General features: G+C 47.8%; 2 protein-coding genes across 7 annotated transcripts; both read right to left on the bottom strand.

Annotated features, from left to right (window-relative positions):
- Window positions 1-19,183: 19,183 nt before the first annotated feature.
- Window positions 19,184-29,516, bottom strand: LOC109740125 (probable isoprenylcysteine alpha-carbonyl methylesterase ICMEL2). 5 transcript variants are annotated; one of them, XR_012204988.1, is made up of 13 exons: window positions 29,024-29,516; window positions 28,093-28,164; window positions 27,811-27,880; window positions 27,649-27,729; window positions 27,488-27,562; window positions 27,273-27,374; window positions 26,721-26,858; window positions 25,748-25,813; window positions 25,528-25,668; window positions 24,760-24,850; window positions 22,820-22,981; window positions 22,488-22,583; window positions 22,054-22,353 (listed from the first exon to the last, which is right to left on the bottom strand). XR_012204988.1 is itself a non-coding variant. In XM_073510475.1 (12 exons), exons 1-11 carry the CDS (start codon window positions 29,082-29,084, stop codon window positions 22,823-22,825), a joined length of 1,056 nt encoding a protein of 351 aa, XP_073366576.1. In that variant the 5' UTR covers window positions 29,085-29,516; the 3' UTR covers window positions 19,184-20,423; window positions 22,820-22,822. The 5 variants fall into 5 exon arrangements, 3 of the variants coding, with proteins under 3 accessions (XP_073366576.1, XP_020154746.1, XP_073366577.1); XR_012204987.1 differs by having other exon boundaries at window positions 28,093-28,169; window positions 29,024-29,469; XM_073510475.1 differs by lacking the exons at window positions 22,054-22,353; window positions 22,488-22,583 and adding an exon at window positions 19,184-20,423.
- Window positions 29,517-44,920: 15,404 nt separating this feature from the next.
- LOC109740139 (AAA-ATPase At3g50940) lies at window positions 44,921-66,059 on the bottom strand. Of its 2 annotated transcripts, XM_045234823.2 has the most exons (3): window positions 64,749-65,996; window positions 45,366-45,469; window positions 44,921-45,268 (listed from the first exon to the last, which is right to left on the bottom strand). In XM_045234823.2, exons 1-3 carry the CDS (start codon window positions 65,730-65,732, stop codon window positions 45,238-45,240), a joined length of 1,119 nt encoding a protein of 372 aa, XP_045090758.1. In that variant the 5' UTR covers window positions 65,733-65,996; the 3' UTR covers window positions 44,921-45,237. The 2 variants fall into 2 exon arrangements, with proteins under 2 accessions (XP_045090758.1, XP_020154764.1); XM_020299175.4 differs by lacking the exons at window positions 44,921-45,268; window positions 45,366-45,469 and adding an exon at window positions 62,158-63,247 and having other exon boundaries at window positions 64,749-66,059.
- Between the last annotated feature and the right edge of the window lie 5,367 nt (window positions 66,060-71,426).

The following is a 71,426-nucleotide window of genomic DNA, read 5'->3' as shown; positions in this document are numbered from 1 at the left end:
GACTCTGTAGGTGTGTGAGTCCTTCCTGTAACCAAGCATAAAACCTTCATGTGCTTTCGGTGCAAATTTAGAATTGTGATGAGGATCTCTAATCAAACATTTAGCACCGAAGACTTTGAAATAACTCACATTGGGTTTCTTGTCAGTGAGGAGTTCATATGAGGTATTTTCGAAGAATTTGTGAAGATATACCCTGTTGATGATGTGGCACGCAGTATCAATTGCCTCGGGCCAGAAATGACGAGGCGTCTTGTATTCATCAAGCATAGTGCGAGCCATCTCAACAAGAGTCCTGTTCTTGCGCTCCACGACGCCATTCTGCTGAGGAGTATAAGGAGCAGATAACTCATGAGTAATACCAAGTTCATCAAGATAGTCATCAAGACCAGTATTCTTGAACTCGGTCCCATTGTCACTTCTGATGTGCTTTATCTTCACACCAAAGTTGGTTGAAGCCCTCGAGGAAAATCGTTTGAAGACTTCCTGCACTTCATGTTTGTAAGTAACAATGTGTACCCATGTGTATCAAGAGTAATCATCAACAATAACAAAGCCATATTGAGATGCATCATTTGAAACTGCAGAATAATGGTTAGGACCGAAGAGATCCATATGAAGCAATTCAAATGGACGAGTAGTAGTCATGATAGTCTTCGCTGGATGCTTAGCCTTGGTCATCTTTCCAGCTTCACAGGCTCCGCATAAGTGATCCTTGAGGAATTTAACATTCTCAATGCCGATGACATGCTTCTTCTTTGCAAGCATGTGCAAGTTCCTCATGCCTGCATGACCAAGTCGTCGATGCCAGAGCCAGCCTTCTGAAGCTTTTGCAAGTAGGCACACGGCTGGTTGTGGTCCTGTAGAGAAATCAACAATATACAAGTCTCCTCTCCTAAAGCCTTCGAAGACTTTGGAATTGTCAGCTTCCATGACCACAACACAACGATACTTGCCAAAGACAACAACCATATCAAGATCACAAAGCATTGAGAGGTTGTATCCTAAGGACTCGACAAGCATGACTTTGTCCATGTGTCGATCCTTTGAGATCGCAACCTTACCTAGACCCAATACCTTGCTTTTGACTTTGTCAGCGTAGGTGATATGCTTCAGATGCGATGGAGATAAAGCAGTGTCCATCAATAGGTTCCGGTCACCAGTCATGTGATTTGTACATCCACTGTCGAGGACCCACTCAGTGGCTTTGGGTTGATCATCCTGCAGATGAATTGGTGCATCTTACAAACTCATATACTTCATCAGTGAAGAATATGACATCAGATTCATCAAGCAATAGAACAGATAAAACAGTATGAGGACGTGAGAAATGAAAATTCATTTCTTCATGATTAGCTTGCGTCCTTTCAAGCATTATTCAGGCCTCCAGCAAATTCTTCAGACGTTTTGAGTTCGTCTGGAGACCTGACCCTGCATAAGAGATTAGTTCTTTTTCTTCACCACCCACATCTGGAGGGGTGGCAAAGAGTTCATCATTTTGCGAGCTCCATAAGATAAAGGTGGCATAGATGCCAATCCACTTCATTTCACATAAGAGGGGTTAGAGTAAGCATATGAATAAGCAGAAATTCTTTGAGGACTTATGAACATAATGGTTTGAAGAATAATGCACATATTCATAGCCCTTAGATCTTTTCTGCAAAACAGAAGTGTTAGCACGATGATTTTCATATGAGGACTTTGATCCATACGAGGAATTTGATCCATGTGAGGAATGTGGTCCATATGAGGACTTGGATCCATATGAAGACTTTGGTCCATATAAAGAATTTGATCTGGGGTTCCTTTTCTTCACAGGTGGTGTCATGATGACATTCACCTGAAGACTTTCAGGGCACCTTTTGGGAACCCAGAATTTCTTCATAGGGGGACCGTTCCTACAGCTAGTGCCAACATATCTAGCAAATACTTCACCATTCTGATTTTTGAATAGTTTATAGTTGGAGTCAAATGACTCATCAGAAGAATATGAAGATTCGCATGTAAAGCCAGATAAAGTAGATGGATCTATGGGAGGTCCCTTTGCAGCAACCCATGAGGTTTTGGGATACTGCTCAGGTTTCCAGTAGGTCCCATCAGCATTGAGTTTCCTCTCAAAGGCAATGCCCTCTTTCCTAGGGTTCCCGTTGAGGATCTGCTTTTTAAGCACATCACAAAGTGCATGATGCCCTTTGAGGCTTTTGTACATGCCTGTCACATACAATTCCTTCAGCCCTGCATTGTCAGTGATACTAGTAGCATCCTCGGATGAGGAATTTGTGATAGCAGAGACAGGTGAAGAATTTGCAGCAATAGAAGCATTTGAACTTTCAGGTGAAGAATTAGGACATTCATGTTCAATGTATTTCAAACATGGTGGAATGAATCTTCCTGAGCAGCACTGATCTGTTGAGCAAGCAATGAATCACGCTCCTTCTGAAGATCTTCATAACTCACCCTTAGCTTCTCAAGATCTTGCTTTCTTTGAAGAAATTCATAAGAAAGCTTCTCATGATGAGATAAGAGAGTGTTATGATGACTCTGAAGGTTGTCAAACTTAGACTGAAGTCTCTGAAGATTTTCAGTCAAAGTTTTAGTACGATCCATTTCTTCAGACAACATATCATCGCTCTCATCTAGCATGTTTTGAACTTTTTCCAAAGCTCTTTGTTCTTTAGTGGCAAGGCAAGCAAGTTTGGTGTAGCTGGGTCCAACACTACAAGAAATATGTCAACTAGTGACCTTCTGTCAGTGACCCTGGAAGAATTGGTCATAGATCTACGACCATTTGAGACCAATTGGTCAAAAGCTGCTCGGGGGGCTCCAAAACCTCAACTATATCGACCATTTTTGCCATAAAGGTCGTAATTATCTTACACGAAATGGTCATAAAGCAGACAGCACTGATCCGCTGCCTTATTTCTAGCTGATCACGACCAATATAGATGGTCATAACCTTGTAAGTTGTGGTGGATTGCTATGACTAGGCGCAACCTCATCAGTTTTGCCTATGTGTAATGTCCATGTGTCAATTTTTGCCCTAGGTTGTGAAGCAACCTATATTTTTTTCATTCCCAAAATTCCCAAAAAAATTGGGCATTCTTTACTATCCAAATCATTACCTCATGACAATATTCAACTCCATTTGCCTGGTAAATCTTCCTCGGCAAATTTCCAAAGTTTTTGTTCAACTCGAACTGTTGTGAAGGAAGTACTAGCTAGGCATATCCTAATGAGCTGAATTTTTGCCACATCTTCTATATTCCCAAATCATAGCTCTCCACAAAATTTGAGCCCCATCTAACAATACATGTGAGTGTGGCTTCAACATTCATATTTCTGTCCAGTGTGGTACGTTGCAAAGCAAGTGACACCTAGGCTCCTCCATTTGAGCTGCAAATTTTCCAAGATAGTGTCCTTAGTAGAAGATCATCCTCGGCCAAAACTCAGGCCCATTGGCCATGTGCATTTCCCGTACCACTAATCAAACACTTGGGTGCTAATTCATGTTTGAGCATTGTTCGGTCTCCTCGTGAGATTCTTCTGTTGTTATTTTCCTCCAAGCATCTACGTGGGGAGTGCCAAACCTACTAGACATGCCTAGGCTTCCCAGAACGCATGGCAACGCCACGGTCACGCGATGACCACGCGGCGGGCATGCGAGTCTACGCGCTTTGGAGTTGGGGCCCTGGGCCACTGTCCAAACCTCAATGTATCACCACCAAACCATGTATTTATGCTTAAATAGATACTTATGTACCTAGAAATGATTTTTGGAAAAAATAAAGAGCAAACTATAAGGCAGCTGCAGTTCAAATTTGACCCGCTTCCTGCTGAATCGGCGGAAATTTGTCTTTTTCACCAGAGGTGGATAAAACAATTTACACCAAACCATTTTGTCAATTGTGCATTAAACATGGCCTAGTATTTTATAAAATTGATTTGGTCCGTTTTTGCAACAATTATTTGGTAGTTCCTTCACAAAAAAAACCTCATTTCGGGCACTCAAAAAATGGAAAATGAATTTTCCGTGCAAAGAAAATGAAAACTCCCTTAGGCAACATTGTTTGGAATTCCAAGATGCACCCTTGTGCACAATATGAGATCATTTGAACAAACTATGCCATGAATGTGGCCATAAGATTGATCATTTGGCTTGAAAGCCATGAATCTTCACGCATGATAGCTCATTTCTGAGAACACTTTTTAAAAATAATTGCCGTATTACAAGTTTATTATTTTTCCTGGAAACTTGGTCACATATAATGACACAATGCGAAGGTTTTCCAATTTTTTGATTTTTCTTGAATTTTCTATGCCCGTTTCAAAATGCGGCCAAAACGGCGGGTAGGACCGTTCGTAGCTAGGGCTTGATTTTTGCAAATATTTTGGAGTATCTATGAATAAATAGATATTTTTGTACCTAGAAATGATTTTTGAAAAAAGTAAAGAGCAAACTATGAGGCAGCTGCACTTCAAATTTGACCCGCTTCCACCTGAATCGACAGAATTTTTGTTTTTCACAAGAGGTGGATCAAAGCTTTTGACACCCAACCATTTGGTCAATTGTATATTAAATATGGACTAGTATTTTAGAAAATTGATGGAGTCCAATTTTGCAACAAATATTTGGTAGGTTCTTCACAAAAAAACCATTTTTGCCACTCGGAAAATGATTAAAAATAGCTAGAAAGATCAGAAATGCATACGAATTGGTCCTTACCCATAAAATGTGGTCTAACTCTAGTGAAAATTTGTGTGATGCCCTTTTGCAATATATTTTTGATAGCTACTTCACAAAATCAATGTATTTTTAGTACTTGGAAACTACTTAAATCACTGGTTTTCCAAACCAATCAAAACTCTTCCCATGGATCGATGAGATGGCGCCCATCCATCCATCCATCTCTCCATCCCACATCCATCCATCCATCTATCTACAGAAAAAAAAGAAAAAAACTGAAAAGGAGATACCCCACCCGCAGCCCAAACCCTAGCTCAGATCCCCCATCTCCTCGCCGCCGCTGCCCCCTCCCGATCCAGTCCCCCGCCTCATCCCCCTCCTCTCCCTGATCCCATCCCTCCCCTTATCTCTCACATCGCCGCCGCCACCCATCCAAACCTCGCCGGCCGGTGGCCTCTCCCTCTCCTCCCACCTTAGGCAGAGCCACCACCCATCCATCTCTCTCTCCTCCCACCTCAGGCGACCCCTCTTTCGCTCGTCTCTCCCTCTCCCATGCACCACTCCTCGCTGCCACAACCACCTACGGATCCCGCTTGATTCTGGCATCCTCCGGCGTCGCCAAGCCTACCCACAGCTTCCTCTCGTTGCGCTCTTTCTTCACCACCGCGTCGATTTGCTTTACCCCGCCTCATGTGGTCGCCTGCATCACTTCCTCCCACTAGGGTTTCGGTGGTGGGGTGGACCTCTTCGTTGCGCACGGCTGAGACGAACGTCCTCGGCGGTGGTGGAGGCGCGCGTGAGATCCTCCTCCATGACAAGGCCGCCGCCGGATCAGCTCCTCTCCGCCGATGGATCCTTGCCTCTCTGACAAGGCCACCACCGGATCCCCTCCTCTCCGACAGCAATGCCTCCGGATCCGCTCGTCCTCGACAACGATGGCACCGAGGAGCACCAGGAGCTTCGGATCCGATAACTTATTATCTCCCTCTCTCCCTCCCACAGGGCATGGAAGCAGTACCTACTCCAGCTGCAGCTCTACCCTCTCCACACCTAGGTTACTGATTGCTTTCTCTTCCTGGGTTTTCCTTCACCTAGGTTTCGCTGGTGAACAGATGATCACGGCGTCAGTGGCTCAACGTCTCCCTAGCAAAGGTGATGTCCGATTTCCAAAGACAACAAGTTGCTTTGTAGTGTATCTTGTCTTGCCGTTCTCAAGGTAGGATCGTGAATTGGAAGCCTGCAATTCCAAGCTCGAACTCCTATGGCAACTGGGTCACTACCAACAGATTACTACTAATTCTGTACGTGTTGTGTGGCTTGCCCCTTTTTGGAGCGGTTAATTTCTTAGTCAGTCTAGTTTGCCTGTATTGGATTTGGTTGCCTGGTTGTGTAAAAAAAGTTAGTGTGGGTCATTAGAGGAGTGAGTGATCATGCTTACTATGGTCATTGAAGGTTGTGTAAAAAAAGTTCTGGTTGTATCAAAATTTTACTATGTATCATGCTTATTGTTTACTGCACTGAGGCATGTGGGCACCAGAATTTGGGCATGTATGTATAATTTTTAGTCTCTTAAATGAATAATAATTCTTTAGGTGTAATGTGTCTGGTGTTACTACATACATTGTTGTACTAGTTGTAGCAGGATAATGAACAATATTTCTTCATTAACTATGCCAACCTGCATCTTGTTGTACTAGTAATAGTAGGATAATGCAGCTTGTTGTACTAATGATGCTGCTATGCCTTTCACATTCATTCATTCATTCTCTGATTGTTCTAGGAGTCAGTCCTCATTCATTTGATGCAGTGGGCCATGGACGCGATGGCCGCTTCATCCCCTGCCCCGGGGCCATGGAGTGGCTAGAGCTGGCTGTGGACGATGACGCCCAGCGACAAGGGACGGCCTGGCCTGCCACCCCGAAGCCCTAACAAGGCGGCTGAGGAACCAGGAGGGGTACTCATACCGTCGCCCCTCATGTGGACGCGCCGGACCTCAAGGCCAGGCCAGGCCTACTGCTGCTGCTGGGTAGAGTCTAGCCACGCTGCTGCTAGGTATGATTCCCACCTCCTCCGAACCCCCTTGTACTGCAGGCCTTCATGTGCATGTGTGGAGTCCTGTTTGTTTCATATCCACTGCTTGCCATCATATGCCATATCTTCCAAGTAGATTAGCACAGGATCAGTGGTTTTTAGCAATTTTCTCATGCCCATGTGTGGGGTGGTAAACAGAGGACGACGCACTAGTAACTGCACAACTATGAAATGCTATTGATTACTCATTGTTACACCATGCATGCACCTACAGCTACAGGGATTTGTACTGGTTACTGAATGATGTGCGTTTTTCTTCAGTTTGATTGAAAAATTGTCCCCCTTTTGTGCATGCATACATCTGCCCACTAAGCTAGACATGAACCAGCTCTTGGTACTAAAGGAACATAGTATAAATTTAGACCTTGTGTGTGATGCCATAAATTCAGACATATACTATTGTTTATTTACCTTTGTGATCTAAGAAGTTGATGCCATATTTAAGGTTTTGGAGATGTACTACTGTTTATTTACTTATGTGATCAGCACCCCAATCCCAGGGTCCTCTATTTGGAGCAGCAAATCAAAGCTTGTTTGCTGCAGTTTGTTTTATACACTTCCTTTTGTAACATCAACAAATAAAATCAGTTGTTTGCATCAGATTGGATCATTCTCACTTATTAGTTGAGTTCTAAGTATGTAGCATCTTTAGTTCTCTTGTTATATTATAGTCAGAATTATACCGTGTGACTGAATCATGTGTTATTTAGTTGGCTGAGCAGTATCTTTAGTTTTCTGATGATTGTTCAACTCTTATTTTTGAATAAACAAGTAGACGACCCTATTGGTTCTTTCTTTCTTCAGGGCTGCGACTTGATGGTCACGCTGCTGTTTTGCTCTGCTTGATAATTCCAATCAGATCATTGTCAACACTATCATCATCAGGTCTTGATTCCCTTTATTCTCTCCTGCCTTGTGATGTTAGTCCGTGTGGGCTTACTAGTATTGTTAGATGATGTCAGTTGAATGGATGGTCGTGGTAGTAGAATAGTACAGTACTTTTCTTCAGGTGAATGTGTTACATTGACGTTCATTGCATGACATGCACTTGTACCAATATACCATGCTGGTACGTGTAGGTTAGTATTGTTGGTGCCTAAAATGAGCTTGAATGTTGTAGTGGAAGTGTAGAACAATAGGTTAACGTGTTGCTGTCAAGTTGTTGGAATTTTTGCTATGCCTTGCTTAGTGTTTAATGAACTGAAGCATTTGGGCATGTACGCATAATTGTCTCAATATTTTTTATTGGCAATAATTTAACTCCCAATGTATCTCACTAATAGTTTATGATGTACATTAGGGTCTAATGTTGTTGAGGATGCTGGTGCTATGACAGAAGATCAAGGAAGCCTCGAGATGCGCACCACAGTTTAGTTGATGTTGCTAGTTTGCCACCATGTTTTGAATATTTGATGTTGTTGATGTTGCTAGTTTGCCACCGTGTATATGCTGTTGGACATGCAAACATGTATGTGATGTTGTGAATATTTGAGCGAATGATTCTGTATTTAATAATTTAACCAAGAATTATTTATTGTTTCCTGTTGAAATGTGTAAAATTGAAATCTGTGAATGAAAAAGACCGAACACGTTCTACTGGACCAAGTAATATTTCGGGTCTAAAAAGGCTATGGCCCAAACAATAGTGGGCTGGAATATTGTGCATTTATGAAAAACCGGTAACAAAAGGCTTAATGAAACGGACTATGAAATGGCCTAGGCCCAGAAAATAAAAAGGCTGAATTGTAGGGCTTGGCCCATATAGCTGACCAAAATTAATAAGAAAAAATATATAAAAAGGCTGAATTGTTGGGCTCGGCCCATCTAAAACACCAAACTAGACCGGGCCGATTCTTATCAATGACCTTTTCAATTGGTCGCAATTTTGCCACGTCAGATTGCCATGTCGGATCCGACGTGGCCTGGGCAGAGAGCTAGCGACCAAAACAGAAGGTCATAGAATCAACGGCCTTTTGTTTTGGTCGTGGAATTCCACGACCTTCTCACAGAGAAGGTCGTTAATTTCAGTTTACGACTGCCAGCTTTTGACCTTCTATTTTTGGTCACAAAAAGGTAGCAAATGAAAAACAATGACCTTTCAGTGACCAATAGTGATGGTCGCAAGTTGACATATTTCTTGTAGTGCAAATTCATCACCAGATTCATCATCACTAGACTCAGATGGGTAGCATTCAGTTACCTTGGCACCTTTCACCATAAGGCATGGTGCAGAGGATGAAGATTATGGTTCGAAAGTCATCGCCTTGAGCGATTCCTTGAAATCCTCAAACCAGGGATCATGACGAGTTCGATGACCTTCATAGACCTCAGAGAGTCGGCCCAAGATAAGCTTCGCATGGCTGAGATGCATAATGTTCCTGAATTGATTTTGGGACAGACAGGAGCAGATGATGTCCTTCGCCGTGAGGTTAAGTAGGGTGTACTTGCGAATATCATCAGCCTCCGCCATCTTGCATAGATCGGTAAGACCAATCTCAGTGACGGTCCACAGCTCGCTGTTCATCGCCATGAGGCGCTTCTTCATCATGGCCTTCCACTTGGGATAATCATGACCGTCAAAGATGGGGCATGACACAGTCTTCATTCCTGCGGTCAACATAACTAAAACTCCAGGCGGTTAAACCAAAATCACACAGAACAAGGGATTACCTTGCTCTGATACCATTTAAAGTGCGTTATATCGATTAGAGAGGGGGTGAATAGGCGATTTTTACAAATTCGTCACCGAGGAATTTCAGGGTAAGGAAATTCCTAAATCACGAACAACTAGTAGCGGAATAAGTACTCAGAAGTAAGCATAACAAAGCACTAGCACATTCAACATGATGAAATGAAAATAAGCAATGAGTACAGGAAGCGTAAACACGGGATAAGCATGCTGAAGACAAACCGACTGAAGAAATTAAACTGAGGAAATTGAGAAAGTCTTCAGTCAAAGTCTTCAAACAGTAACGATCAGGTACAACAACACAGAATGAGGAAATGAAGGGGTTGAGGAAATAGAACCAGTTAGCTCGGTGAAGACAGTGATTTGGTAGACCAGTTCCAACTGATGTGACAGTCGTACATCTGTTTGGAGCGGCTAGGTATTTAAACCTGAGGACACACAGTCCTCACTGTATTCTCCTTGAGCTAAGGTCACACAGACCTCGCCCAATCACTCGTGGTAAGTCTTCATGTGACTTCCAAACCTTCACAAACTCGGTCACTCGGCGATCCACAATTTCCTCTTGGATGCTCTAGACCATGACGCCTAACCGTCTGGAAGATGCACAGTCTTCAAAGGTAACAAGCGTCGGTTCCACACAGGAACAATCTCTTCAGTGATGCTCAATCACTTTGGGTTTGTAGGTGTTTGGGTTTGGGTTTTCCTCACTTGATGATTTTCGCTCAAAGTCCTCGGAGGATGGTATGCTCTCAATGAAAAGTGTCAGTTTCTCTCGGAGCAGCCAACCAGCTAGTGGTTGTAGGGGGCGGCTATTTATAGCCTAGGGAGCAGCCTGATATGATAAGACATAAATGCCCTTCAATGATATGACCGTTAGGTGGATAGATAGTTTGGGACAGCTGGCACGTAGCACAACAACGGTCGGAAATTTGACTATGAAATTCCTCAGGGCTATCATGTTCCTCACTTGTAGGCAATCCACACTGGTGAATTCCTACTCCTCAGTCAGAACAAATTCCTCAGAGATTATAAGATCTTCGTCTCTGTCACTGAAGAAATTGACTGAACTATATGAGATTTCCAATGGATTCACTCGAAAGGATTGGTAGGTGTAGGATTTTGAGATGAGCATCACTTGGAAACTTTTCCTTAGTTTTACCTCGAGCTCCTTTAACAGTACGGTGTTTCCTATGACTCAAGAAAGAGAAAACAAAACTACGAAAACAAAAGTCTTCACGCTTCATGTTCCTCGCATGGATATCAAGTCTTCGCGGTCACACTGATTTCTTCACTTTCAAAGTCTTCAGAAAGCCAAAGGCTTCAGTTGAAGACATTCATTTTTAGGGGTCGACTTTCTCTGTAAATATCAAACTCCTCATAGACTTATAGACCTGTGTACAGTCACAAACGCATTAGTCCCTTAACATATAAGTCTTCAATACACCAAAATCACTAAGGGGCACTAGATGCACTTACAAAGGGCTAGTCCTGGATGGTCTCATTTTTTTATTGTGTAGAGTGCAGGTCTTGTTGATTTCAAACTTCATGGGCTCAGTGGTCCCTGCGCCATTGATGAGGACAATGTGGGGTCCTCAACGACAAGGCAGTCGGTTGTTGAAGCCCACACGCCCAATCCACAAAGGTCTGGGGCTGCCGACCAGAGCACGCAGCTGGAGGTCGTTGCTTCGGAGACTGGTAGGTGTTCCATATTTTGGTATTTGACCGTGGAGTCTTAGAGATTTTGTCACTCCGCGATGAAACTATTTTTATTCTGGCATAGATACCCCGCCTCCAGTCATTGCTCCTAAGGTCGTGATGGTCTCAGCCTCCGCTCCACAAGTCCCGGATCGACCCGCTGCTGGCGAAGTGGATGCCGAAGCCCTTCGCTAAACAATGATAAGGTTGTGGATGAGGTGGAGATCAAGAGGCCTGATGCTTGCATGCTTGAGGCCGTGGTACCACCTATGGTGTCGCTGGAAATGGGGCTAATTGCCCCACCTTTCATTTCTGCATCTTCACTAGAACTTGATACCGACACCTCGAAGTCTGATGCCGAGGGGCAGGACTAGAGGAGGAGGAATACGAGGAGGGTGGCCATGGACTATGTTGTGGTGTCGTTGCCGCCTTCGTCATTCATGAAAGGGGATGAACAAGGGCCGGATGTGCCGGAGGAGACCAAGGATGCCAAGACCATGAAGCCTTTCTACTCCTCTATGAGGAAGCAAGGTGACTCAGTGGAGTCGAGGTTCGCCGTAATTTACCCCTATCCCTACCAATTGTATTGTACTATATCAATAGTAGCAGTAGCAGTAGCAGAAGCAGCAGTAGGAGCAGTAGCAACAACAATAGGAGCAATAGTAGCAGTAGTAGAAGTAGCAATAGTAGTAGTACCCCTGAGACTAACTGTAGTAGTAGCAGCAGCAGCAACAGGAGTAGTAGCAGGAGTAGTAGGAGTAAGTAGTAGTAGCAGCAGCAACAACAACAACAACAACAACAACAACAACAACAACAATAGGAGTAACAGTAGTAATAGTAGTAGCCCCTGAGACTAAATGTGATTTGCATTTGAAAACCTGGCTTAGGTCAGAGTCCTTTGCCACTAGTCGGTAGTTAGCACGATCATATTAAAAAGCAATGTTTGATAAGTAGTAAGGTCTCCATTGTATTTGTTTCAATAAGAATACCACGGGTGTCATTTCTTCACGAAACATCACACCAAAGTAGAAGTAGAATGGTCGATCAAGTTTGACACCCAAAAATTTTAATTTGTTTTTTATCTATATTTTCTTCGAATTTACTATTCATGCGGGAGGGCATGAATCATGTTCACCTTTGTACTTCTGTTGTCTCATCATATATAAAATTTGGTGATTCATGACATGGAGGCGCTGGCCCAGAATTCATGTCTCTTCGGATCCCCGCTTCGGTTCCAGAAGCTTGGCTCTTCGGCTGAATGATCATGTCTCTTCAAATGTCGCGTCTATTCTAGAAGCTTGGCCCTTCTGGTTGTTTTGTTTGTGAGTTGGGACTCTTCGGCTGTTTGTTGGAAATAGATTTTTATCAAAGCAGGGTAGGGGGGCTGATGTGGCACATGTGGTGAAGTGACAAAAAAAGGCATGTGTGGGGGCATGTGTGATGAGGTGGATAGGTTGCATGTTAAGAGAAATAGGATAGTGGAGATGAACTATTTAGGTATTATAAATTTGGTGATTCATATTTGGTGTGTGTTGCTACAACGCATACCCTCCCCATGCGTACGTCCTCGCTATGCGCCGGCCCATAATGGATTTATTTTCTTCTATTTTTGTCTGCTTTTTCTTTTTGTCTTTATTTTTCTTTTTCTTCTTCCTTTATTTTCCTTCTTCCTTTTTTATTTCTTATTTTATGAAAGATTTTCTAATTTTCTGAACATATTTTAATCTGAAACTCATGAATAATTTTTGAATTTACAGACTTACTTTTTCAAGTTTGTGAACATTTTTTGAATTCATAAATATTTTAAAATTCGCAAACATTTTAAAATTCATGAACATTTTTTGAATTCTCTAACATTTTTTGAATTTGAGAACATGTTTAGAATTCATGAATATTTTTTACGAACTCATGAACATTTCTTTGAAAGTCATGAACATTTTTGAAACTCACGAATAGTTTTTGAAAACTTGTATATTTTTTGGGCTCACAAATATTTTTTAAATACATGATTTTTTTGAATCCATGAATATGTTCGAATTCATGATTTGTTTTTTCAAATTCACAAACAATCTTTGAATACATGAAACTTATTTTATCAAAATTTGCAATTTATTTTGAAATTTGGAATTTTTTTTGAAACGTTGAATTATCTTAAAGAATAAGAAAACAAATCCAGAAAATCAGAAGGCAAAAAGAAAAAAAGAAAATAAAATAATGGGGCGTCTCGCACAGCACATGGGGCGGCTAAGATGCGCCCTTTCGGGTAGCGGGGACTGCGCGCCAGCCATAGTGCTGTGCACCAAATAGGAGCGCCCATAAATATTGCAGTCATTTGTCTGAAAAAAAAAAGTCATTTATCTAAAAAAATGTACTTATGGGATCCAGCCCTATTACAACATGGGTGCTACCGTGCATGATCTGCTTGTTAGAGTTATAATATAGGTCATGTACCCCTTTGTATTTATCCCGTTGTATAAGGGGTTTCCTGCATATGTTCCACACCTGTACATGTATATATATCGGCCTATGGCCTCATGGGAATACAAGTTGCTTATTCCTAACATGGTATTAGAGCTTTAGGTCTCTTTTTTCGCACGCGCAACTCGTGCTTCGATCCACTCCCGCCGCCGCCGCGTTCTCTCTTCGCGCCGGTGCTGCGTCCCCTCCCGCCAGGCGCCTCTCCTCCCGATCGTGTCCTCTTCTCCTCGATCGAAGCAGGGAGGCCCCCGATCGGCGCTGCTCTCGTCCAAGGCCTGCTCCCGATCGGCGCTGCTCTCGTCCAAGGCCTGCTCCCGTCCAACGATCCAGCCGGCCTCGATCGATCTCCTGCGCTCTAGCCGGTCCCGATCGGCGCTGCTCCCGTCCAAGGCCAGCTCCCGTCCAAGATCCAGCCGGCCTGCTTCTGCGCTCAGCTGGCCCTGCTTGACGCCGCTCCCAGCCGGCCTGCTCCTGCCTAGCCGGCCCCGATCGAGCTCCCCTGCCGCCCGTGCCTGATCCCGCTCCCCGCTGCCGTACTCATCCGGCTTCTGCTGCTTTCGGATCTTTGCAAAAAAAATGTCTGCTGCATCGGGCTATGTTGCTGTCCCTCGCTGTCCGGTGATCTTCGATGGTACCAACTACACCGAGTTCGCTGGCTTCATGCGCATTCACATGCGCGGCATTCGTCTCTGGGGTGTTCTTTCTGGCGAGGTCTGCTGTCCGCCACGTCCGGTCCCTCCGGTGGCCCCTACTCCGCCGACTCCACTGGTTCTTCCTACGGATGCTACTCAGGCCGCCAAGGATGCGGCTAAGCTTGCTGATGAGACTGCTGATCGTGCTTATGATGAGCGGGTTTTGGCTTATGAGGAGGCTCTTCAGACGTATCATGGTGCTTTGTCTGTTTACACCCAGTGGCTTGATGATGATGCTCGTGCTGCAGCTGTTCTCACTGCTAGTGTTCTGCCTCAGTTTGCTTCTGAGTTTCTGGGTCTTCCTACTGTCTTTCAGATGTGGACCTATCTTCGTCAGCGCTATGAGCCCTCTGGTGATGCCTTATACCTTTCTGTGGTTCGTCAGGAGCATGCTCTTCAGCAGGGTGACTCTACTGTTGATGACTTTTATGCACAGAGTTCTGCTATCTGGCGCCAGCATGATTCTCTCCGCAGTGCTGGTTGTCGCACTTGCCCCTGCTGCCAGGCTGTCCAGGCCAACTTGGAGTTTCATTGCGTCTACGAGTTCCTGTCTCGGCTCCGTAAGGAGTTTGAGCCCCGGCGTGCTCAGTTGTTTGCTCGTGGCCGCATTTCTCTTATGGAGGCGCTTTCAGAGATTCGTGCTGAGGAGACTCGCTTACGTGGTGCTGGTTTGCTGGAGGTTCCCTCTGTGCTCGCTACTCGGACTTCTTCCACTCCACCAGCTGCACCGCCCCATTCTCGCTCGAGTGCTCCGCCGCTCTTGCCCACTCCTTCTGGAGGCTCAGGTCGCCCCCGTTCACATTGTGACTACTGCAACACTGATGGTCATATTGAGTCCCAGTGCTACACAAAGCGGAAACACCTGCACAAGACGCGCTCATCCTCCTCAGGGACTTCGTCATCTCCCTCGACAGCTTCAGCCATTGCTTTGACTGAGCAGGATATTCTGAGACTTAAGCGTCTGCTCGCGGCCTCAGGTTCTTCCTCGACGGGTACTGCTGGTTCTGTGACTGATGCTTCTCGCACTGAGCACCCGCCCTCTACACAGTCAGGTACATCCCCATGGGTTCTGGACTCTGGAGCTTCTTTTCATATGTCTTCTCATTCTTCCGCTTTGTCCTCTCTTCGATCGCTGGATTCTCCTGTTCATGTTTTCACTGCTGATGGTACTCCACTTTCTGTTGCTAGTCGAGGCCATCTTTCCACTCCTTATTCTGTTCCTGATGTTGCTCATGTTCCTCGACTTACCATGAATCTGTTTTCTGCCGGTCAACTTACTGATTCTGGTTGTCGTGTCATCCTTGATATTGACTCTTGTTCTGTCCAGGATCGTCGCACGCACACTCTGGTTGGGGCTGGCCCTCGCCGCCGTGATTCTCAGGGTCTTTGGGAGTTGGACTGGCTTCATGTTCCTTCCGCTGCCACCACCATCGCCAGTCCCTCCGCTGCTGTCGCCTCTGTTACTGGTTCCTTCAAGCAGTGGCATCATCGACTTGGTCATCTCTGTGGTTCTCGGTTATCGTCTTTAGTTCGTCGAGGTCTTCTGGGGTCTGTCTCAGGAGATGTCTCTTTAGAGTGTCAGGGTTGTCGTCTTGGCAAGCAGATTCAGTTACCATATTCACATAGTGAGTCAGTGTCTAAGCGTCCTTTTGATTTAGTCCATTCTGATGTATGGGGTCCGGCTCCTTTCGCTTCGAAAGGTGGTCATAAATACTATATTATTTTCATCGATGATTTTTCTCGTTACACATGGCTTTATTTCATGACTTCTCGTAGTGAGGTGTTGTCTATTTATAAGCGTTTTGCTGCCATGGTTCATACTCAGTTCTCTTCACCCATTCGTGTTTTTCGTGCTGACTCCGCTGGCGAGTATATCTCTAAGATGTTGCGTGGTGTCCTTGCTGAGCAGGGTACTCTTGCCCAGTTCTCTTGTCCTGGTGCTCATGCTCAGAATGGCGTGTCTGGGCGCAAGCATCGTCACCTTCTTGAGACGGCTCGTGCGATGATGATCGCCGCCTCTCTTCCGCCTCATTTTTGGGCTGAGGCTATCTCCACTTCCGCCTATCTCATCAACCTTCAGCCGTCCGTTGCTTTGCAGGGTGGTGCTCCTTTTGAGCGTCTTTTTGATCGTTCTCCCGATTATTCGATGCTTCGCTTGTTTGGTTGTGTTTGCTATGTTCTTCTTGCCCCTCGCGAACGCACCAAACTGACCGCTCAGTCTGTTGAGTGTGTCTTCTTAGGCTACAGTGATGAACATAAGGGCTATCGTTGTTGGGATCCTATCGGTCGTCGGATGCGTATATCTCGAGATGTGACTTTTGATGAGTCTCGTCCTTTCTACCCACGCCCATCTTCATCGATTTTTTCCGTGGAGGATATCTCTTTCCTCACTTTTCCTGACTCACCTATCACCCCCGTCGCGCCTGTGCCTATCCGTTCCACTCCCTCTGTTTCTCCACCCCTCGTCGATTTGCAGCCACCATCTTCCCCGGTCTCCTCACCTAGCATGTCACCGGATTCTACACCTTCATCTCCGGTGACTTCTTCGTCACCACCCCCCGATTCTACCTTGGCGATTCCTCCTTCCATTGTTCCATCTTTTCCTCAGCATTACACTCGTCGTTCACGACCTGTGGATGCCTCATTGGATGAGTCGTCCTCTTCCTCTCAGCCTACTTATGGCTTGCGTTCTCGTCCTCGTCCGCCTGTTGATCGCTTTGGATTTCCCTCCGCTGGTGCTGCTGTTCTTGAGCCGACTTCTTATCGTCAGGCTGTTGTTCATCCTGAATGGCAGTTTGCGATGGCAGAGGAGATTGCTGCTCTTGAACGCACTGGTACCTGGGATCTTGTTTCTCCTCCTCCCGGAGTCCGTCCCATCACTTGTAAGTGGGTTTGCAAGGTTAAGACTCGCTCCGATGGTTCTCTTGAGCGTCACAAAGCTCGTCTCGTGGCTCGTGGTTTTCAGCAGGAGCATGGTCGTGATTATGACGAGACTTTTGCTCCTGTGGCCCATATGACCACTATTCGTACACTTCTTGTCGTTGCCTCTGCACGCCACTGGTCTATATCTCAGCTTGATGTTAAGAATGCCTTTCTTAATGGTGAGCTGCGTGAGGAGGTGTACATGCAGCCACCACCTGGGTATTCTGTTCCTGATGGCATGGTGTGTCGTCTTCGTCGCTCTCTCTATGGCCTTAAGCAAGCCCCTCGCGCCTGGTTTGAGCGTTTTGCCTCTGTGGTCACTACTGCTGGTTTTTCAGCAAGTGCTCATGATCCAGCATTGTTTATTCACCTTTCTCCTCGTGGCCGGACTCTTCTTCTTCTCTATGTTGATGATATGGTCATCACTGGGGATGACCCTGAGTATATTGCCTTTGTAAAGGCCCGTCTTAGTGAGCAGTTTCTTATGTCTGATCTTGGACCTCTTCGCTACTTTCTTGGGATTGAAGTCTCTTCTACCTCTGATGGCTTTTTTATATCTCAGGAAAAGTATATCCAGGATCTTCTTGCTCGTGCTGCTCTTACTGACGAGCGCATTGTTGAGACTCCTATGGAGCTCAATGTTCACCTCCGTGCTACTGATGGTGATCCTCTCCCTGATCCGACGCGTTATCGTCATCTCGTTGGCAGTCTTGTCTATCTAGCTGTCACTCGTCCGGACATCTCTTATCCGGTTCATATTCTGAGTCAGTTTGTCTCTGCTCCCACATCGGTTCACTATGGTCATCTCCTTCGTGTTCTCCGATATCTTCGGGGCACGATCTCTCACCGTCTATTCTTTCCTAGCTCCAGTTCTTTACAGCTTCAGACCTATGCGGATGCTACGTGGGCTAGTGATCCTTCTGATCGCCGTTCACTTTCTGCTTACTGTGTTTTTCTTGGCGGTTCTCTCATTGCCTGGAAGACGAAGAAACAGATTGCAGTTTCCCGTTCGAGTGCTGAGGCTGAGTTGCGAGCCATGGCTCTTTTGACGGCAGAGGTGACTTGGTTACGGTGGTTACTTCAGGATTTTGGTGTTTCTGTCACTACACCGACTCTGCTCTTATCTGACAGTACAGGTGCTATTAGCATTGCGCGCGATCCTGTGAAGCATGAGCTCACCAAGCATATTGGTGTTGATGCTTTCTATGTGCGCGCTGCTGTGCAGCATCAGGTTATTGCTCTTCAGTATGTGCCTTCCGAGTTACAGTTGGCGGATTTCCTGACGAAGGCCCAGACTAGAGCACAACATGGCTTTTATCTCTCCAAACTCAGTGTTGTTCCTTCACCATGAGTTTGAGGGGGGTGTTAGAGTTATAATATAGGTCATGTACCCCTTTGTATTTATCCCGTTGTATAAGAGGTTTCCTGCATATGTTCCACACCTGTACATGTATATATATCGGCCTATGGCCTCATAGGAATACAAGTTGCTTATTCCTAACACTGCTCATGCCTGGTCCTGACTTCTCACTTGTTTATAGCATCGTTGCTAACACAATCTCTTGCGCTCGCGAGCCTCGTGATGGTGTGTGACTGCAAACCGATGGTACATGATATACAAAGACGGAACTAAAGGAGCTTATTTGACAGTGATTAGAGATTTTTCACTTTATAGGTCCAACTTTAGTAGTTGCAGTTTTATTTTTAAAAGTAGAACATCGAATGTTGATGCGCATAATCTAGCCAAACACTCCCTTTTGCTTGATCAGGTTCATCACTTGTGGCTCATTTCTCCGCATGACCCAGTACGCATCCCTCTTAATGCTCAAATGAATCAATCAAGTGTTGGCGCCCCTCAACAACAACAAAAAACAGTCCCTCAACAGAAAGAAGTACGAAACAGAGTACAAGGAGGCACTCACTAATACAATCTCCTAAAAAACTACTCCCACGATCTCATAACATAAGACGTTTTTTAGTGTCAAAAAAGTCTTACATTATGGAACGGAAAGAGTACGAAACAGAGCACAAACCACCCTTCTCAAGGACACATGCAACTAAATTATTACAAATCCCATAGAACCAGCAAAAAACAAAAAAGACATCATAGCAACTTGCCAAACGCAACACAAGCTATACCGAGTCCCCTACGTCGGAGGGGGAGATCATCCAGACACCAACAGAAACCAGGCAGCAAACCTTCTTGTACAAGATTTATTCTTTCGGAAGCTTCCTGGTGCCATTATGCGTTAATGACTCAGGGAATAATATACCTCAAACATTTCGAATGGAAAACTTCACGTCCGGTGAGTTGCACCTCCTACCAGGCTACAAGGCATCCAATTCTGTAAGAAAGCATCCAACTGCACCGTGCCATCAATCACTTGCTACAATAATTCAGGACGCCTTTATTCTTTGCTTCATGTAGGATTTGTACTCTGCACACTTGGGAGACCCAAGAAGCGGCCTATAAATACCTTGGTCCATCCATTCCCCAGTTCATCAAGCACACGACAGCTTAAGTTTCTAAGCCTTCCAGTGCCGGAACAGAGCAGCATATAAGAATGGCATCCCTGAAGGCCGTGAAGCCAACCGGACTTGACGGGAAGGCCAAGGAGCCTACCAAGGTTAGTGCCACCAAGGGACCTGCAAAGCTCAGTGCCACGGCGACCAAGCCAGCAGCCGCCAAGGGTGGCATCAAGAAGGCTGAGTCAAAGCCACGGGAGCCTAAGAAGAGGGTACAACCTGCAGCTGATGTTATATTGAGATCCTATAACCTTCACCTTGCATGCTCTTTCCCTGATGATCTGGTGTTTTTTCAAATGACAGCAGGTGAAGAGCACCAAGCCAGCAGCAGCAAAAAACTGACAACGGCAGCAGGAGAAATGGAGCTTGCGTAGCTATCTCCATGGTGCTATGACTTATATATGAATCCCACCTTTCCCTTCCTCTGTCTCCCATGATGTCGATCACGCCTAGACAGGGTGTACGCACAATCCATGTGAGAATATTACAAATAAGACGTGTAGTTCTGCCATCTGCTTCATCTTATCCTGCTTGATGTTTCACTGCACTCTCCCATTTTACGTGCGTTTGTTCGGGTTCGGTTGGCAAATACAATAACATGAACACCAGTCGCACGAGATCCTAAGAAGTAACATCTCCGCCGTGTCATCTGAAAAAAAAGTGAAACCCATTATGCTAACAATAATAAGAGTACATAACAAACGATTATCATGATCCTACACAACCGTAACTGTTACAAAGTCACAAAACCAATCACCGTAAACGATGATGATATCTCAAAAAGGAACACTACATGAATGACCAGCCACACTCACCCAAAAATTAGAAGAACACACACTTGGTAAGTTATAAAAAGAAAAGTCAAAGGTTGGCACTTCCGCAATTACCCTGATGCATTTAGAAACAACAAGAAAACTTCCTAGACCAACTTCTATATTACCTATACAGTGACTTCCTAGTTTTGTGTTCGACACAAATTAGAACATTGCAGTCTGCAGAACACATTATTACAAGCCTTTGTGAGTGATATAAGGTACACCTCATCTACAACTTCGAAAACAAAGGGGGAAATGAACGCATAGTTTCGACTCATGTAGGTTCTTCCACCTGAAATGGATAGCAGGTAAAGAAATGTACAGGTCGACACGCCAGGTAGCGGTGAACCAAAAGCTCACATAGCTCACGAGCTTAATGAACGCTCGGTTACTTGGCTCTTAAGCTTGCAGCTCGCTTCTTAATGAAGAGAGCCAATCACTTATTTCAGCTTGTTAAACTTAACGATGTTAATGAGCGAGCTAACGAGTTTCACGAGCAGCTCGTTAAGCTTGCTAATACAACACAACACACATTCTTATGTTTAGTGGCAACATTTCATGGCATCTCAACCTATCTATTCCATCTAGTTGGCTCAACACAGCCCATAGGAGACGAACCACCTCATGTGGTCACCGTCTTCCTTAAAAAATAAACACATCGTAGCTCAAGCAAAAGGAGGTAATGCATGTTAACAAGTACTCATGAGCAAAAGGAGGTAATGCATGTTAACAAGTACTCATGAGCGCTCACAAGCTTTAGACGAACAGAGCCGATTAGAGTTTTTTGCTCGTTAATCCACCCCTAATGCCAAGAAAGAGGAAAGGGCTCTACGAATGCAACCAAATTCAGACAAATACCTTTCTTATCTAGCAATGTCTTGCTTAGATAACGAGCAGTATATATGTTCAATGGAAACTCGGTGCAACCAAATTTCCAAACCTTTATTGGACTGGGGGGGGGGGGGGGGGGGGGTCTTCTAAGCCAGTTATATTTGATTACTCCCTCCAATCCATTGTACTAAATCAGTGACAATTAATGTGGATCAGAGGGAGTAATATTGTTCTAGTGCGTACAGAACATGGAATTTACTCACTTCAGCTCTAAAGGACCTACCGAACCATGGTTTTTATCCAAACTCACATAATGTTCAGCACACCAACATAATTGATACATTTTGGAACGTTTATTTTTGTAGATTGAATAACTAACTAGAAGCGGAAGCGCGTTTTGCCACACCGTTTGATCATGTAGCGTTCTTTAGGTGTTGGTCATCTATTTTTTCGGAGTTTTTTGTTATTTCTTTGTTGTGTATTTGGTCGTCCATTTTGCATGATCATGATTTAGAGGGTACCGTCTCTTGTTGGTGCTGAGTCAAAAAAAAATTTGCACCAATTACTATCCTTATGAAGACTCCCGATACACATTCATTACCTTAACTGGAGGGCAGTTAGATTAGAGAAGAATTAGACAGATTTTGGGCTTTAATCGATGTCCCTGATTTTGAATATGGGCCTTGCAGAACCCAGGTTTGTTACATGTTGACTTTTGAGCTGTAATGGATTTAAGAATTAAAAATCATAGTGGTAAAACACAAGGCCCACTTTCTAGATCTCTAGAGGCACACAAACAACAAGGCGATTTTGACCTTCGCTCGCTCTCCGCCTCCTCCCAGGACTCCGCCGCGGTCGCCTATCCCACGTCCGACCCCAATGTCCTCCAGTCCGTGCACGCATCTCCCTCCAAGTCCAATCCCCCTTCTTCCCCTGCGGCCGGTGGCGTGATGTTGGAAATTTGAGATTGTTGCGTTAGTTACCTGACCTGTATGCCTTAGCGTTGAAGGGAGGAGGGTTTTTGATATGTGCAAGGAAATTTGAGATTGTTACGTTAGTTAACTGACTTGGGAGACAGCGACACTGCGTCATTGTCCGACAACACCTTCCTACTGCCCTGCCCTTGCCTGGAGGTGTTCCAGGGGCGCCAGGATGTCCGACGGCTGGCAGGTGACATGAAGCCCAACCAAGCAACCATGAGAAGAACTACCCTTACCTCAAGTGAATGAACTCAAAGAAATCCCATAACAGAAGACTTGGCACAGGATAACAAAATATTGGCACGGCCATAATACATTCTTATAGTTTAATGAGAACCGTAACAATTATTTACTATGCAGAAAGAATTCTAGTAGATAAGGAGTTTAAGGCAAAAGATAAAGGCGGGAACAGAAAATACCTATTAGAAGGGACTAATCCAACGGGCTAACTGCAATTGCCACTCAAAAACCAGGCGCCTTGGAGTTGGCGCAGAAGCTGTATTTCGGCGAGTTGCATCATCGGCGTAAATAATAGAGAAGACATCTTCAACCAAAGGATCCCTTCCACCCCTAAGAGGATCCTGTGAAAAGATTTAAATAAAAAAGTTAGAACAAAACTCAAGAGTAACAAATTAATAACTATCAGAGCTCATAGTTAGGCAAGATGTTTTAATTACACAATTGTAATAGTTACAGTTCGGAGGGCTAATTAAGCAAATACTTATGAAAGTAAGATTTTATCAAAGACCTGATAAGGTCTCACTCTTAGTAACTAATGGTAGAGATCATGAGTTATGATAATATAACGGGTAGAGGTACACATTTGGTACAAGGTTTCTTGAACCTAATCCCCAAAGATACTGGTTTCCTGTAAATGCTTTGACAGTACCAGGCAGCAAAGTATCAACTTTAACATTTTGTTTAGGAACTGATCCGAAGCCAAATGTTGTATGGTGCTGAGTGTTGACCGACTAAAAGGTGACATGTTCAACAGTTAGGGGTGGCGGAGATGCGCATGTTGAGATGGATGTGTGGCCACACAAGAAAGGACCGAGTCATGTGTATGATCCAACATCGATTTAGTTGGGGTAGCACCGATTGAAGAGAAGCTTGTCCAACATCGTCTGAGATGTTTGGGCATATTCAGCGCAGGCCTCCAAAAGCTCCAGTGCATAGCGGACAGCTAAAATGTGCTGATAATGTCAAGAGAGGTCGGGGTAGACCAAACTAGACATGGGAAGAGTCCGTAAAGAGAGATCTGAAGGACTGGAGTATCACCAAAGAACTAGCCATGGACAGGAGTGCGTGGAAGCTTGCTATTCATGTGCCAGAACCATGAGGTGGTCGCGAGATGTTATGGGTTTCACCTCTAGCCTACCCCAACTTGTTTGGGACTAAAGGCTTTGTTGTTGTTGTTTGTTGCTGTAACTGATCCGAAGCCAGTAGCTCTTTGTATAAAGCATCAGAGATACATCAATTTACAAAATATACATTAATAACTCCAAATAATGTTCCCCATAAAATAATTAGTTAATATATTTATTATAATTGATAATATTGAGCAAAAAATAACAGCCGTGGCCTAATTCAGATAAAATCAGCAATTCATTGGCTATGGCAAGATATATTATAGCTCCCACGTTAACCTCACAATAAAATCCTTGAATCACAATAGCAGTACAAGAAAACCATTCAGAAAATCAAGGTGGAGATGTTTAGGGTATGTTTGGTTTGTGACGAAAACCATACCAATTGTTTGGTCTCAACCAGAACTTTGGTCCTTGTTTCGAATTTGGATGGTTGCCAAAAAACCTTCAAGCCCATGTCCCTTCTCCGACTCGAGTTCATTCTTATTGGCAATTTGGCCCGATGATAGGCAAGCAAAATCTTGACCAAAACTGCTTTGGCTCAACCATGCACACCCTAAGACTTTAGTTGATTTAAGTTGAATGATATAGCAACTACTACTTTCTTCCTACTTCCTCCCTCCGATCAGTTTTGAACTAATCCCAGTTCAAAACTGCGACACTTATTATGGATCGGAGGTAGCACATAATTGGTGTAAGATTCAGTGTCGCAGTAACCTAGTGTGAACTAAGGAAAGGCCCACATAACCCCATTTTCTATCTTCAGAATTTGTTCATACAAAGATCTAAAATATTTGAAATAGCACCTTGAGGAGGTAGTCTTTCCAGAAATCCACTAATTTTATTTAGTTAAGTAAAACAGAAAGACAATTTGCGAATTTAGTCCTTTCTGTTTGAGTAAATAGGCATATGAATCAAGTTGTATTTTACAGATATAACTACTCTGATACTATGACACACAAAAAATCATCATCAACGTATACATTTTTCACCTGTATAAATATATCTGTATGTGTTTTCCCTTCGTACAATAATAATTTGGCCTGGGCACCAACTTGTTGAAGGACGTCTACAAAAGTTTGACTGCACATAAAAAGAAGCAGAGTAACTTGTATCGTGAAATTGGGTAACATTATGTTGGTTAAACAAGGGAGCAATCAACTAAATATCAATCCAAACAACATACTATAGATCGACCTTGTAGGCTTGCACTAGAGCAGCAAAATATAGATGAGTAGAAAGTCAAAAGGAATTCTCAAACGTAGTACTATTGTTACAGGTGAAATAGTTGACACTCAAAGCTGCAGTGTAAAAAAAGGAGACAATATTCACGTTCTAGTTAGTCAATCCCCAAACTTGCTACTGTTTTGACAAATATACTATTATCTCTAGTGTACCAAAGAGTGTTGTATGAAAAGTTCTGCTATTTTTCCTATCGAAGGGAAGTGTGAATATATCTTTCAACTTTCCAAACTTTATGTACAGTTTTGGTTAATCTATTTCATCTTCAACAACATCCTATTCAGAAAAAACTTAGAACATCTTAGAATAGTGAACGGAGGGAGTACTTAGATCAGAAGAACAGAAAATGCCTAAACTAAGATGCCAAGGGAAGTTTGTTTTAGTAAATTGAAATGCAGATGGACTTGCATAGTAAAAGGATTTCCTTTTACCACAACATCAAGAAAATTTGGAGGGAAGGTGGGTATTGTTTGCCCTTCATCTTGCTAAATAAACATCTGCAGAAGGCATAAACAAACCTGGCAGATGATGGTATTGAATAATCATCTGTTCCATGCATAAGGAATATATGAGGCAGTAGAGCTATGGTCCGGGCACTTGACTCCTTGACAACAATTTCAGGAGAATAACGTGACAATGATTCTTCTCCATCCATTATACTGAAACAGTAATTGTGTTTGGTGTTTGTATCAATTTATTATATTAAATAAATGGACCAAAGCATAGTCATATTACTACCTGAGAAATATTGAACGGTTCAGACCACGCTGATGGAAATGGTCAACCAAATTATGGATGTTGTATCTGCAAAAACATTACTGTTACTTACTGAACCATGTCGAGTGTTCATCAGTATACATCCTCAGGAAGGAAACATAAAATATTGGAGACCAAGTTTTGTTTTTAATCCACTGAAAAAGAAATATCATAATATATATTTGTACGATAACGTTGAAGTAGAAATATATCAAACTGCACATGACATTTGAACATGATTGTATCCCCTTTGTGGATTAGAAGCAACTTTAGTGCACTGATAGTTGACTGAAATCAGGCTGCAGGAGGTTGAGATAATAAATAATAATGTGTATAATGCATCATAGATAACCATAAATGATTGTGTGTATCAAACTGGAACTAGGAGAAGCAGTTTGGTAGCGGCATCATTCCAAAAATTTGGACCAAACTATCATTGTGATTACTAGCACAGAGGAGAAGTTGGATAAATTATAAGCGAATTGAGCTAGTTCCAATTTGGATTTGCCAGCTACTTGTTTCATGGGTCTTCTAAAACACAAATTACACATTCTTGGTGACAAACACGAGCCATGCAAATACAAAGACAACAATTGGTTCGGTTCTCCTTTTTTAAGACTAGCTCTCATATTGATACGTTCAAATTAGTTCAAATCCAGAACATACAAAATATGATCACTACAATTACTCTTTGAATACACAAAAGGGCAACCTAATGTGTACCCAGTATCTGACCAAATATGCCGAAGTCAATATCTTCCAGAGCAATCACGCAATATTCTGTGAACAATATGAAATCTAACCTTTGGTTATGGGTTTTAAGGAGAATTAGAGAACCCCTAAAATGTTATCACAGCTTACAGGAGCTCTGATGCTTGTACTATCTTCAGTTTCACTAGTGGTTAAAAATAGTCATGCCACAAAAGACTAACCAGCAAGGAACCTAAGATCTCACCCTCCAGATAAACCAAAGTATGCTTTGATTTGTGTAACACTCCAAGAAATGGGCTGCCCGCTAGACTCTTTTACTGCTTGCTCCATTAGGGCACATGCTGAAATATGTGCTCCTGCTGACTGACCCATCAAGTAGATCCTACAGGTTTATCATAAAACCAACAGGTTATACAGAGTTATGATAACTGAATTGTCGTGCATATATAACAAAACATTACTCTGGTGGAAAGGTATCAGTAAACAGAATGATGTAAATATATGCCATCAACATAATGCAAAATGACATGAAAATATTTATAAGACTTAAGCTAGCACAAGGCCTTTTAAGTAAAGTTCTAAGAAGTGTCCAGTGACACATATAAAAAGAGGTCAAGTTTCCTGAGTTATTCATCAATAATTTGTGGCTATCTAGTTGACAATCGCAGGTTAACCAAATCGTGCATCTTCTGAAGAAAATGCCATGAATTGGCACGTAAACTTAGGCTAAGGGGGAAAAACTGCTCTTTGTGACCCTTCAATAGTCACTTTTGTACACAAAAAATGGCTATCTTACTTATTAGGATCACCTCCATAACTAGCAATGTTGTTACACACAAATGAGATCCCCTGAGAAGCATCGCTAACCATGTCACCTATTCTTCCTTGCGGAAAATTTCTGAAAATAAATGTGTGAACAGTGTGTCAAGCAAATAAAAAGTGAAACAATTACTTCATATTATTTTATTAATAAAATAAAATGGAGTGATTTCAATGAAAATCAAGCAGCACCTGTAATCAATGCAAGCAACTATGATTCCTCTCTCAGCCAACCGCCTGCCAAGAAGGGCACCCCATGCCTTGTAACTGAAAATTCCGAGCAATGTGGTCAACAAATGAAGTCGCCGCAAAGGATTAACGTAATGTGTAGTTGCAAAAACATCAACACTCACCCAATAATCCAGGCCCCACCAGTTACAAAGGCCACCACAGGACAGGGTCTTCTATTATCTTTGGGTATATACAAATCCAACCTGTACAATGCAATTGTCATAAAACTGAAAAAACCATAGGAAGGGCTTCTGGGGCATTGGGGTGGGGATGGTTGATGTTACCTGTTTCTCGGTTGTTCTCCGTAAACTATACTTCTATGAACCTGGCTTGAAAAGAAATAGTAATATCCAACTGCAATAGAGAAAGCCTGTTTTCAGAATGCCATAGGATATCGATGATACGATATTATTATTAAATGAGCCAATAATCCAGGGGTCCATTCAAGAAGCAGAAGACCACATGAACATCAGAAATAACAAAGAATATCCATCCACATGCTCTTTGATGTGCATAATAAAAACTGATACTGCAATCCCTGAAATGGTAACCTGTTTGCAATATACCTTGCAAAAAACCTGGCATAAGTAGAATAGCATAGACTGCGAGGGCAACAAGCTGCCTCATCCAGCGGTAACCTAACCTGAATAATACTAAAATTAGAACGGGAATAGAAAAAAAAAATCAACAGTGATTTTATTCATCGATGCATTCTGACAAAAAGGGTGAAGATTATCAGTGAATCTTAAACTACAAAGGGAGTTTTGAACTACAGTGAGTGTTTGAATTTGTATGGCCTCCCCATGCCATACTGCAAAATACAATGCCTAAACATATTCCCCGCAGCAGCATCAAGGGGATACAAACACAATGAGCACACAACCTGCCTTTGCGCGACTAGGATGCGCACAACCAACTACTCTAGTGAATACATGACAGGCTTATTTATGTTTCAGCAGAGCAACTTGCCCTCGATGTATCTCTTGTAAACGATTATGGCGGAAATAGCTGTACTGTTGTAGCAAAGATGCCAAACACGATTTTAAGGCAGATAAAAGCGATCGCCCCTCTTGTTCCGTCTTTTACAAGGAAAAAAAGGACCAAGATCACCAAATCAAGATGGATACAAAGTTTTTTAATTTGTTTCTGAACAAATGGTTTGTTATGCAAAGACAAAGCCCGCACGACAGGGAAACAGTTATGTGGTCCCCGAAGCTTAATTCTAGTCCGTGTCCCTCACGCAATTACGTGATCAAACAACCTTGTGGAGTTGGCTTCTCCATAGGGATTGATATGAAGCTGCCTTGCAACTCAGCCATCTGAACGACCTCCGGACATAAGGAAGTTTCCAAGTAGAACTGAAATTTTGGGTCGCTACAGGAGCATCAAAACCATCACCACTACCGTGCGTGTTGCATCATAGCGATCGCCCTCGAGTTGGAGCACCTCATGGCGTTGGAGACAGTGGAGTAGCCAGCGAGGAATTTCGGTGATTACCCGAGGTACTGGAGCAGGGTGAAGGTGAGGCGCGTGACGAGGTAGGTCTCGGAGGCGGCATGGCCGACGTCGTCGCGGAAGGACGACTGCCTCCTGGGGCCGGCCGAGCCCGGGGGCCTCGGGGACGCGGACTGCACGGGCGACGAGCGGCGGCGGCCGGCGGAGTCGCTCCGCGGGAGGAGCGCGTCCGCCTCGCGCGCGTCGTCCCCGGAGGCGGGAGGCTGCATTGCCATTGCGTGGCGAAGGCTCGGGAAGGTCCGCCGGGCGGTTGGGAGTGGGAGATTCGAGTTGGTGCGGAAGAATGGAGCGGGGAGGAGGGGAGCGCCTAAATAGGAGGAGGAGGAGGCGGGCGGGGAGCGCGAGTGCGTGGCGTGGAGGGACGCGTGGGGGAGGCGGGGCGAGCGCAGCAACATGCCGCAAATCCTCGTTTGCCTCCTTGCTTCGCCATCCTTCCGGCGCGGGCGGACTTTTGCGGGCTGGCAACTGGGAACCGTGCGAGGCTTTCGGGAGTAAATTGCATAGAAGTATCATAATTGGGGCATTGGAAGCAGATTGGTATCAAGATTGGTAATTTTTACGTGTCAGTATCAACTTTGGGGCGAGGCGTTGCAAAAGAGGCTAAAATAGCTGTTTATACGTATTGACACGGAAACTGACCGGTTGGGCCCGCCTGTCGGGTGCTGACATGGCATGTTTTTTGCAAAAAAACTCCCTGGAATCTCCTCTCTCTCCCCCGAACGCTCTCCCCCTCCTCTGTCTCGATCTCTCTCACACACCCGAACGCGGCCGTCGCCACCGCCGACGATCACCGTGGCCACCGTCCAACCTACCCCTCTCCATACCATCCAACGGCTCAGCCGCGACGCCCTCTTCCTCATCGCCAAGCCACGTGACGCCGGGAGCCCCGTGCCGTCGTCCTCGCCTTCGGCTTCTTCCGCGGGATCCGACGACAACCGCCGACGATTCGACGCCGTCCGACCTCCCCCGAGCTCGCCGTCTGCTCCCACCGACTCGCCGTGAGCCCCTGCCTCCTCTCCCCTTGCTCCCGTGCTCCTTTTCTCGCCATGGCCACCGTTCCGCCGGCGACCGATTCGCGCCGCCGCCTGAGCTCCTCGCCGCCATGGCCAGAGGCCGTGTTCGTCGCTCCTAGGCACGTAGACGTGCTCCAGACCTCGCCAGGAACCCAACCCGCACCCCAACTCGCTCTCTCGAGCGCTGCAGCCGCATCCCCGCACCCGGCCGAACTCCGGCCGCCGCTCCGCCCGTCGCCGCCGCCGCGACACTGCACCCCGGCACCCCCCGCTACCTCCTTTAGATGCGCCGCACCGCCAGCTCGCCATAGCCGCAAACCACGCGCGAAACGGTGCTTGTTAGCGCCATCCCGAGCAACTCCGGCGTGCCACCGCCGTGCCTTTGGTCGCCGGCGTCAACTGCTGACGTGGCGTCGGGTGTGTGTGAGAGATCGAGACAGAGGAGGGGGAGAGCGTTCGGGGGAGAGAGAGGAGATTCCAGGGAGTTTTTTGCAAAAAAACATGCCATGTCAGCACCCGACAGGCGGGCCCAACCGGTCAGTTTCCGTGTCAATACGTATAAACAGCTGTTTTAACTTCTTTTACAACGCCTCGCCCCAAAGTTGGTACTGACACGTAAAAATTATCAATCTTGGTACCAATCTGCTTCCAATGCCCCAATTGTGGTACTTCTATGCAATTTACTCGGCTTTCGGTGCCGAAGGTAGAATTGGATACAGCAACACGAATGGTGGTGGTGGTGGTGTGACCCTGTCCAAATTCGAAAAATTATTTACTCGTGGTAGTAGTACTACTCATCGTGCGTTATGGTCAGTTGGTCACACACAGAGGCCAGAGCATATGCCCTTTGCCAGCAAAAGGATGCGTGGAAGGCTCAATGATGGATGATTTGCACAGCACACGACGCTGGAGGCTCACACCCCAGCGAGGAAATCTCTTCTGTTATTAGAAAAATAGAAATTTGAAAGGAAAAAAAATGAAACGAGGACAACAAACACGAGTGTGTGTGCTACCAAAATGGCTATATTATGATGCAATACTTTGTGGTGGTACTAGTATGGGCCAAAATGATTGGTGAGTGGTGTACCGTGGTAGGGCCGCGTACATGATTGTGGCGTGAGGCAGGGGAATCTTTGCAGGTTCTAGAGCTTCGTTTGCGGTCTGTGGAGCGAGGCGTAGCTGGCTTAGGGTGCGGCGGTGAGGTGAACGCAGTTGCCGTCCGCGTCCGGCAATGTGGGCCCGTGATTACGTGTCGCCGCGCCACGCGTTAGAACCCAAGTGACTTTGCTCCTGGTTTCCGACACGGCTGGCCGGCTGATGCGACTCATTGGAAACGTGCCACTTCACGTGGCAAAGGGCACAAATTTGTTCTCGAAACGAAACTATTTCACAAACTAAACTGTGTTCTAAAATATTTCATCCAGCTCATCTTTAAAGAGCTGCACAACAGAGTGCAACGTCTTGCTGTCGGACGCTGCACAAAATGATCAGTGATGTGAAATATTTTTAAAAACAGTTAATTTATGAAATATTTTTGCTCTGAGGTCAATTTTGTCAATTTTGCCGTTCAACAAGGCTGGACCCATAATCTTAGGATCCTCGTAACTTTAGAATGTTCGTTTGTGAAGGTAGTACATCGAACGATTAGATGACGATTTTAATTTTGATAAAGTGATGAGGGATGGCATTCTCTTCAGAGGACATATCAGTTTCTTCTTGAGAAGACAATTTTTATTTAAAAACTATGATCGTTTTATCTCTTCTTGAAACTAAAATTGGCGTCACACATGGTTCGCTGCCACCCCTCTCCAGCGAGCGAACGTAGGTAACATTACCGCAACTTTGTCCCCTTTTGCACGCAGGAATGGGGCACTTAGATTTTCAGCCGCCGATCTACGTTAACATTTAAAGTGTTGTTTGTACATAGGTTGTCTGCTCTTGTATAACATTCGTTATAGGTGCGTAATGCATTTTGTAAATTTGAGGGGTATTGTTAGAATTGATTCGAGGCAGGGTCGTCCGTCGTTCGAGAATCAACCAAGCACACGAGCACAACACTGAAATTTATTAACGAGGTTCATTAACATAACATGGCCACATTCTCAAAGCCTAACTACATACGCTCCTTCCCGAGACACCGTCGCGATACCGGCCACTCGGGCATTGGCACACGACGTCGGCTTCACTTGTGTGTCTGCGCTATTATGCCGGTATATGTTACATCGCGTGTCTACCACGCATTATATTTGAGGCCTTGGATATAAGTGTCCTAATAGCACTCAATTATTATTTTATTTAGACATACTACAACTGTAACCTATCTTGTACACAATATTCGACACAACTCCAACAAACTCTACCATGACGTATATTCTCCACCACCCTGAATTCGGCTATGCGTCAAACCTCCATGTACATTGGACTTGAGTTACACCATGAGTATTGTTGCTACTACCACACTCCATGTCACTCCACCTGCAACTGTAGTCCCTTCTTTTCTGATCATAGTCAACACTCAAGCAAAATTAAGTTTCTCTTTATTCTAGTTTGTGCTCCCAACTTTGAGAGTAACCATTCAACGTCATCATACACTGATCACTGACATGCGTGAAAGTGAACAATACACTTATCAGGTGTCACATATAGAAGTTACCTAAACTCAACAACTTCGCTCTTTCTTGACTGTCTGTCTGAAGTTTGAAGGAATTTCACCGGCGCTTGTAGTCATCTTAAGTCAAATTCGCAATTTTCTAACCACATCATTTGGCAAGAGCCCGACAAGATTTCGCTGGAGCACCGCCCAACGCCACATCCTCACGCACTGCACCTCCGCTAACCTTCACACCTCCCAGGAAGCCATCACGCCATGACCAAGTAGAAGCTACTCCAGACCTCATCGCCGGCCAGAAGAACCAGCGAGCCAGCTCCACCTGAGCCCGGGCAGATTTGACGCCCTCCACGCCGCACCACCGCGCAGCAACCGCATACGCGTAGCCCACCATCACGCCATGACCAAGTAGAAGCCACTGCAGATCTTGTCGCCGGCTAAAAGAACCAGTGAGCCAGCTCCACCCAAGCCTAGGCAAATATGGCGCCCAGCACGCTGCGCCACCACTGAAAGGACATGTGGTGCCCCCATGTGTGGTTTTGGTAATTGATGACATTCTTTATGGACTAATGGTTGCATTGAGTTATATTTGAAGGATTTGTCCATAGGCATTTCTTGAAGTCCATGTGTTGGTTTCAAGGAGTTTATGTGTTGACCAAGGTGCTATTAAGAAATTATCCAAAGATTGGTCATGTGAGAGTTGAGCTTATTGCAAGCTTGTCTTGAAGAAGAAGATTGTGTGATCATTCATGCTTACCTTCAAGGCATCATCCAAATGAAGAGAGTTGGAAAGGTTCAAGGTGGATCAAGACGAAGTCAAGAGTGAATCAAGTTGATCAACTCACAAAGCGTAGAAGATGTACTGAGAGGGATCAAGTGATCCCATGGTATGGTTTGTTTCCATGGGTTTGCATCAAGAGGAAGATCTCATACAACCCATGGAGGATGACATCAAGTGGTGATCGTCATCAAGTTTGCGTTGTGCAAGTTCAAGTGGAGCATCACAAAGGTATTATCCTTGAAGCTTGCCGTCCATTGTGGTGTCAATGGACTTGTGAAGATGTGCCAAAGAGTGGCTCACCCATAGTGGAGTATGGGGGGGGGGGCAATCAACTAGTCTTCATCGAGCGAAGGCAATCGAGAAAGGTGGTCCAACTTGAGGGAGTCAAGATCGTCATCATCTAGCTCAAGTGGACTTCGTGCAAGGCAAAGGTTTACCCTTGATAGGTTTTCTATTTTACCGGTCTCATGGTGATAGTTTGGAGACCGGGTTATAGGATCGATAGCTGTACTATCAAGGGGGGCTCTCAAGTGAGTAGCTTCATCGTATCGTTCGTCGAGAGCTCAAACCATTGCATCCTTGCATCATCTTTCTTGATTCTTATTTGTACTTTCTCTTTTTGAGGTTTTATAGCTTGTGGTTATCTTCGTGACAAGCTCTAGTACATAAAAAACGGATTTCATATGCTTCCTCTATTGCGTTTTCGGTGTTGGAGGTTTTACCGATCTTTTTCGAGGAAGGGTTCTCACCATTTTCTTATGGGCCTTTTCTCATTTGCTTCTTATTGTTATTTCTATCTAGATTGTGTTAGCCCATGTCGTTAGCTTTCCAACAAACTTGGTTTCGTTGAATTCGGAGTCCGTTTACAAAAGTTGTGGCAGTTTTGGTGTCCTTAAAAGACTGCAGCGGTACTATCGCGGCTACTACCACTTGGAGCGGATGTAATTTTTTAGTACTGCTCCAAAGTAGTACTACCACGGCTACTACCGTGGCTACTTTCGCTCCAGACCAAAATCTCGTATTAAGTCCAGCGGTGGTAGGCACGGATGTATTTTTTTAGTACCGCTCGCAAGCAGTAGTACCGCTACCCTTAGCGGTAGTACCGCCACCCCTAACGGTAGTACCGTCAGGACGAGCGGTAGTACCGCTCCGACAGTTCTACTGGCCTTTTGCCTCCTCGTTGTTATTTTTCAAAGGGCTTCCACCGCCCTAGCGGTGGTACCGCTACCATGAGCGGTAGTACCGCTCTGTGCGGGCTGTGAGCATAACGTCTGGATTTTTTCCCACCTATAAAAGGGGGTCTTATTCCCCAATGAACCTTATCCTTTGAGCTCGTGTTGTTCCCCCATTGTTGACCTTCTTCGAGCTTGCTATCTCTCAATCCCTCCATCGATTCTTGCTAGTTTTTTGGGGGGAAAGAGAGAGGATATCTATATCCACATTTCCACCAATCACTTTCTCCTCTATGTGAGGGGAACCCCCTGGATCTAGATCTTGGAGTTCTTGGTGTTCTCCTTCTTGTTCTTCGTCTCATTTCCCTCCCCAGCATTAGTTGCTTTGGTGGGATTTGGGAGAGAAGGATTTGGGCACTTCGTGTGCCCTTGCCATTGCATTTGGTGCATCGATTTGAGTTCTCCATGGTGATACGTGAAAGTTACAAGTTGAGAAGCTTATTACTCTTGGGTGCTTGGTACCCTTGATCTTGTTCCTCTTGGGTGCTTGGGCGCCCTAGATGGTTGGTGGTGTTCGGAGCTCAATCATTGTGGTGAAAAGCTCCGGGCAAGCGCCAGGGTCTCCAATTAGGTTGTGGAGATCACCCCGAGTAATTTGACGGGTTCCGGTAACCGCCCCCAAGGGTTGCCAAAGTGTACGGGTTCGGTGACCACCCCCAAGGGTTGCCATTTGTACGGGTTCTGTGACCGCCCTTAAGGGTCCCTTAGTGGAATCACGGCATCTTGCATTGTGCGAGGGCGTGAGGAGATTACGGTGGCCCTAGTGGCTTCTTGGGGAGCATTGTGCCTCCACACCGCTCCAAACGGAGATTAGCATCCGTAAGGGTGTGAACTTCGGGATACATCATCGTCTCCACGTGCCTCGTTTATCTCTTACTCGAGCCCTTTACTTATGCACCTTACTTTGTGATAGCCATATTGTTTCTTGTCATATATCTTGCTATCACTTAGTTGTTTATCTTGCTTAGCATAAGTTGTTGGTGCACATAGGTGAGCCTTAGTTGTTGTAGGTTCCGACGATGCACGTCACACAGAGTCTTTCAACTTAGCTTTCCAGGAACGCATTAAAAATCAGGGGAGCTACCACTACTGCAGGATGCTGCTAATGCGACACTACAATCAGAGACCCTTCAAGAAATTGTGTGCGATGCCATAATCGCAAATGGTGGTGTATGAAAACCGTCAGAAATGTCAAAAACGTTTGCGATGACGGATGCATCAAACACGGTTCAGGTTTTTGTTGCATGTGCGATGATGGGCATACGGTTCAGTTTAATTAACTGTTTGCGATGAGGAGGAACAAAAGAAACAGGCAGCCAGATGAAGTCATGTGCGATACACAGCATACAGTTCACTTGGATGAACTGTTTGTGATTAGGAAACACAAAAGAAACGGGCAGCCAGATGAAGGTGTGTGCGATATACAACATACGGTTCACTCGGATGAACTGTTCGTGATTAGGCAAGAGAACAGAAACGGTTCAATATAACAAGATGTGTGTGATACGCGACAAACAGGTCTGTAATCAGAAATATGTGCGAAGACCGATAATAATGCAGACGATTGCTTCTAATAAGACGTATGTGATATGCTCTGTCTACACAACATCTATTGGCCATTGTGGGACGGGCGGTCATCCGGATACGCCATAAGGATGTGAAGAGGCATTCCTATCAGCAAGGACTAGTTGTTCCACCAGTAGCTCATGTAAGAAAACTATCAAGTTAAGTGTGCTCAGGGCTGGAGCAGCCATCGAATGGGTGACTGGATGGGAAGTTGTGTCGATGTTAAATTAGGTAATGGGATGGGTCATTTTGGTCAAATGACCGAAATACCCCATTCCCTCAGCTAATTTAACCTCGAGGTCCTTGTTTTATTTTTATTTTTTAACACATGTTAAAGAAGGTCTACCGCATTACTTTTTCACAATGTGCGATACGTGGCATACAGTTGATCCATCCGACCTATTTGTGATGGAATAGGCCATGTGTGTTGTGGGCAAACGCTTACTAGTATTCAGCCATTTAGGATTGATGAATTCATCACCGACGGGTTCTCTAGTGTGGTCCGTGTTCATCTGATCATCATCTACGACTTGTGCTAGCTCGATGCTAAGTTTCCATTAATTGATGGCGTTTTATGAACCCGCCACCGTTTCCCGCCATTTCCTCACCTGTTTCCCGCCACCCTACTATATTGCATATAGGGGACGCGCGACGCATGGAGGCGACAAGCGCAGCCTGTAGCACATCCACCTTTTCCAAGCATGCCAACCCACCAAAGCGTCGCCTCTGCCATCAAGCTCGTCGACGAGGAAAACGAGCAGGCGCCACGGCCCGTCGAGGCCGAGGCGCTCCCCGGCAACGCGATGGACGACGCCGTGATGCGCGTCATCACCAGGGTTGAGCAGACCTTTGGCGCATGGAGCTTGAGCATCGCGGATCAAGATAGGCATGCCAGCGCCGACAGGCTGCAGCTCGCCGCACAACATGATCGATGGCGCGCCGTAGAGCAAGCTAGGTGCGTCCGCGCCGATAGGTTGCGGCTCGCCGCACGGCGAGACCGTTGGAGCGCCGCAGAGCGAGAGACGCGGCGTGCCGCACAGCAACATCGGATCCATTGGCGCTTGCCTGCTGTCGACACGACGTCGCTCCTGGGTACACATCCCGTCAGTACCCCCATTCCTCGCCAGGAGTGGGCAGAGGCCCTCAGCGCCGTACTTGCACCAGAGGCCGGCCGCGCCGTACTTGCACCGGACGCCCGCCGCACCATTCGCGTGGGTGCCGCCGTTCGCCTTGTCCGCGGCCCGCTGGATGCCAACGCGCTGGTCCGTAGGCTCGACCGCCTCCTTGGCCCAGGTGTCCACCTGGGCCCAGTAGAGGAACATGACCGTCGCATCCTCGAGCTGGTGATCTCCGATGAAATAGCCAACTTGGAGCTCGAGATCGCGCTCTAGATGTACTGTGAGCGTGTCGACCGCTTGGACGAACGCCTACACGAGTTCAGGCAGAGCCAAGAGCTACCCTAGGCAAGGGCTATTGGTCATGGTCTCATGGACGCATTTTATTTTGGAAAGTCGTTTCGACGTGGATAGCTATGTATTCACAGCAATCATAGCATTGCTCTGTTTCAATGTGTGTACTCTGTTTTCCATTCTTATATGTTCTGTTTTAATGTGTGTATATACGCTTTCCATTATGTATATGTGGATGATAACAGCTAGATTCAAATTAGTATACAAAAACAGATAGAAAATGGAGTTCATAATATATATATATATTAATTGTTCATTAGATCATCACAGAATATATATATATATATATATATATATATATATATATATATATATATATATATATATAATCACATATACGTGATGGTACTTAATTACTAGGTACAATGCATAAAATTGAAAAAGAACAATACTAAAACTAATACACCCTCCTGGGGCCAGTATTCCGGCAGCCCCGCCAGCAGCTCCCTGGTGCGCGGCGTCTTCCCAGTGCGGAGGCAGTACTCCGACTCCTCCGCCTCGCAGTGCTTGACGTACTGATCTGCCTCTTGCTGGCGGACGCGCGCGACCAATGTTGCCATTTCGTTGGGCGCCCACCGGAGCTCCTCGTCAGTGGCACGCTGGAGCTTATCGGCCCACCTCCATGCAGCGACGAGGTGCCCAGCGCCTATGACCTTCCTCGCGAAGTACCCGTCTTCGTACACCCCCTCGGCACGATGACGCGCCCGCCCCCAAAGCTCCGCCGCCTCCTTTTCCAAGCGGCATCACGGGCTTCACAGGCTGCCTGGTACCTGGCTTCCTCCTCCGCCATCTCCTTCTTGAACGCCACTTGCCTGGCTTTCTCAGCCGGTGGCAGTGACTTTCACAGACAAAGATTGCACTGGCCCCAAAACCAATCCAAAGTTGGGGGGACCGGCGCAACCTTGTCAGGCGGCGCGTAGGGGTCATCATCGCTGCTAATCGAGTGAGCGTCCTCGGGGGGCGGCGACTCCTCGTCGGCGCGTGGGCAGACCGGTGGCGCCATGGCAGAGATTTGAGAGAGAGAGGGCGAGCGAGGGGAGGATGTAGATGAGAATGCAGGCGGGACGACGTGAGCAAGGTAGTATTTATTGGCGGCCGGAATCTAGATCGACGGGGACAGTACACACGCCGGTCGCCGGAATTTACGAGTACTATAGTTTGAATTACACACAATTTCCGCAGCAAATCCGTGTGTGAACATAATAGCTGACGGTTTCCAATACAGAACCGTGTCTGATTAATGATCCCCGCCAATCACCTACCAAACCTCGAGCCGCGAGATTGAGTGCCAATCGTGTGGGGGCCGATTGTCTTGCCAGATCTTTACATTTTCTTTTTTGAACACCATATATTTACATCGTCTGATGATTTTTTAACTCGCACACAAGTACACAAAAATATGATTTTTCAAACCGTTTTGGTTAGGCGTTGCATGTAGATGTAGTTCAAATTTGAATTACGGTCATTAAATGGTTAGAAAATAACTTCAATGTCTTTAAAAAGTCAAATGACCCCTGAAAATTTCCAAATTTTCACATGACAGTTGTATTAATGCACGTTAAACATAGAAAAAGAATTGAAGGCCGTAAGAGAAAGCTATCTCCCGCCCGTCAGCAAACATGCATTGTTCCCTCTCGGAACCACGAACCTTCTAGTGAGTTGCTCCGGTTTGTGAGGGGTGTGTGTCCAAACGTTCGTCAAACAGGACAATTTTTTTACCACATCATCTTGGTGGCATGACATTAAATCAAGCAAGGTTTTATGTTTTTTTGATCATTTTTTAACTTTGGAATTAAAATGCCATGGCATGCACTCCATGAATGTGTCCATGCCTTGACATCAATATGTTTGAAAATTCCTTCGAATTTACTGCACATGGAATTAACTCGCACACAAGTACACAAAAATATGATTTTTCAAACCGTTTTGGTTAGGCGTTGCATGTAGATGTAGTTCAAATTTGAATTACGGTCATTAAATGGTTAGAAAATCACTTAAATGTCTTTAGAAGGTAAATGACACCTGAAATTTACCAAATTTCCACATGACAGTTGCACGTTAAAGTAGGAAAAAATTTGAAGGCCGTAAGAGGAAGCTATCTCCCGTTCGTCATCAAATATGCACTGTTCCCTCTCGGAACCACGAACCTTCTAGCTAGTTGCTCCGGTTTGTGAGGGGCGTGTGTCCAAACGTTCGTCAAACATGCCAATTTGTTTACCACATCATCTTGGTGGCATGACATTACACCAACCAAGGTTTCATGTGTTTTTGATCATTTTTCTATTTTTTTGAATTAAACTGCCATGTCACTCCATGCATACGTATGCATGTGTCCATGTCGTGAGACCAATATGTTTGAAAATTCCTTCTAATTTACTGCACATGGAATTAACTCGCACACAAGTACACATATATGATTTTTCAAACTGTTTTGGTTAGGCGTTGCATGTAGATGTAATTCAAATTTGAATTACGGTCAGTAAATGGGTAGAAAATCACTTAAATGTGTTTGAAAGGTCAAATGACCCCTAAAATTTTCCAAAATTTCACATTACAGTTGTAGTAGTGCACGTTAGACGTAGAAAAAATTTGAAGGCCGTAAGAGGAAGCTATCTTCCATTCGTCATCAAACATGCATTGTTCCCTCTCGGAACCACGAACCTTCTAGCGAGTTGCTCCGGTTTGTGAGGGGTGTGTGTCCAAACTTTCGTCAAACATGTCAATTTCTTTACCACATCATCTTGGTGGCATGACATTAAATCAAGCAAGGTTTCATGTTTTTCTGATCATTTTTTTAATTTTTTGGAATTAAAATGCCATGGCATGCACTCCATGCATGTGCACATGCCTTGACACCAATATGTTTGAAAATGCCTTCTAATTTACTGCACATGGAATTAACTCGCACACAAGTAAACAAAAATATTATTTTCAAACTGCTATGGTTAGGCGTTGCATGTAGATGTAGTTCAAATTTGAATTACGGTCATTAAATGTTTAGAAAATCACTTAAATGTCTTTAAAAGGTCAAATGACCCTTGAAATTTTCCAAATTTTTACATGACAATTGTATTAGTGCACGTTAAACGAATGAAAAAATTTGAAGGCCGTAAGAGGAAGCTATCTCCCGTCCGTCAGCAAACATGCATTGTTCCCTCTCAGAACCACGAACCTTCTAGTGAGTTGCTCCGGTTTGTGAGGAGTGTGTGTCCAAACTTTCGTCAAACAGGCCAATTTATTTACCACATCATCTTGGTGAGCATGACATTAAATCAAGCAAGGTTTCATGTTTTTCTGATCATTTTTAAATTTTTTGGAATTAAAATGCCATGACATGCACTCCATGCATGTGCCCATGCCTTGACACCAATATGTTTGAAAATTCCTTCGAATTTACTGCACATGGAATTAACTCGCACACAAGTACACAAAAATATGATTTTTCAAACCATTTTGGTTAGGCGTTGCATGTAGATGTAGTTCAAATTTGAATTACGGTCATTAAATGGTAAGAAAATCAGTTAAATGTCTTTAGAAGGTCAAATGACCGGTGAAATTTACCAAATTTTCACATGACAGTTGCACGTTAAACGTAGGAAAAAATTTGAAGGCCGTAAGAGGAAGCTATCTCCCAAACCATGGCATGCACTCTGATAATCCCCAAGTGCAGGGAATCATCGTAGCAATTCCCAATGGTGGAAGTGATAAGTATGGAGTGTCGAACCCACAAGGAGCTAAAGGTAAGATCAATATTCTCTCAAGTCCTATCTGCCACTGATACGACTCTACGTGCACCAAATGTTTGCTTCCAACTAGAAACGAGAAATAAAACTACATTGTGGGTATGAAGAGTCACTTTGCATGATATCGGAGAGCTAAAACATAAAAGTAGGTGCTGTTATCATAAAGTTAGAATATATTACTAAATATTATAAATAGCGAGTGTGGAATAATGATGGATCGGTGTGCGGAGTTGTCCTAGGCAATTGTTAACAAGACCGATAGTCGTCATTGCAATTTCATATGAGGGAGAGGCATAAGCTAACATACTTTCTCTTCTTGGATCATATGCACTTATGATTGGAACTCTAGCAAGCATCCGCAACTACTAAAGATCATTAAGGTAAAACCCAACCATAGCATTAAAGCATCAAGTCCTATTTATTCCCATACGCAACAACCCCCTTACTCGGGTTTGTGTTTCAGTCACTCACCAACCCACTATAAGCGAATCATGAACGTATTGCAACACCCTACAGCGGGAATCCCTCACGCTTGCGCGACATGGAGGGCACAATAGGACATCACCAAAATAAAACATACAACTCGTACCAATCTAGATCATCAATCAACCTAAAGACAAAGGATATCTACTCAAAACATCATAAGATGGCAACACATCATTGGATCATAATATGTGGCATAAAGCACCATGTTCAAGTAGGGATTACAGCGGGGTGCGGGAGAGTGGACCGCTTAAAATAGATGATGATGGTGATGATGATGGTGATGTTGATGAAGACGATCACCGCGGCGATGATTCCCCTCCCGATGGCACTCCGGCGCCACCAAGAGAGAGGAGGAAAGGTTCTCCCCCTTGTGCTTCCTCCTCCATGGCCTCCCCCCCTAGACGGGGAGAGGTTCTCCCTCTGGTCCTTGGCCTTCATGGCGATGATGGCCCCTCCGGCAGGGTGCCAGAGAGGGCCTAGATTGATTTCTCGTGGCTACAGAGGCTTGCGGCGGCGGAACTTCTGATCTAGGTTATTTTCTTGAGCGGGAATTTGTGTTTGTCCTGCTCTCGCTCAACGACGAGCACGGCGCTCACCACCTGGTGTGTTGCCGATATGTATAATAGCATGGGTTCACCGACGTTTGGCGGGATTGGGTTGCTCGCTAGAAGGGCTTTTATTTCTTCCAGTCCGGCCGTTGCCGCATCCGTCCACTCGAAGTGATCGGTGCGCCGGAGTAGGCGATATAGTGGCAATGCCTTTTCTCCCAATCTAGAGATAAAGTGGCTTAAAGCTGCCACGCATCCGGCGAGTTTTTGGACCTGTTTAAGGTCCGTTGGCGTAGCCAACTGTGACAAAGCTCGGATTTTGGCTGGATTTGCTTCAATTTCTCTATTGGAAACAATGAAGCCCAGCAGTTTTCCAGCAGGGACGCCGAAGACGCACTTTTTTGGATTGAGCTTAATGTCATATGCACGGAGGTTGTCCAATGTGAGACGTAAATCGTCTATTAGTACTCGACGTGCCTGGTTTTGATGACGACGTCATCCACGTATGCTTCAACTGTCTTGTCGATCTGCTTCTCCAGGCATGTTTGAATCATGCGTTGGTAGGTGGGGCCAGCGTTTTTGAGCCCGAAAGGCTTAGTGTTGAAGCAGAAAGGCCCATATGGGGTAATGAATGCCGTTGCGGCTTGATCGGACTCCTTCATCTTGATATGATGGTATCCGGAGTACGTGTCGAGGAAACACAGTGAGTCGTGTCCTGCGGTTGCATCAATAATCTGATCGATGCGAGGGAGGGGGAAGGGATCCTTAGGGCAAGCCTTGTTGAGGTCTTTGAAATCGACGCATAGGCGCCAGGATTTATCCTTCTTTGGTACCATCACTAGGTTTGCTAGCCAGTCCGGGTGTTTTTATTTCTCTGATGAATCCGGCTTCGAGTAACTTGGCTAGCTCTTCTCCCATAGCTTGTCGTTTGGGTTCGGAAAAACGCCGCAGTGTTTGTTTGACCGGTTTATACCCCTTTAAGATATTGAGGCTGTGTTCGGCCAGCCTGCGTGGGATTCCTGGCATGTCAGAAGGGTGCCAGGCGAATATGTCCCAGTTCTCACGCAAGAACTCTCGTAGCGCGGCATCGACCGTTGGGTCGAGTTGTGCCCTGATGGATGTTGTCTTGTTGGGGTCCGTTGGATGGACTTGGAATTTGACTATTTCTTCTGCTGGTTTGAAGGAGGTAGATTTGGGTCGTTTGTCCAGGATTACGTCATCCCTATCCACAGTGGAGCGCAGCGCGGTCAGCTCTTCGGCCGCGAGGGCTTCAGACAATGCCTCGAGGGCCAAGGATGCAGTTTTATTTTCGGCGCGCAGTGCTATGTCCGGATCACTGGAAAGAGTGATGGTGCCGTTGGGCCCGGGCATCCTGAGCTTCATGTACCCGTAATGAGGTATAGCTTGGAAGCGTGTGAATGCGTCTCGCCCTAGCAAAGCGTGATATCCGCTGTTGAAAGGGGCCACTTGGAAGGTTATATCTTCAGACCGATAATTCTTTGGCGTGCCGAATACCACGTCGAGCGTGATTTTCTCGCGCATCGCGCCTCCCGACTGGGAATGATTCCCCGGAAGGTCGTGCTACTTTGCTCAATGCAGCTCCTATCTATTTCCATTTTTATGAGTGTATCCTCGTAGATGAGGTTTAGTCCGCTGCCGCCATCCATGAGTACTTTGGTGAGCCGGAAGCTATCCACGATTGGACTGAGGACCAAGGCGGCTGGTGCCCGGACTGTCCTGAATTTTGGTTCGTCATCGGCATTGAAAGTTATGGCCGTGTCGTTCCAGGGGTTTATTGCTGCGACTTGGCAGACTTCGGCGAGGTCGCGTAGTGCCCTTTTGCGCTGATTTTTTGAAGCAAGGGTCTCGAAGACCGTCAATACTCTGAGGTCGTCGTCTTCCCGGGGGTGTTGTTCTGGGGTATTTTTGGTGAGGAGATCTTCGCCGCTCTTGGCCACTTGCCGGAGTATCCAACATGCTCTAAGGCTGTGGGTTGGTGTGGTATCCGGTGTTGCATGTATTTTGCATGGCCTATCGAGCCATCCCTCCAGAACAGTCCCGTGCCCCATAATGGGCTTTGATTTATTTACTACTACATGATACCCCGCGCGTTGCCGCGGGACTTCATAGGCACATGATCTAAAACTATAAAGCTTAATCATAGATAAGATCATATAATAATAGACATAGTGATGGAGTATAGTTGTGGACAACACTATGACAGATGGTTATAACATGTATTACAGATACTAATGGATAGAAAATTGTCTATGATACCGAGATGACATAATATGTATGTTTATTTATCTAAAACAATAAGGGGATGATTTAAAATATGAGGTGTGTAATCCTTGTGCCGTGGTAGTGCTTGTACGGAGCTTTTCCTTGTTATGACTGACAAATAACAAAAGCTTAAGAAGGTATGCATGATTACTATAATAAAATGCTGCATATTCTGATGTCTGATACATACCTCTCTTGTTGTTCGTTGGTTTGCACTTCTGCATAGTAAAATATGGAATAAATATAACAAATACAATTCAGCAGATGCACCCGGTACATGCTGCATATTTCGATGCCTGATACATACTTCTCTTGTTGTCCGTTCTTCTGCATACTTTCTAATAGATGTTTGTTCAGCATGTACCAGACTCAAATCGTTAATTACCCTATCCAAATCTAGCTATGAGGGCCAAAACGTACCATGCTATGAGTTCCTTTTTATTTTGAATAATTTGGATGCTATGAGCTCATGATAGGAGAGATAGTGACATGTCTGACCTATAAAAGAGTTTGAGAAGATGGTCAATGATCAAATAGATAAATATCTTGCTGCTGTAGATAAAAATTATTCTGCACAAACAAATAGACTTTCAACCTGCTAGGATTTTGATCAAATTCCTTGTCGACGTAGATTTTGGAAAGGAAGCATAGGGGATTAAATCTCGAATACGGCTGCAGTATGACATGTTGTATTATTTGCTGCATAAAGAAAAAAGGATATTTAAATCTCTAATTGAAATACATATCAAAACTTCTATTGTAGTGGGCTCACATCAACGATCAAAGAAGATCCCAGCTGCAGCTCACGTACATAAACTTGGCTCAGGCAGTGCAGGCACAAGGAGTTAATTCGAGAACACAGCCATAGTTTGATCGTGAGGACGGCACTGCCTGCAGGAAAAGAACTGAGAGGAAAGAACAGACCTTAATAAGGCCACCATCGCTGCCCAAAAAAGGCCACCATTGCTGCAGTACAATGGTGTCTCTGAATCAGCGAGGCGGACGGGAGGACGTCGATCGAACGGCCCTGTAAGCGGTGGCTGTCAATGGAGGCCCTACCCGGCGTAGCAACCACAATATTTAGCCGGTGTGACGTGTGGTAGGCAAAACGTTGGAAAGGAGAGGAAGACCAACGGGGAGGTCACTACTCCGGCCGGCCGCTCAAATACTTTGTCAATTAATCTTCTAGAACGCTCGGGATAGTGGAATTAAATGGCAGTACACAGTGGATGGTAACCTGAAGAACAAAGGAAGAGAAGCGCAATTAAAAAACCTTGGGGGAAAATATGCTAGCAAGTGATGTCACGTGAGCATGGAGAAGAAAAAATAATGGAGAGATGAAGTGACGTGGCTGGAATTTGCTGAGGTGGCTAGATGATGATATGGATGGGCTGCATGTTGAGAGAATTAGTAGTAGTGGGGATTAACTTCTTAAGAATGTTAGATTGGGTCAGGCGCCCCACGAGGGTGCGTCCTTTTTGCCCGGACGAGGGGCCGAGTTGAAACCGGTGGTTCCCAACGAGTTGCCTGAGTTTTTCAGGCGCTTTTCATTGCGCAGTACTTCTGTACTATGGCTGCCAAGTCAGCAAAGTGTAATACGCGACAGCCGTTGATGGCGTTGAGGATTCCTTTGTTCGTGCAATTGTTGCAGAATGCTGAGATTGGGTCTTCATCGCGGCAATCTTTAATCTTGTCTTTGACAAGGAGGAATCTGGCCCAGAAGTGATGGATCGTTTCCTGAGACTGCTGTCGTATGTACATAAGATCGCGTATAGCTGGGTGGGTGGGTGGTTTTAAATCTGAACCCTGACCCGATTTGGGATCCGGAGTTTGTAAATCTTCCGAACTTAATGGTTCGGACTTCGGGGTGTCAACTGATGTTTTAGGCCCGTCGCCCGATTCTAGGTTCGGAGGGCAGTGCACGTCGTTCCGCGGACAGGTATCCGGCTCCTCGAGCTCGGAAATCCGAACATAGTTCGCCCTCAATATAGAGGAAGAGTTATTGTCTTGCTCCTCCACTACTGCTATCTCATGGGTGATCGGCGGAGATTTGATTTCTGTCCGGTCAGGTTTAAGCCCGATCCGATCATAGTCTGTAGCGACCCCCAAAGCGGCGATGCGATCTAGGAGTTCGTTTAAAGACGACAACTCCGTGGGATCCATCCGTTTGGAGTATTCGGAGTCAACGCGGAGACGATTTTCGATGGCTCGAGAGGTCATCGTCGGCTTAACGGCCGAACAGGCGGTCATGGTAAAGCCGCCAAGTCGGAGGGTTTGGCCCAGAGCCAGGGCTCCTCCGGAGGTGATATTGTCCTTAACAACAAGGCGAGCCATCTACCCTACTTTCGACGTCACAGCGGAACTCTCAATGAAAGCACCAATGTCCGTGTCAAAACCGGCGGATCTCGGGTAGGGGGTCCCGAACTGTGCGTCTAAGGTCGATGGTAACAGGAGACGGGGGACACAATGTTTACCCAGGTTCGGGCCCTCTCTGTGGAGGTAATACCCTACTTCCTGTTTGATTGATCTTGATGAATATGAGTATTACAAGAGTTGGTCTACCACGAGATCGTAAGGGCTAAAACCCTAGAAGTCTAGTCTGTCTGACTATGATTGTATATATGTTGCCTCTACGGACTAAGCCCTCTGGTTTATATAGACGCCGTAGGGATCTAGGGTTACACAAAGTTGGTTACGGAGAAAGGAATCTTAATATTCGGCCGCCAAGCTTGCCTTCCACGCCAAGGAGAGTCCCATCCGAACACGGGTAGAATCTTCGGTCTTTGTATCTTCTCAGCCTATCAGTCCGGCCCATGGCTAACAGACCGGACGCCCGAGGACCCCTTAGTCCAGGACTCCCTCACCCACCGCGTCGGGCGCCCGCGCGAGAAGAAGGAAGCTGCCAAGAAGTTCCCCGGCCGCAAGAGAACGCCCCCGCGCTCCCAGCGCCACCGCGACATGACCGCGTGCCGCCAGCAGTGGCGGTGCGCGGGCATCAAGGGCAGGCTCCGCACCAGCAAAGGGTCGATAGGAGAAGAATTGTTGAAGTGGCTCTTATATGCATTATTGTTGATTTAACCAAGAGTCCATATTGCCTTGTCTTCTCCTGTTTATTGAATGCTCGCAGATTGCAGCTTAGTCCAATGCACGTGCACTCTTATTATTTTCACATCGTTCGGTCGTGCAAGTGAAAGGCAATTACGACGATATATGATGGACTGACTGAGATGAGAGAAGCTGGTATGAACTCGACCTCTCTTGTTTTTGTAAATATGATTAGTTCATCGTTCCTGATTCAGCTTATTATGAATAAACATGTTTGCAATGACAATTAGAGATCATAGTTGCTTATGTCATGCTTGATTAGCTATGAGTTATAATGATTTACCTTGCGTGCCAACATGCTATTAAAATGGTTGTGATGTGGTATAATGGGGTGGTATCCTCCTTTGAATGATTTAAGTGACTCGACTTGGCACATGTTCACACATGTAGTTGAAACAAATCAACGTAGCTTTCACGATATTTATATTCATGGTGGATTATATCCTACTCATGCTTGTACTCAATGTTTATTAATTTTAATGCATGTTCATGACTGTTGTCGCTCTCTAGTTGGTCGCTTCCCAGTCTTTTGCTAGCCTTCACTTGTACTAAGTGGGAATACTGCTTGTGCATCCAATCCCTTAAACCCCAAAGTTATTCCAGATGAGTCCACTATACCTTCCTATATGCGGTATCTACCTGCCGTTCCAAGTAAATTTGTATGTGCCAAACTCTAAATCTTCAAATGAAATTTTGTTTTGTATGCTCGAATAGCTCATGTATCAACTAGGGTTGTCCGTATCTTCCATGCTAGGCGGGTTATTCTCAAGAGGAGTGGACTCCGCTCCTCACTCACGAGAAAATGGCTGGTCACCGGGATGCCCAGTCCCATGCTTTATGCAAACTAAATCAGAATAATTGCAAACAAAACTCCCCCTGGGACTGTTGCTAGTTGGAGGCACTCGTTGTTTCGAGCAAGCCATGGATTGATGCTTGTTGGTGGAGGGGGAGTATAAACTTTACCATTCTGTTTGGGAACCGCCTATAATGTGTGTAGCATGGAAGATATCTCCATCTCTTGGTTGTTATGTTGACAATGAAAGTATGCCGCTCAAAATATTATTTATCTCTATTTCAAAACCGAGCTCTGGCACCTCTACAAATCCCTGCTTCCCTCTGCGAAGGGCCTATCTATTTACTTTTATGTTGAGTCATCACCCTTTTATTAAAAGCACTAGCTGGAGAGCGCTGCTATCATTTGCATCCATTACTATTAATTTATATTGGATATGACTATGACTGGATCTCTTTTACCATGAATTACAATGTCTAGTCAGTCCTTGATCTTTAAAGGTGCTCTGCATTTATGTTTTGCGATCTCAGAAAGGGCTAGCGAGATACCATCTTGTTATATCATATCATGATTGTTTTCAGAAAGTGTTGTCATCCGAGATTTATTATTATCGCTCCCTAGTTGATTATGCCATTGATATGAGTAAACATGAGACCTAAATGCTATTGTGAATGTGGTTAGTCATAATCTTTGCTGAAAACTTGAATGCTGGCTTTACATATTTACAACAACAAGAGCAAACAGAGTTTGTAAAAGTTTTTCTTTATCATTTTCAGTTTATCAACTGAATTGCTTGAGGACAAGCAAGGTTTAAGCTTAGGGGAGTTGATACGTCTCCGTCGTATCTACTTTTCCAAACACTTTTGCCCTTGTTTTGGACTCTAACTTGCATGGTTTGAATGGAACTAACCCGGACTGACGCTGTTTTCAGCAGACTTTCCATGGTGTTATTTATGTGCAGAAACAAAAGTTCTCGGAATGACCTGAAACTCCACGGAACATCTATTTGGAAAATATTAAAAATACTGGAAGAAAAATCCACGTCAGGGGGCCCACACCCTGTCCACGAGGGTGGGGGGCGCGCCTGCCCCCCTGGGCACGCCCCCCTGCCTCGTGGGCCCCTGACGCTCCACCGACCTCAACTCCAACTCCATATATTCACTTTCGGGGAGAAAAAAATCAGAGAGAAGGATTCATCGCGTTTTATGATACGGAGCCGCCGCCAAGCCCTAAAACCTCTCGGGAGGGCTGATCTGGAGTCCGTTCGGGGCTCCGGAGAGGGGAATCCGTCGCCATCGTCATCATCAACCATCCTCCATCACCAATTTCATGATGCTCACCGCCGTGCATGAGTAATTTCATCGTAGGCTTGTTGGACGGTGATGGGTTGGATGAGATCTATCATGTAATCGAGTTAGTTTTGTTAGGGTTTGATCCCTAGTATCCACTATGTTCTGAGATTGATGTTGCTATGACTTTGCTATGCTTAATGCTTGTCACTAGGGCCCGAGTGCCATGATTTCAGATCTGAAACTATTATGTTTTCATGAATATATGTGAGTTCTTGATCCTATCTTGCAAGTCTATAGTCACCTACTATGTGTTATGATCCGACAACCCCGAAATGACAATAATCGGGACCACTCCCGGTGATGACCATAGTTTGAGGAGTTCATGTATTCACTATGTGCTAATGCTTTGTTCCGGTACTCTATTAAAAGGAGGCCTTAATATCCCTTAGTTTCCATTAGGACCCCGCAGCCACGGGAGGGTAGGACAAAAGATGTCATGCAAGTTCTTTTCCATAAGCATGTATGACTATATTCGGAATACATGCCTACATTACATTGATGAATTGGAGCTAATTCTGTGTCACCCTATGTTATGACTGTTACATGATGAACCGCATCCGGCATAATTCTCCATCACCGATCCAATACCTACGAGCTTTTCACATATTGTTCTTCGCTTATTTACTTTTCCGTTGCTACTGTTACAATCACTACAAAACACCAAAAATATTACTTTTGCTACCGTTACTTTTGTTACCGTTACCACCACTATCATATTACTTTGCTACTAAATACTTTGCTGCAGATACTAAGTTATCCAGGTGTGGTTGAATTGACAACTCAACTGCTAATACTTGAGAATATTCTTTGGCTCCCCTTGTGTCGAATCAATAAATTTGGGTTGAATACTCTACCCTCGAAAACTGTTGTGATCTCCTATACTTGTGGGTTATCACTCGCCATCCACGAGGAGCTGTGCACGGCTCTGGAGCTGTTCAACCTGGCGACCAAGTGCGCGAGAGCTGAGGAAGGGCGCCTTTCCTTCCTCGAGCTCCCAGCTACCGACCTGGAGGAGAAGAAAGCCAAGGCCAAGGACGTGAAGCGCAAGGGAGTGGTCGTGCTCGCGGCCGAGCCGGACACGAAGCGCGGCCGGGACCATCCCGAGTCGTCCAAAAGCAGTCGGCCGTTCTGCGCCTTCCACAACGTACACAGCCACAACACTAACGACTGTCAAGAGCTCAGGGCCATTCAAGATGGACGCTTCGGTCGACGCCCCGAGCGCAACGACCGGGGCTACATCCGAGGAGGAGGACGTGGCGGAGGGCGCTGGGACGATCGTGGCCCCCGCCAGGAGTGGCGCGACCGGCCTCGCGAGGACCGCTGGCAGGACCAGCCTCGTGAGGGCGTCTGGAGGGATCAACCTCGCGAGGACCGCCCTCAGGGCAACGCTGGTCTTCCTCCGCTGCCGCCACCACCCAGGAGAAATGACAACCACCATCAGGACGAGGGGGCTGGGGGCTTCCAGGAGCCGCGTGCTATCGCCTGCATCTTGGGCGGAGCTCAAGCCCCAGCATCTCAGCATATCTTCAAGCAGTTTGCTCGCGAGGTGAACGCAGTCCTCCCCAGGCTCGAGGCCACACGCCCGCTTAGGTGGTCCAAGTGCGCCATCACCTTCAGCTCGGCAGATCAGCTCAAGTGCGCAGCCACCGCTGGCGCCCTCCCGATGCTCTGCTCACCCATCATCAGCAACGTACAAGTCACCAAGACCCTCATCGACGGCGGCGCGGGGCTTAACATCTTGTCCGTCGGGACGTTTGAGAGCCTTCAAGTGCCATACGATCAGCTTCACCCTACCAAGCCCTTCTCAGGAGTGACCGACGGCTCCACCACCCTGATAGGGCAGGTCCGCCTCCCTGTCACATTCAGACAGCGTGACAACTACCGCAACGAGCTCATCGACTTTGATGTCGCCCACATCCGCCTGCCGTACAATGCCATCCTCGGGTACCCGGCCCTGGCCAAGTTCATGGCGGTAACTCACCACGGCTACAACATCCTCAAGATTCCAGGAAGCGGCGGGATCATCACGGTCCCCTGCGAGGAAAGAGACGCGGTGTGCTCCCTTGAGCGCACCTTCCAAGCCACAGCAATCGAAGACTCTGACAGCAAGGGCGAGTACCCCCCCCCCCTCCCTGAGGCCATCCCCAAGAAGAAGCAGCTAATCCGCACAAGGCCTCAGGGGAGCGGCGCCTCGAGCGGTGCCACGTCAGGATCGGCGCCCGCGCCTGGGGCGCCTCCCTCCCTCGCATAGGAAGGCGCGCCTGGCGCCCTCCTCGGGCAGGGCTTGGGGGCTCTCTTCTGGAGGGCCTCGGACCTCGCCAACATCACGAGGGAGGCGCTCGGGCACCACATGGAGGCGTGCTTTGCGGCACGTTTCCCTCTGGAGGACACCGGGCGAGGAGCGCCCAACGCTCAGGAGTTCATTGCCGAGACGACTCAGGAGCTGCAGGATGCAAGGGCCATGCGCGGCGATCGCCGCTCACCTGGCGCGGCTCCCCATCCAGGCGAGGATGGCGGGCTGCGCGTCTGCATCGACATCCCAGGGCTCAACAGGGCCGCATCTCAGGAGCTTTTCTGGCCTTCGCGCATGGGATGTTGCGAGGGCCCACCTCACAGCTACGTTCTCATGCCATTCGGCCTGCCGAGCGTGGCATCCGCCTTCCTGCGCAACCTGCGGAGCGTCCTGGCGGCTTAGGAGGCAGGGCATCACGCAGTCCTGGCGGAGATGGAGACGGTCCTCAAGGAACCTCCTGGACCCCCAGAGCCTCCCGAGGCTCAGGGCCCCGATGGCTCGTGAGGAGCAACCCCTTCGCCACGTGTCTTCAGCTACCCCGACAGCCCTTTGACAACGGAACCAAGTGACATTTTTCAAGTTTATTTAGCTGGGAGCGCCCTCTGGGCTGCATCATTCCCAGGCCACGTGGGCCTGTCCCTGCGGCATGTATCCCTTTTACGTCTTTAGCTTACTCTACTGGGGGCGCCCCTCGGGCTGCATCATCCCCAAGCCGCTAGGGTCCAACCCAGTGGCGTATATCGTTCTTGCATTTACCTAAGCTAGCTTTCTTTTCATGCATAATCTATCTATGATTATCACCTGCTTGATTGTCACCCACCATGGGAGCCACGCGCCGATCGTCTTTCTTTAGGATCCTTCGCATAAGAAGGCTAGGCACGGCGTCTGTGCTCGGACCCGTCCCTGCAGCGTCGATAAATCCAACGGCAGAGCTCTGTCTGGCGGGCCGGTCCCGTTCACGTCACCTCCTGGGGTCGTTGGTGCTTTGCCTTCTCATGTGATAACCTCAGGAGATTCGTTCGGCGTAGGTTGTCTAATCATCTCACAGGACCACCACAGTCAACAAGAACCAAGATCAAGCGCAACCCACCTTGAGGTAGGGCCTCGTGAGTCCCGCGCTGGCTCACGAGTGCCTAGACACACCTCGTCTAGCCCTGCCGTGCAAGCCACGTGTCAGGGCGGGGCTGTACACGCCCCGGGGGCTCCACTCAGAGGGAGCCCTCACCCACGCACCAGTGGAAGCACCATGCTCCGCGCTGGCAGTCGACACTCCCGAGGAGCGGTTATGCCCGTGCAAGTGCGGAAGCGCTATGCTCCGCGCTGGTGATAAACAACTGAGGGCGGCCCCTTGGCCGTATCAACCTCAGGGAGCCCTTGAGCTCAGTGTCTGGCCTCATCGCAACACCTCCCCTCGGGAGAGTCGCGCGAGGGGGCTGGGCACGGGGGCTGTGCTTGGGTCACGCCCAAGCGTACGCCGCCCTGCTAGGTCCCCCGGACCTGGTCGTCGCGCGCCCTCCCGAGCGGAGCCTCGGCGAGGAAAAAGGTATGAAGGTCGTTTGAGCGTCAAGGGGGACTCCTGAGCATCGCGACTCAGGAGCCTAACTGACCACGTAGCCCCTCACTCCTTGGTCTCGTCCTGGTGATTCGGACGACCCAACGGCGGCTGAGGTATGCTCGGGGTCGGGCCCTGCCGACGTAGAACACTAGACCTATTCCTGCATCTCCTTTCCGTAAGCTGTTTGTGCGTCAAGGGGGACTCCTGAGCATCGCGACTCAGGAGCCTAACTGACCACGTAGCCCCTCACCCCTTGGTCTCGTCCTAGTGATCCGGACGACCCAACGGCGGCTGAGGTACGCACGGGGTCGGGCTCTGCCGACGTAGAACGTAAAGCAAATGGGAAGGAAATCGCAAAATCTCAAGCAAATATTACAAGACATATTGTTCTCCCAATACCAAACGCAAGTTCAAACGCCTCCACGAGGCATGATGCATGTTGCAGGAGTTAAACAGGAAAGGAGCCGCCAACAAGTCGTTTCGTCATCCCTGGACACCGTTGTCGCCCCCAAGGGATGCTTCTTCCTTGGTGGCGTCACCTTCACCTGCACCGCCGGTCGAGGGCGTGGGAGCGAAGGTGCGGAACTTCTTCAGCAGGGCCTCCACCTGACCCTTCACGGCTGCGCAATGCTCGTCGTCCACAGGCCCCAGCAGCTCGTCAAGGCAAGCGGCAGGATCGCGAAGATGGAGGTGGCTGAAGACGCGCGTCAACGCGGCTGAGGAAAGAATGCGGGCTTCTTCCTCTGCCATGGGGCCGATACCGCTCACGACTTACTCAAGCGCCTCGACCAGGTAGGGAAGCAGCTGGGCGGGGCCTTCCTCATTGGTGGTAAGCGGCTCCTCCAAGCCCTTCTCGTAGAGTGCCCGCAGTGCCATGCGGGACCTCTCCTCGAGGAGCTCGAAGGCCGCGCATTCCTCGGCCAGGACCTTCGCCTTGGCGTCAAGTTCAGCTTTCTCCGCTTCCACCCTCTGCCCCAGCTTCTCCAGCCGGCTGCGCTCCGCGGCCTGCACCTTCACCAACTGCTCCAGCTCGGCGTCGCGACCCTTGATGGCGTCCTCCCGGGCCTTCATCTTCTCCTCCTCCGCCTTGCGACCGCGAGCTTCTTCTGCACGCTCGTTGCGCAGAGTCTTTAGTTCGGCCTCCAGCACCCGGCAGCGGTCCTGGGCGTCCTCAACATCTTTTAGCGCCACCTCGCGAGCGGATGAAGCCTGAGCAGCGACCTGCTTGTCCTTCTCGGAGGTGGCTGCTGCCTGGTTCAGCGCCGCCCGAACGAACACGTCTGAGTGAAGCCAGCCGGAGACCAGCTCCAAGCGCCCGGCTACCAGGTGGGGGTCGGCACCTTGAAGATCTTCTCGCAGCAGGGTCATCGCGGAAAGAGCGCGCTCCAGCATGTCAGGAGAGGCGGAAGGACCCGAAGATAGCAGTGCGGCGGAAGGGGGAGGAGGCGACATCGTCACCATGGCCTTGGAGGCAGGGAGCTCCTGAGCTTTGGGGACCTCGGCGTCCGAGCTGGACGCTGGCACCTCCGGAGCCAGCGGGGCCACGGGGGATGACTCCTCCTGAGGACGCTCCCCCAAGCCTCGTGAGGACGATCGAGCCGGAGAGGCGCGAGCACCGATGCTGCCCTTCTCCACGAAGGGAGACGTAGCCTCAGCAGGCAAATTGGACCCGAGCAGTACCACCGCTTCCTCCTTCCTCTTCTTCGCCGCGGGCGTTGGCCTAATTGCACAACGAAGCGGCGTCAAGGATCAGCAGCATAAGCAAGAACAAGGCAGGGCGAGAACACTTACTGGTCCACCGCAGTATAGTCCCTCCGCTTGTTAAGCTTGAAGCCTGAGAGCCTCGCAGCCTGAGGCGTGGGCGCGCGGGCTCCAGGAGCGGAAGAAGGGGCAGCAGATGGACCGGAAGCAGCTCCAGGCGGTGACGGAGCAGAGGCATCATCTCGGGAGATCAGCGCCGACCTACCCCTCGTCAGAACCTCGGCCAGTGGCCTCCTCTAGGGGCTGGCCTTGGGCCTCGAGGAACCCCCAGCCACGGGCGGCTCCTCCCTCTCCGGGGGGATGTCGGCCTCGTCGTCGTCGTCAGGCAAGGTGCGGAGGATGTCGGCCTTGCGCAGAGGGGAGGTCTCCCCCATCCCCTCGGGGGTCGCCTCCGAGTCGCGCTCCTTGTCTTCTTCCTCTCCCCCTCCCCGCGGGAATCACCAGAAGACACGACCACCGGCGTTGTCGCCACCGGGACCCCAGGGGGCGTCGGCGGCACCAGCCCGCGCCCGTCAAAGGTGGGCATGGCGGCCGCGACCTGCGTCCCGTCCTCGCGAAGGAAGAAAGGAACGAAAGCACTCGGCGGATACTCCTGGTCGTCCCCGACCAGGAGGCGGAAAGCCACAGCTAGCTCTTCTTCAGACAAGGCCTTTGGACTCAAGCGAAGCTTATCCTCTGCGCCCTCAAGCATCCACAAGGGGTGTTAGCGCGCCTAGAGCGGAGCCACGCGCAGCATCAGGAACTCCCTCAGGAGCATGGCCCCCGTCAGCTTCGCCGCCTTCGCATTGCCCAGCTTCAGGTCGGCAGTCATCTTCTCCAGCACCAACTTTGCCCTGTCATCAGTAGGCTTCGCGCGAGACCACCCTTCGTCGGACTGGGGTATCTCCGTCGGCAGCGTCAACCGCGGATGGACACACTTGGCATCCATCATGACCCACTTACTCCTGAAGCCCTCGGCCTTCTTCCCAGCCCTCGAGATCGTGTTGGCCTTGCCGGCTGCGATGATGTTGGCGCACCCAGAGGTATGACCGTCGTTGATTCGGAGGAAGAAGAAGTGGCGCAGCAGAGCCACGGACGGCATCACCCCGACATACGCCTCACAGTAGAAGGCAAAGATCGACAAGAAAAGGACGGAGTTGGGATGGAGATGAAGGGCCTGCAACCTGTAATGGCGGAGGACGACATAGAAGAAGTCGGAGAAGGGGGGAACCAAGCCCGCGACGACGCTGCTCATGAAGAAGGGGTAGAAGGTGCTCTTCGAAGCTTCTGGCTCGGCGGAGCTAGCCCGGAGCTCGGTCTTCCCCTTCTCGTTGTTCTCCCCCGCCGTCAGCAGGCGCGTGATGGCGAGGTTCTTCTCCAAGACATTGGGCGCATGCAGAGCCGGCTCGTACCAGGCAGGCGGCGAGGCAGCCTTGGCCTTTCGGGGCGCCATTGGTCGGAGGCTCGGAAGGGGATTGAAGCAGATCTGGAGATTTCAGAAGCAAGGAGCGAGTAGGGGATCTGGAGCAAGACGAAGGAAAGCAATGAAGGCAAAAGTTGCCCGCGCCAGTCTTTTGTCAGTCGAGCAGTTGCCGAGGCAACGTGGGGAAGCGGAGACGCCCACGTCCAATCAATCGCCACGCGTCGACCAAGGCCGCAGGCTGTTGGGGCCCGCGGCGCTCCGCACTTGCCCTTTGGCTTTGCCTCGAAGCCAAGTCCGAGCACGCCTTGGGCCCGGGGGCTATTGTCGGCGTCCTAGGAACGGGGGTCCCCAGACTTGCCTGCCTGCGGCCCACGGCGTGGCTCCACCAGCGGCCCTGTACGACCCATATTCAACAGCAAACACTCAAGACCCTCGCGAGGGGCCAAGCCTCGCGAGGCGGACGATGCAAGACCCCCTCGGGGGCAGCCTCACCGGGCTGGCTCACAAGGGGCGGAGAGATCAAGGCAAGGGGAACCTCGCGAGGTTCCTATGACGTAAGCCATGACGACTAAGACCAGGCGGGCGCCAGCGAGCACAGTGTCCTCGTTTCCTCTTTGGTGCTAAAGAGGCAAGCGCAGGCGAAGAGTCCCGAGGCATCAGGCAAAGGTTTCCATATCGGTGCAACGAGACCAAGACCAGCAGGACGGCAGGATGGAGGTCACCGTGGAGCCCAAGACGACGTCACCACCAGAGCCTTTGCCAGGCGAAGACCACCTTTAGTCAGGATAGCTTGTACTAGTTGTCCCCCTTCAAATTGGCCGTTGAGGCATCCCTTCCCGCTCAATATTTGGGAGGAGGACCAGGGCCTCTATAAATAGGACTAGCCACCATCGTAGGAGGGGAGATCTCATCTCATCTCATCTAACCTTGAGCGGATCGAGAGAGCATTTCGGACCATCCTCACACTCACCAAGCACAAGAACACCTCTCCCCAGGAGGCTGTTCTTCCCCTGTAACTGTTCATCCATAGCCCAAGAGGCAATCCACCACACCACACTGGAGTAGGGTATTACACCACATCGGTGGCCCGAACCAGTATAAATCTCGTGTCTCTTGTTCTGTGGGTTCGTCGAGCTAGGCTTTTAGATCGCGGTGAGGGTGAGGGCGTGATTAGGTAGAGGGAAGATCTTCGTGCGCACCCCAGTGTTCGAACCTCAAGGGTTTTGCCGGAGCCCGAAATCCGACATGGCTTGTGAAGACCGGGTCTCTGTCTGAAACAATCGAACCGGGCAGGCCATGGATTTTGTACACCTGATTGATGTACAGTTGGGCTACTGAAGCAGCAGTGTACGGATGTGCGAGAGGCAGGAAGTAGGCGAACTTGGTGTGCTTGTCGACGATGACTAGCAGACAGTTGAACTTGCTTGACTGAGGGAGGCCATCTAAAAAATCCATGAAAATCATGTCCCATGGATGGTTTGGGATTGGAAGTGGCATGAGCAGACCTGGAGATGCAGCATGGTCGGGCTTGGCTTGTTGACATACTGGACAGCACCGTACATACTGTAAGATCTGTGCTTTCATTTTAGGCCAGGCGAATAGCCGTCGGATGCGCCTGTAGGTCACTGGGAATCCCGAGTGTCCACCCAGAGCGTTGTCATGGAAGGCTGTGATAATTTTTTGCTGAACGTGTGTGCTTCCTCCCAACCAGATCCTGCCACGGAAGCGAATGATGCCCTGCTGGAGAGAGAATCGCTTCTTCGGGTCCTATTTGATAGCCAGTTGTTCCGGCAGTCGCATGGCCTGCGGGTTGTTGTTATAGCTACTGATCACATCATCCAACCAAGCGGGCAGGCAAGAGGTAACTACAGCTAGAGTATCAGCTGGGTTGGCTCGTGACAGAGCATCTGCACCCACGTTCTCTATGCCTTTCTTGTAACGGATGCGGTAGCGCAGGCCGAGAAGTTTGGTGAATGCCTTCTGCTGCCAGGGGGTTGTGAGCCGTTGCTCTTCCAGGTGGACCAAGCTCTTCTGATCGGTAAGAATATCAAATTATGCATGCTGTAGGTACGGGCGCCACTGATCGACAGCCACAATAATAGCCAAGAACTCTTTCTCGTAAGTGGATAACCCTTGGTAGCGAGGGCTGAGCGCTTTGCTCATGAACGCGACCGGATGCCCTTGCTGCTGTAAGATGGCCCCAATGCCGCGGTCGCTTGCGTCAGTCTTGACTGTGAATGGTTGCTGAAAGTTGGGCAACGCTAGGACAGGAGCTGAGACTAACTGTTGCTTGAGCACCTGAAATGCAGTATCCGTGGTAGATGTCCACATGAATGGGACTCCCTTCTTGAGCAGATTGAACAATGGACGAGCTATGACCCCGAAGTTTCTGACGAAACGACGGTAATATCCTGCGAGACCCAAGAAACAGTGCACTCCTTTGACGTCAGTAGGTGTCGTCCAATTCGTTACTGAAGTAATCTTGGACGGTTCAGTGGAGACACCGTGCACACTGATGGTGTGGCCAAGGTAAGATATCTGTTGCTGTCCAAAAGCGCACTTGCTGAATTTGACTTTCCAGCTATCTCTGCGAAGGAGTGTGAGTACTTGGCGTAGGTGGTCGACATGTTCCTGGAGCGATTTGCTGAAGACGAGGATTTTGTCGAAGAATGACAGCACGCAGACGCGGTTGAGCGGCTTGAGAGTTGTTGTGATGGCCCCAATGAAAGTAGCCGGGCCTCCTGCGAGCCCGAATGAGACTACCTTGAATTCAAAGTGGCCTTGGTGAGTTTGGAATGCGGTCTTGTACTCCTCTCCAGGAGCTAGCCGAATCTGATGATAGCCGGTGCGAAGATCCAGCTTAGAGAACCATGCTGCACCGTGGAGTTCATCGAGGAGTTCTTCGATGATGGGGACAGGGTACTTGGCGATCACGGTGAGGGAATTGAGATGCCTGTAATCGATGCAAATCGCCATGCCCCGTCCTTCTTCTTAACGAGAATGACTGGTGATGAAAATGGGCTAGTGCTTCTTTGAATGATCCCAGAACGCAGCAGCTCTTCCACTTGTTCTTCAATTTCAGACTTGAGTTCTGGTTTGTGACGGTACGGCCGTATGTTCACAGGTTGCGCACCGGGTATGAGAGGAATCCGGTGATCACTGGTGTGCCGAGGTGGCAGGCCTGTGGGCTCGGCGAAGACGTCAGGGAAGTCATCGAGAACTTACTGAATACAGGCCGGGGTTGGTGCAGACGGCTCTGTTGTTGGCGCAACGACGCAGAGGTGGAGGATGTGTGATATGGCCCCTTTGCTGCAGAGGCCTTGCAGTTGGATATTGTTGATGGACGCGCACGTTGTTGATGCAGCATCATGCCCGACAAGGCGTAGAGGTCCTGCCGGGGTGGGGATCTCGATGAATCGCGCGCGCCAGTCCACGGTCATGGGACTGTGCTCTTCGAGCCAATCCATTCCCAGGATGGCTTCGTATGTACCCAGCGTGAGCACCTACATATCGGTAAAGAATTCTTGGCCTTGAGAGTACCAGGCGCAACTGGGTACAAATGATGTACACACCAGCTCGGCGCCATCAGCGACTTGGACACGCCCCTGTTGTGATAGAGGCTGGACGCCGGTGAGGGACTCTGCGAATTTGGAGTCGATGAAGGAGTTGGAACTGCCGGAATCCACGAGCAGCAGCACCTCGCGGCCTTGAATCCACGCGTGTAACTGAAATGCTTTTGAAGAGACTCCCCCTGTCACGGCAGATATGGAAATCGCCATGACAGTGTCGTCGGTGCCGCTCGTCGCTGGGATCTCTGTGTCGATGAAGTTGTCGATGCCGAACAGTTCGAGCAGTTCCTCGACGACGTGGAGTTGTACAGAAGTAGAGCACACATGATCGTGACCCCACTTCTCGCCACACTTGAAACAGAGGCCGCAGGCTCGTCTGTAGTCGCGCAACGTCTTGAGTTTGGATGCATCGGCTCGTGCAGCATCCGTGCCACGGTGATCGGTGGCCACAGTGGGCGCGGTGTGGCGCGCCGGTGGTGGTGGAGGCAGCGGTAGCGGCACCCCTGGGCACGGTGATACTTCCGGTGGTTGTGGCAGAGTACTAAACGCGCCGTCAGCCACCTCCTCCTGGAGCAGAGCCAGGGCGCAGGCCTTGTCCAGGTCGGGTGGTCGTTGCACCAGAACCACCGCGCAGATGTCATTCCTCGGTCCCTCGACAAAACGAGTAAGAAAAAAGTAAGGATGAATCGAATCAGAGTAAGAATTCAGATGATTGATGATCAACTCAAATTTCTCAATATAGTCGGCTACAGACGTGGTTTGGCGAATGGTGTAAAACTGGCGTATGAGAGTTTGATGGCGATCACGGCCAAAACGAGTGCTCAAGAGGGTAGTGAAGGAATCCCAGTCGAACTCGCCTAGGCGTTTTTGGATCGATTGCAACCACACGGCTGCTGATCCGGTGAAATTGAGGGCTGCCATGGGCACCCAGAAGGCAGGTGTGATCCCGAACATGGTAAAATACTGCTCAGACAAAGTTTTCCACAGGTTCGGGCTCTCGCCCGAAAATTGGGGAGAAGTGATGGATGGATGCGCCTGACTGAGACCGGCGAGCATCTGGCTGGCGCGGCCGAAAGGAGACAACAGTACTGGAGTGATGGGATCGGTGGTCGTACCATTAGCCGAGAGCGGCGGCGGCGGCGTCGTGAGGGACGCCGCCGGTGGCCCCCGTTTGATCTGGAAACCGCCGTGGCGATCGGGCCCTCGTGGATGGAGCACCGCGTCGGCGCCCTCAGGCACCGGATCCGCATCGGGTCGGGCTGATGGGGGCACCTGTGCTTGTTGCAGAGCTGTGACGGCGTCGCCTAGATCCGCCACCCGGCGCTCGAGATCGGGGCGCCAAGCGAGCAGGTCGTCGATCTTTGTCGCCGTAGACTGCTGTGCCTTGGTCAGGACGCCGATGGCGGCTTCGATCTTGGTCTCGAAGCGGGTGAGGAAGGCCGAGACACTCGGATCCATGGCCTCGCGTGCTTGTCGCAGGCCTCTCGTCTCGATGAGGTGAGCCAGAGCGGATCGAAGAGGGAGGTAGGATTTGGTCTCTGATACCAGATGAAAGGATCAAGGTGGAGGGATCGATCTATTAAGCTCTCTGAAGTAGTAGCTATTACAATCGATTACAGGAGCGATGCTCGAATGGAAGAACAGGGATGAACTAGGGTTCGGGGAAGGAAGGTAGGTAGGCGCCGCCGGGTCGTTCCTGATCCACTGGATGCTCGTCTCCTCCTGGTCGTCCGTTACTTGTAGTGGTGTGGTGGGCTTCAACGCGTCCACTCCGCCCCGCTGGTACGTGGGCTGGGTCGCCTGACTCGAGGGGGCCGCCGGGCAGCGCGTTGGCTGGCGTAGTCGCTGCCCTGCGGGTCCTGCTTGTCAGGAGCGTTGACACGCTCATATATACGCACATACACTCACCCCTATAAAACGCACACATGCACACCCTGCCCCTATGAGCCGGCCATGAACATTCTAATAAAACTACAACAAATTCCGCTCAAATTAATGGTGGCGAAGAATGATAAGTTTCTTTCATGCATAGTGATTTACTATATATATTTGGATACTAAATTTTTATTTAGACCCCTGTGCACTTGAACAGAGGGAGTACGATTGTCTATCGCCGTCCTCGTCCGCGCACCTCACCTCCGCCACGTCGCCCTGTCCCTGCTCCACGCCCCTGGCCTCGTCGTGAGGACCCACCAATTCCCTCGTCAAGCAGCGCCCGTCTTGCAGCCGGGGGCCGACGCGGGCGCCTAGGCCCTACGTGCAGTTTCTGCTTGATGTACCCGCCATCTTCCCCGGTCCCCGCCTTCCTGCCTCTCAGCAGCTTCGCGGCCATCTCGACAGCGGCATCGGCATCGTCGGTCATAAGCAGCCTCTCGGCGACCTCCGCCGGTGCCACCTCCACCTCCCGCAGCAGCGCCTCGATCTCCGGGAAGAGCGGGTGGTCCTGGATGCCGTGGTAGTTGGCCGCGAGCTCCCTGAAGGCGACGAAGCCACAGTAGCCCATGTGGACGTGCATGTCCATCCGGCCAGGCCGGAGCAGCGCCGGGTCGAGCCGGTCCCTGTGGTTGGTGGTGAAGATGAGGATCCGCTCATGGCCGCTGCTGGACCAGAGGCCGTCCACCATGTTGAGCAGCCCGGACAGAGTGACCTGGCAAGGCAACGCCCAGCTTAGTTGGTAGGAGTAGGTGACAATCGATTTGGAAACCACATGAAATGAAGTGGCAACTGCTCTTGTTGGACAAACAACAGTAGCACGGCAACGACTATAGAGTTGTTGCCTATACAGTGACCCAGATCAGTGACTTGCTGGTACTTGAAGCAAACCAAACCAGTGCTGTCGTTTTCGTGTTCAGTGAGGGTGCGATACAGTCACCCAGAGCTTTGTTTGATTGTTTCAGTGCTGGAGTACAGAGTTCTGCCGGCAAGAATCGTTTCTAGAAAAAGAAAATACTACTAGTAATAAGAATAGTCTAACGAAAACACTAACGCCCACACGTGTGACGTTAGACAACTCACCCACACGCCTCCATCGTCGTCCAGCGCCTTTTGCACGAATTTTGGCATGAAAAGGCTGATTTTGTGTGCCACGTAGGACAACTCGTGTGTGTGAGGGAGTTCGCCCGCACGCCGGTTTCTCTCCGCGGTCAACGTTTCGCCAGTCGGGCGTGCGATGAAACTGCTGTCGCGCCCGCACGCCGCGCACCACTTCTGTTCCCCATCTCCTACGACTGCCCATTCTCCCACTCTCCCACACCCAAGCTGTCATTTGCCATGTTTTTGAATGGTACATGGCAACTGCCCTATTTGTGAGCATGAGCAGATGGCAACTCTCTTTTTACCCGGAACATGTTATTGTTGCCACGTCTGTTTGTAGCGCTACATGGCAACTGTCTAGTGTTAGTAGGTGGCAACTCCTAAAGATACCACCATCGCCCACATGCCCGTCTCCTCTCCCACACACCAAAAGCTATCAGTTGCCATGTTTTTTGCAGGGTACATGGCAACTGCCCTAGCGTGCTTGTAAGCAGATGACAACTCTCTTTTTACCTAAATATGTTTTTTGCCATGTTTTTTAGTGCTACATGGCAACTGTCCAGTGTTAGTAGGTGGCAACTCCTAAAGTTTTTCAAATCATGATAACTGTAGTAGACCAGACCATACATGGCAACAGCTGCAGTTGCCCAAAAATGGCATCCGGCACTTGACCTAAGATGGCAACTGCAGTTGAGCAACCATGGCAACTGTAGTTCAGCAACATGGCAACTGCAGTTCAGCAACATGGCAACATGGCAACCGAAGAGGTCCGGACCATGGCAATCGCGGCGGACGCGTGGTTACTGACACGCGGGGTGTGTGGCTCGCAGGCGGGGAGGGGCGACGGCCGAGACGGGTCGTGCGGGCCGCGCACTCGCTCGCCCGGACGTGCGGGCTGTGGCTGCGCGCGCCCGTACGCGGTCGTGCGGGCGGAGTCGTCTCCGTGCCACACAGGACGTGCGGCACAACCACCTGATACACCACACGTGTGGCAGTTATCGGCGTCCAAAGGACTAAAGCAGTTTGTTCGTCGTCCATTGCAACTTGCAACATGAGTTGGATTTGTCCATTGCAACTTGCAACATGAGTTGGATTATAGTACTACTAAAACTAACCTTGTGATTCTTGGAAGCAGGGCTGCCCCCGTCGGAGCTTCCCGTCGCTTCCCTCCGTGGTGCCGTCGCCACGGCGCAATCGACATCTTCGACCAACAGTATGGACCTGTTCTTCATCCGAATCAGCAGTTTCCTGAGCTCGGTGTTGGACCTGACGCTGCCGACGTCGAGATCATACACGTCGAAATGGAGGTGGTTGGAGATCGCGGCGACCAGACTGGACTTGCCGGTGCCGGGCGGGCCGTGGATCAGGTAGCCCCTCTTCCACGCCCTCCCCGTCTGCCGGTAGTACTCCTTCCGGGTCAAGAACCTGTCCAGGTCGTCCACCACGGCCTGCCGCAGCGCGGCGTCCATGGCCACCGTCGCGAACGTCGAGGCGTTGCGGAGCCTCACGGTCCGCCACTTGCCCCACTCGTTGCTGTACAGCTTGGTCTGCCTCTGCTCCTGGGACATGGCCTCCACGCGGGCCATGACGGCCGGCAGGTAGGAGCCGAGCACCATGTCCTTGTGCTCCGCGTCGAAGCTGAGCTTGAACACCTCGCGCGCGTCCTCCGTGGTCCGCCGCCTGCCGGCGCCCCCGTCGTGCTTCCTGCTCAGGCGCCACGTGACCTTTGCCCCGTCGAACACGTCGACGACCGCCGTGCCGGGGCGCAGGGCGAGCAGGACGTGCTCCGCATCGGCCCCACGAGGCAGGCTGGCCTTCATCAGCGGCACGGACGGTGCCGCGGCGAGCAGCGTGGAAACGTACGCCTTGGCCGCCAAGAAGACGCGGTTGTACAGGGCGCCGTCGAACTCCTCGATGAGCACGGCGTGGCGCCGGGCGGAGGCTGGCGGCAGGAGGAGCAGCGCGCCGAGGGCCGTGCCTGGGAGGACGTCGGCGAGCACCCGGCGCAGCAGCATGGCCGCGCCCAGCACGGAAGTTGCCGTCGTTACGGCGCTCTTGTACCGTTCGAGCGCTCTGCTGTTCGGGGATGTCATGGCCATGGCCGGCTCCAACTCACGCTGTAGCGGTGGGGGTTTGCTTAAGGTTTCGATCTTCTAATCAGGTGCTTGAGTTGGTTCTGTGGAGCAACTGAGGAGATCCTCTAATTAGAGTCGGAAAAAAAAAATCGAGGTCGGTTCTAATGGGGATTGATGATTGACCATTCGCTGTGATCGGTGTCTGCAACTTCACAAAGGAGATTAGTAGGTTCCAGGTGGAGACCACGGATGCGACCCCTTAACCTAGTGACTGGTTTCTTCGAAACTTCAACCGACCGCCCCACACCAAGGGCGTCAAAAGTGACCCCCAATCAAAGTCTTTGCAGGGCCATCAATTCAGCACGTCCTCGTGGCGTTTTTTCACGCACAGACGACTCCCAAAGCGACTAGTTAGCGCATTTTTTTTTATGGGAAAACTTTCGATCTCAATAAAACTAAACACTAAAAATAATGAAAATTAGATACTCCCTCCATCCATCTATATAATGCCTAATATGTTTTTCGAGGCTAACTTTGATCAAGTGTTAGAGCAATAATGTATGACATGCAAGTTACACAAATCACACCATCAAATTCGTATGTGAAAGGAGCTTCTAACGATATAATTTTCACATTATGCGGTCTTGATAAACGTACAGATACATAGACCACCTAGCGACGACTATAAGCACTGAAGCGAGCCGAAGACGCGCCGCTGTCATCGTCTCTCCCTCGTTGGAGACGCGCAAAACTTGTTGTAATAGATAGCCGAGAAGTCGTCGTGTTAATGCCCCATAGTACCAACGCACCAGAACAGCAACTGTCGCCGATGAAGAGTACTCCCTCCATTCATATATATAGAACCTAATGCGTTTTTTGAGATTACTTTTGACTATTGATAAGATTAATAATATATGAGATATATGTAACGTGAAAATTATATCATGGAAGCTTCTTTCACATACAAATTTGACGGTATGCTTTAAGTAATTTGTATGTCATATTTTATTGCTCTAATATGTGATCAAAGTTAGCCTAAAAAACACATTAGGCCATATATAGATGGTTGGAGGGAGTAGCGTACTCCATCCGTCCAGTGAATAGTGTACATATAGAAATTATATGACAAATTATGAAGTGGAGTAAAAAATACATCGGGAAGATGCAAGCCACCATCTCTTTCCTCTTAATTACCCAACCCCAATGAGCTAAGTGCATGTAGAAATTAAGAAGACCATGTGTAGAACGTTATTGGTCTTGATTACCGTGTGATGAGAGAAAATCATTTTTTCTACTTTAAAGTGCATTGGGAAGATACAAGCACACTCTTCTGTGAACAAATTTTAAAAGCCAAACATACACTCTTCACCGGAGGGAGGGAGTAGATCAGAAGGATCCAACCTGAAGACACATGAACATAGACGAGCAACGACCAGATCCGAGCAAATCCATCAAAGACAGATCCGCCGGAGACACAACTCCACACGCCTACCGATGATGCTAGACGCACCACCGGAACGGGGTCTAGGTGGGGAGAACTTTATTCCATCTTCAGGGAGTGATACGTCCATTTTGCGTCATGTTTTCCTACTGTTACTTATAGTGTTTTTATGCAATATAACACTCTACGGAGTAATTCTAATGCCTTTTCTCTTATAATATGCAACATTTACACAAAGAGTGAGATTATCGGCAGCTGGAATTCTGGACCTGGAAAAGCTATGTCAGAGATACCTATTCTGCACATCTCCAAATAAGCTGAAATTTTAGGAGAATTATTTTGAAATATATAAAAAATATTGGAATAAAAAACACCAAAGGGGACCACCCGGGTGCCCACTAGGCACCAGGGCGCGCCTGCCCCCCCGGCGCGCCCTGGTGGGTAGTGGGCACCCTGGCTTGCTTCCGGTGCCCATCTTCTTGTACATAAGGCATTTATGCTCCAAAAAAATAAGGAAAGGACTTTCGGGACGAAGCACCGTTGTCTTGAGGCGGAACTTGGGCAGGAGTACTTTTGCTCTCCGGCGGAGCGATTTCGCCGGGGACACTTCCCTTTGAGAGGGGGAAATCGAAGCTATCATCATCACCAACAACCCTCTCATCGTGGGAGGGCCAATCTCCATCAACATCTTCAACAACACCATCTCATCTAAAAACCCTAGTTCATCTCTTGTGTTCAATCTTTGTATCAAAATATCATATTGGTACCTGTGGGTGACTAATAGTGTTGGTTACATCTCGTAGTTGATGCTAGCCGGTTATTTGGTGGAAGATTATATGTTCAGATCCATTATGCTATTTATTACTCCTCTGATCTTGAGCATGAATATGTTGTGTGAGTAGTTACTTTTGTTCTTGGGGACATGGGAGAAGTCTTATCGAAAGGACTACGATTGATCCCCTATACTTGTGGGTCATCAAGACTCTTTTCCGGCGCCATTGCCAGGGAGCAAAGCGCTCTTGGTAAGTGGAAATTGGTAAGGAAAAATTTATATAATGTGCTGAAATTTAATGTTACTTGTTATTATGGAAAACAATCCTTTGAGGGTTTGTTCGTGGTATTTTCACCTCAACCGGAAGCACAAAGAGTTGCTCCTCAACCTACTGCACCTACTGAAAATATTGTTTATGAGATTCCTTTGGGTATGACAGAGAAACTGCTAGCTAATCATTAGGAAGACAACGTTATGATTTATGTTTGTTCATATTCACATAGAAGTTATATTGTCATAGATCCTCCAACATGTGGTGCTTGCCCAATATCTTTGCTAGCCAAAAATCCACACTACGTAGAGATACTACTTGTGCATCCAAAAAACCTTAAACCCAAATTCATGTTTTGAGAGTCCACCATACCTACCTATGGATTAAATAAGATCCTCCAAGTAAGTTGTCATCGGTGCATAAGGCAATAAAAATTGCTTCTATATATGTATGATATTTTAGTTTAAGGGAAAATAAGCGTTGTACGAACTTGTGATGGCAAAGTAATAAAAGCGACGGACTGCATAATAAAGGTTGCTATCATAAGGGGCAATACAACGTGATGTACTTTTGCACTAAGAGCTTGTGCATCCAGAAATAAAAAGCGCATGACAACCTCTGCTTCCCTCTGCGAAGGGCCTATCTTTTACCTTTATGCATTTAATTTTTATGCAAGAGTCAAAGTGTTCTCCTCTATTCCTTTTTCTTTTTCTTTTTTGCAAGCATCATGTGGTGGGGAAAGATCCAGGCACATATATCCAGTTGAATATGAGTGATCATGAGTTATATTGTTGATATCACCCTTGAGGTGAATAAGTTTGGAGGCGAAACTATAAGCCCCTGTCTTTCTATGTGTCTTGCTGAAACCTTTTGCTCCATATATATGTTGTGAGTGTTAGCAGTCATAGAAAACTAAATGATGGTTGAGTATGTGGACTTGCTAAAAAGCTCCGACATGAGACCCTTCCTGAAAATATGATGAATTGCAATTGCATTGTTGACTGAGAAGACAGTATGTTAGTTTTCAATAAAGTTTATGCTTTATATTTCGATGTTGTGATGAATTGTTACTTGCTCATGAGAAAATTTTGATAAATTTTATTGCTGTTATAATAATAAGCATGATGCTACTATGTCCGTATTTTGTTTTTATCGTCACCCCTCTCTCTCTAAACATGTGGACATGATTTTCGATATCAACTTTTGCTTGAGGACAAGCAAGGTCTAAACTTGGGGGAGTTGATATGTCCATTTTGCATCATGTTTTCCTATTGTTATTTATAGTGTTTTTATGCAATATAACACTTTGTGGAGTAACTCTAATGCCTTTTCTCTCATAATATGCAAGGTTTACACAAACAGGGAGATTACCGGCAGCTGGAACTCTGGACCTGAAAAGGCTATGTTAGAGATACATGTTCTGCACATTTCCAAATGAGCTAAAATTTTACGGAGGATTATTTTGGAATATATAAAAAATGTTGGAATAAAGAAACATCAGAGGGGCCACCCATGTGCCCACTAGGCACCAGGGCGCGCTTGCTCCCCTGGTGCGCCTTGGTGGGTAGTGGACCCCCTGGCCTGCTTCCGGTGCCCATCTTCCGGTACATAAGGTCATTTACCCTAGAAAAAATAAGGAGATGACTTTCGGGACGAAGCGCCACCGTTTCGAGGCGAAACTTGGGAGGAGCACTTTTTCTCTCCGGCTGAGCGATTCTGCTGGGGACACTTCCCTCCGGGAGGGGGAAATCAAAGCTATCGTCATCACCAACAACCCTCTCATCGTGGGTGGGCAAATCTCCATCAACATCTTCAACATCACCATCTCATCTCAAAACCCTGGTTCATCTCTTGTGTGCAATCTTTGTATCAAAACCTCAGATTGGTACCTGTGGGTGACTAGTAGTGTTGATTACATCTTGTAGTTGATGCTAGCCGGTTATTTGGTGGAAGATTATATGTTCAGATCCATTATGCTATTTATTACTCCTCTGATCTTGAGCATGGATATGTTGTGTGAGTAGTTACTTTTGTTCTTGAGGACATGGGAGAAGTCTTGCCATAAGTAATCATGTGAATTTGATATTCGTTTGCTATTTTGATGATATGTATGTTGTGATTCCCTTAGTGGTGTTATGTGAACGTCGACTACATGACACTTCACCATCTTTGGGCCTAAGGTAATGCATTGTGGGGTAGTTATTAGATGATGGGTTGCTACAGTGACATAAGATTAAAACCTAGTTTATACGATATTTCGTAAGGGGCTGATTTGGATCCATATGTTTAATGCTATGGTTAGATTTTATCTTAATTCTTCTTTCGTAGTTGCGGATGCTTGCGAGAGGGGTTAATCAGGCTTATTTAAGTAAGAATAGCACCCAAGCACCGGTCCACCCACATTTCAAATTATCAAAGTAGCGAACGCGAATCAAACCAACATGATGGAAGTGACTAGATGAAATTCCCGTAAGAACGCTTTGCTTACTATAAGAGATTGTTTTGGCCTGTCCGTTGCTACAAAAATAATTGGCCTACCTTGCTGCACCTATTGTTACTATTGCTACTTATTACTTGTTACAAATTATCTACCTATCAAACTACATGTTACTGATACGTCTCCAACGTATCTATAATTTTTGATTGTTCCATGCTATTATATATTCTGTTTTGGATGTTTAATGGGCTTTATTATACACTTTTATATTATTTTTGGGACTAACCTATTAACCCAAGGCCCAGTGCAAATTGCTGTTTTTTGCCTATTTCGGTGTTTCGCAGAAAAGGAATGTCAAACGGAGTCCAAATAGAATGAAACCTTCGGGAGAGTTATTTTTGGAACAAACGTGATCCAGAGGACTTGGAGTGGACGTCAAGAAACAACCGAGGAGGCCACGAGGCAGGGAGGCGCGCCTGCCCCCCTGGGCGCACCCCCACCCTCGTGGGCCCCTCGTGGCTCCACCGACCTACTTCTTCCTCCTATATATACCTACGTACCCCGAAACCATCCAGGAGCACCACGAAACCCTATTTCCACCACCACAACCTTCTGTACCTGTGAGATCCCATCTTGGGGCCTTTTCCGGTGCTCCGCTGGAGGGGGCATCGATCACAGAGGGCTTCTACATCAACACCATAGCCTCTCCGATGATGTGTTAGTAGTTTACCACAGACCTTCGGGTCCATAGTTATTAGCTAGATGGCTTCTTCTCTCTCTTTGGATCTCAATACAAA

The sequence above is a fragment of the Aegilops tauschii genome, chromosome 3, assembly GCF_002575655.3.
Source record: "Aegilops tauschii subsp. strangulata cultivar AL8/78 chromosome 3, Aet v6.0, whole genome shotgun sequence".
Taxonomy (NCBI): Eukaryota; Viridiplantae; Streptophyta; class Magnoliopsida; order Poales; family Poaceae; genus Aegilops; species Aegilops tauschii.
Note: the sequence above shows the minus strand (reverse complement) of the source record. Positions and strands in the feature narration are given on the sequence as shown.

What these genes read in the sequence shown, in the direction of transcription:
- LOC109740125 (XM_020299157.4), bottom strand. Translation starts at nt 29,436, where the DNA reads ATGTTGCTGCGCTCGCCCCGCCTCCCCCACGCGTCCCTCCACGCCACG. An exon ending in ACCCTGCTCCAGTACCTCGG is followed by an intron (nt 28,170 to 29,023) that starts GTAATCACCGAA and finishes AGTATTATTCAG; the next exon opens with GTTAGGTTACCGCTGGATGA. An exon ending in TCAATACCATCATCTGCCAG is followed by an intron (nt 24,851 to 25,527) that starts GTTTGTTTATGC and finishes TTTTATGTGCAG; the next exon opens with TCAAACTTTTGTAGACGTCC.
- LOC109740139 (XM_020299175.4), bottom strand. Translation starts at nt 65,732, where the DNA reads ATGGCCATGACATCCCCGAACAGCAGAGCGCTCGAACGGTACAAGAGC. An exon ending in CTGCTTCCAAGAATCACAAG is followed by an intron (nt 63,248 to 64,748) that starts GTTAGTTTTAGT and finishes TTGCCTTGCCAG; the next exon opens with GTCACTCTGTCCGGGCTGCT.